Source organism: Symphodus melops (genome assembly GCF_947650265.1).
Source record: "Symphodus melops genome assembly, chromosome: 2".
Taxonomy (NCBI): Eukaryota; Metazoa; Chordata; class Actinopteri; order Labriformes; family Labridae; genus Symphodus; species Symphodus melops.
The window spans coordinates 27,635,855-27,707,345 of NC_136692.1; the positions used below are offsets into that span (position 1 = coordinate 27,635,855).

The 71,491-nt window shown below is 40.5% G+C and overlaps 5 protein-coding genes and 1 long non-coding RNA gene across 7 annotated transcripts in view; 4 read left to right on the forward strand and 2 right to left on the reverse strand.

Moving 5' to 3' along the window:
• Nucleotides 1–2,359: 2,359 nt before the first annotated feature.
• On the reverse strand, nt 2,360–13,037 carry fbxo8 (F-box protein 8). 2 transcript variants are annotated; one of them, XM_079333699.1, is made up of 8 exons: nt 12,788–13,036; nt 10,599–10,704; nt 9,697–9,780; nt 8,557–8,701; nt 8,020–8,146; nt 7,632–7,750; nt 6,566–6,762; nt 2,360–4,406 (listed from the first exon to the last, which is right to left on the reverse strand). In XM_079333699.1, the coding sequence occupies exons 2-8, from the start codon at nt 10,702–10,704 to the stop codon at nt 4,219–4,221; spliced, it is 966 nt and encodes a 321-aa protein (XP_079189825.1). In that variant the 5' UTR covers nt 12,788–13,036; the 3' UTR covers nt 2,360–4,218. The 2 variants fall into 2 exon arrangements, with proteins under 2 accessions (XP_079189825.1, XP_079189826.1); XM_079333700.1 differs by lacking the exon at nt 2,360–4,406 and adding an exon at nt 5,893–6,237 and having other exon boundaries at nt 12,788–13,037.
• A 1,416-nt stretch (nt 13,038–14,453) lies between these two features.
• On the forward strand, nt 14,454–22,770 carry cep44 (centrosomal protein 44). The gene is given in 12 exon segments (XM_079372591.1): nt 14,454–14,645; nt 14,993–15,090; nt 16,384–16,531; nt 17,217–17,351; nt 18,370–18,444; nt 18,564–18,701; nt 19,608–19,748; nt 19,751–19,831; nt 19,919–20,017; nt 21,190–21,243; nt 21,894–21,931; nt 22,447–22,770. Coding segments are annotated over 11 exon segments (1,062 nt in total). The 5' UTR covers nt 14,454–14,645; nt 14,993–14,998; the 3' UTR covers nt 22,508–22,770.
• Nucleotides 22,771–28,107: 5,337 nt separating this feature from the next.
• Nucleotides 28,108–37,981, forward strand: LOC306842354 (deoxycytidylate deaminase-like). Its single transcript, XM_079372554.1, has 6 exons — nt 28,108–30,471; nt 33,974–34,058; nt 34,556–34,688; nt 36,476–36,586; nt 37,018–37,114; nt 37,855–37,981. Exons 1-6 carry the CDS (start codon nt 30,446–30,448, stop codon nt 37,934–37,936), a joined length of 534 nt encoding a protein of 177 aa, XP_079228680.1. The 5' UTR covers nt 28,108–30,445; the 3' UTR covers nt 37,937–37,981.
• Nucleotides 37,982–38,084: 103 nt separating this feature from the next.
• LOC306842393 lies at nt 38,085–39,169 on the reverse strand. Its single transcript, XR_013781731.1, has 2 exons — nt 38,884–39,169; nt 38,085–38,445 (listed from the first exon to the last, which is right to left on the reverse strand). It is a non-coding gene; the product is annotated as an uncharacterized lncRNA (long non-coding RNA).
• Nucleotides 39,170–44,386: 5,217 nt separating this feature from the next.
• On the forward strand, nt 44,387–58,228 carry LOC306842364 (deoxycytidylate deaminase-like). The gene is made up of 6 exons (XM_079372566.1): nt 44,387–44,449; nt 54,329–54,413; nt 54,955–55,087; nt 55,916–56,026; nt 56,473–56,566; nt 57,310–58,228. Exons 1-6 carry the CDS (start codon nt 44,424–44,426, stop codon nt 57,389–57,391), a joined length of 531 nt encoding a protein of 176 aa, XP_079228692.1. The 5' UTR covers nt 44,387–44,423; the 3' UTR covers nt 57,392–58,228.
• A 5,315-nt stretch (nt 58,229–63,543) lies between these two features.
• LOC306842349 (deoxycytidylate deaminase-like) overlaps nt 63,544–71,491 on the forward strand; it is a 13,395-nt gene continuing 5,447 nt past the window's right edge. Inside the window, exon 1 of the mRNA XM_079372540.1 lies at nt 63,544–63,619. Within this exon, the coding sequence (XP_079228666.1) occupies nt 63,594–63,619 (26 nt within the window). The 5' untranslated portion in view covers nt 63,544–63,593. The remainder of the gene's footprint in view (nt 63,620–71,491) is intronic.

A 71,491-nucleotide genomic window follows, 5' to 3' on the forward strand; every position in this document is an offset into this window, starting at 1 on the left:
TAGTAACAGTAACAGCCGTGTGTGTGTGTGTGTGTGTGTGTGTGTCAGCAGCAGCGGTGATGAAGAGCAGGAGTTCGGGGTGCTCAGGAGGACATCCATCATCTCCATCAGGCTTAAGTGAGTCTCTCTGGACCGGGGACGCCACCAGACCCGACGGCCCGCCGCCCTGAGACGGACCAAATAAACACCAGGGCCTTCGTCGTCATCATCATCATCATCATCATGGCACGGTGTTCAATTAACGAGCTGTAATTAAAATAATAAAACAAGGAAGGTAACTTTGACCAAGCTGTGATTGGTGTTCACATGTTCATTTTTTACAATCAGGTGTCTGAAGAAGACAAATGACCCGCCGTCACCTTTTGGTTCCTCGCTTTGAAACACTAATATCAAACTTTTTTTTCCACACATGTAGCCTGTCAAGAAGGTTGTTCAAGTTTACATACATTCTGATACCATGTTTTAAAACATCTCTGTGATTTTTATGACATTGTATAAAAAGGAACAAACCTTAAAAAAAAAAGATCTTCAGCCATATTTTTAACCAAAAGAGAGAGAGAGCAGTGATGGTGCGATCAAAGTCAAAAGTCGACATTTCCCGTTATTTATTATATTTATATCATTTATTATCTCATAAAGACTTCAGCTTTTGTTAGAGCTGTAGAGTCAAACTGAAAAAAGATTAAAATGATGAGTTGATTTCTATGAGAACGGGAGTTTGCATGTTTTCTTGTTTAGTGTGTGTGTGTGTATATGTGTGTGTGTGTGTGTGTGTGTGTGTGTGTGTGTGTGTGTGTGTGTTGGTGGTGGTGGGGGGGGGGGGGGGGGGGGTTCATGTAGCTCTGCCCTCTGCTCTCTTTTCATTTGCAGTACATAAACCAAACAGCACCCGGGGAGAGGTCACACACACACACACACACACACACACACACACACACACACACACACACGCACACACAGGTCAATTGTCAAAGGTCATATTGTGTCTGGTGAGGCTTTTGGGCTGTTTGATCTTAAACACACACACTCACACAAACGCACACACAGGTACATTTGTAAAAAGCCATGTGACCCGTTTTAAAAGAAAAAACTTTCAAAATCATTCAATATAGTGAAAACACCATTATGTAGTGCTGTCCAACATCACGCTGCATCTAGCACACCGTGCACTGAGGAGAGCAGTGTCCAGCCAATTGTTCAAGCAATATTTAACATCATGCATTGCGGTTCAAAGAAGGGCGAGAGGAGAAACTATCATGAACACAGAAAAAAAGAAAAACTCATATTTTGTGACATTTTGACTGAAATTTGTGTTGATAAAAACCGACTTTAACAACAGGTACTTATACTGTTGTGTATTTGTGTTTGTTTTTCAATGTAGCAACAGGTCAGTCATGTCTACCCGTATAAACATACCTCGCCGAACAAGAGGGTGGAGCTAAAATAGTTAGTAGTGCAGCTTGATTAGGAAGTAGCATCCACAATTCAAAGAGCTGCTTCGAAGTTAAGAATAAAGATCTTTCTAGAACTTCTCATTGGTTATTTTAACTAGAATTTAATTTGAAACAAAAACAACACAATATTTGGATATTGATTAAGGTGTGTGTGTGTGTGTGTGTGTGTGTGTGTGTGTGTGTGTGTGTGTGAGGACCTCTATGAGGAATTCTCAAATGTTTGTTGCAATATTTTGGAAAATGTTATCATTTTTCACGGATGGCCTGGCCGTTAAGATGCGCCCCACATAAAGAAGCAAAAGTCCCAACTCAAGCCAGGCCTGGGGCTCCTTTTCCAAAATCATTCCCCACACTCTCTAACGATAGTCCACTTTAACCACTGTCCTGTCCAGATTAATTAGAAAAAATACCAAAAATATATTTGTAAGAAATGTTCTTGTTCTTCAGTCATTGTCGGCCTTCAAAACGCTGCTTCAGAAACAGATGGAAATTTAAAATGTAGTGCAGACTTATCAGAGCATTCAAAAGAAATGAAAGTGAATACGTCTTTCCTCACATGCAAAGGTAGCCCTGCCCTAACTCCTCCTCTGTTTCTGGTCTCTGTGACTTTAAATAAGGCCATGATTTACTCAGAAAAACATCATGTTGTACTCAAGGAGGCTTCAAAGTAGAGATTAAGACCACAAAGTCATTGAACATTTTAAATGAGAGAATAAATCAAGTGACAAGTAGACAGGTCTTCTGTAAAAAACAGAAAAGTGAGTCTGCTGAACATGAGAAAGAAATCTGCTGTTTTAGGTGACTTGTTTTATTTCCAGTTGTAAAGAGCTTATACCAGAAGAACATAATCTATCGCTGAAACAAAGGCTGCATGTGACAGACGAAACAAAAAGAGCAGTGCTTGATTTTTATCTTTTATTACATTAAACTGTAAAACTGCAAGTGGTCAATAAATGTGAGTAAAATCAAATTTAATGAGTCAAATATTTCAAACATTTTCTCAGTACATATTGTCAGTCATAAGTCTCCTAGTGCCCACAAAACAAAACAAAAAAAACACTACTGGAGGTGGATTTCCTTGATAAGATCAAGGAAACGTCAGTGTGCATCATCGGCAATAATCAAAGTGAATCACAAACGAAGAAAACAGAAGAATTCAGAATTAAATTATTATTGGTATTGCAAGTATCTATCTAAGTTATGATACAAACCCCTTTATTAAAAAAAACGATGTAAATACAAAACAGCTTCACCTGTCTGTTGCTATGGTTACATTCAGAGACACCTGACTATCAGCTGCGGCTACATGCTAGCTGCTGGGACTCAGCGGTGGAGCAACTAGCACAAAGTGACTATCTGATGGGCGTGATGGTTACATTTAGTAGATAACATTTTTAAATGTTTAGTGTCCTGACTGATGTCTGCTGTAAGTTACAGGTGTGTCATACCTCAAACAGCTCTATAGTGCAGTAGTTCTGATTGTAATGGGAGTGAATCACTGTCGCAGTAAGATGGACCCCATGTCAAACTCAAATTAACAAGTTTTTATTTTGCAATCCTGGCAGGGCAGGTAACTCCTTGGGGGCCCAGGCCACGAGGGGGCCCCTGAGGGCTGACAAACATTCAACCAAATCAGTGACTCAATATGAGCAAAGTTTGCAGTGACAGTAGGAAACCTCCCTAAGGGGCCCCGTCTGACAGCACTATTTTCACTGCTCAGTGTCGCATACATCGTTCCTATAAGATCGACAATCAACAGAAAAGAAAGAAATAATCATTATGGTTTTGTACGGGAACAGTTGGGCACACATTCACAGCGACCGGCATTTTTAATTTAAGAGTAAAATACGAATATCTCCCAAATAAATCTGTCAGGCCTTAATCTCCTTTTAATGCCAGCAGGATTTTAACCCTGTTTGACTGCTTCATCATCTTTTAGAAACAACTGAAGCCTTCAACTTCAGGTTGAAGCTCAAAGTTGTAAATAAAGGAGAAATATAGTGCTTTGTCCAGATGACACATTATTTTATGAATTAAAGTGCTGACAGTCGAAGGGGAACAGGTCGCCTCGGTTGGCATTTTTTGTGGTTTTGATGAAAATAATGAAAAAACTGTATGCACAGGTGACATTCATCATGGTGAGACTTGTTAAATTGTATTAGTGCAGTTATGAGAGTTTGGTTTCTTTCACATCAAACCTCACAGTAAACAAAAAGTGGCGAAGGATACGAACATTTTCTTAGAAGTGCTGTCGATTTGCTCGTTTTACTCTTGAATGAAAATGACAGACAACGCCAGAATGACGGACAAAACAGACGTCTTCTTCTGTGTTTCTCTGTCTTAAGTCAAACTGGTGAATAAATGATGAGTGATTTCGTTTTAACGTCCTCCGTGTTTAAGTCCCAGTGTTTGTCCGAGAGGTGAGCGTGAAGCTGTCCAATCAGAAACCAGCTCCTCCTCCTCCTCAGTAGTACTCGTCTTTCAGTGCAGAATCAGAGCTTGTCTTCATGTTTGCACTTTAAAACCTCCTTCTTTGCAACCACTCCAATATAAAGACGTTTCACACCTTCGGTTTAAAGGTAACGACATCACAGTTTGTGTCACAGTGCAGAGGTGAACTGTAGTTTCTAATCTTTCTATCAGGAACTATTCATTGTTTCATTTCCCGGAAACATTTCTCAAATTTCAGTCCACAATGTTCAAAGCGTCCTTCACCTTCTCCTCTTCTTCAGTGCAGTGCGAGGGTTTCTGCTGGTCGGCAGAGCTAAGCAGCCACGTGTCCGATCAGGTAAATGTTGTCGTAGAGGTGGCCCACAAAGTCGTCGGAGACATTGTGCGCCGCTCGCCGAGTGTTCCTGATGAACTCCCTCTTGGACATTTTGTTCTTGACGTGAGGACTCGTCAAGTCGATGGACAGCAGGATGAGACTGTAGCACAGAACGTACACGGCGTCTGCACAGAGGAGAAACGAACATCGTTAAAACGAGGGTTTTGTACATTTAACAGAGAAGCCTATAACACAGAGGATGATCGTAACGGAGAGAAAAAGACGATCTCTAAAACCAAACTTAAAACTGATCGATGAGATGTCGAGAGAAAATGATGTCCGCCAAAGCGGCCATTTTCAGAAATTTGTAACAGAATGTTTTTTTGAAATTGCCAAAAGAAATATTAATTGAACATTTTTCATCGTAAAAATTTGACTGAATTTTGTGTCAATTTAAAGATTTTTTACTTTTAAAAAATTTGGGAATCTTTGTCAAATGTATCGGGGATTTTGTTGGAAATATTTTGGAATTCTGCAAGAAATTTTCTTAGATGATATATTTTTTTAAATTCTGTACAGAAAGTATTCTGGATTTTTTTATAGGCAATATTTACAGGAAATTTCCATCCGGAATTTTCCTGAAACATTTTTATCATCGAAATAGAATCGAATAGAATAAAAGTATTTTATTGTAAAATAAAATTTTGTAGAAACTTTTAGTGGGACCTTTGTAAGACACTTTCATCTTTGAATAAACCTTTATTGATGATTGGGAATTTTTCTTGGGAATTTTCTGGAAAATTTTGTAAAGGATGTTTATATGCCTTACATGTTTCATTTGAGCTACACATTGGAGCACAGTTAAGTTACTACGTCATATAAATCCCTTAACCCCCCCAAATAAGATCATGATGAATAAGTCACATGAATGTAAACTGCACTCCTAATGAAGAGTCCTCCAGCTCTGTGTCGTATCATCTCCACAGCAGGCTGACTGCAGCCGCCCGTCCATCTGCAGCCTCGGGCTCTGAACCATTACACTAATCCTGCTAATCACAGCAGCAGGTCCGAGTGCTTCACAGGACCAGAGTCAGGGATCGCTTTCTGAACGCTCTGCTGACGTTAACAAAGCTTTTAGTCGGTAAATACACGGCTCAATGATGATACTTTAGCCACGGATTACTTCAAATAAAACCTGGATGGTTTCTGGTGGCTGAGCCAGAAGGTCAGGAGTTGAACCACTTCAAAGTCTGACAGCCCGGCTGCAGGGATTAGTAATGTGTAGATTTATGTCCCAAAAATCTTATTTCAAACCAGTTAAATAACTGAAATAACTCAAATCTAACTTAAATGTGCCTGATGAGTTCATGCTTTTCAGGGAAATATTGTTTCAATCCTTTAATCTGGATCATGTTTTACAGTTTTCTTTTGTCCAGTTTTTATACTAAGTCTATCCAGTTTGGTTCAACTCATTCAAGACACAGACTTCAAGATTCACTATACACTTTGTCCACAGGGGGCGCCAAAACCCACACAAACTGAAAGATCCTTGTAGCTGCTTTAAAAGAAATATTTGATATTTCACAGTAAAGCTAATTAATGAGTTATCTCGGGGGGGGGGAATATAAGCCTTGTGTATCTTTTCAAGAATTCCGGAGAAAAATATAAAATAACGTCTTCAGAGTAAAAACCCTGCTTTGTTTGACCAACCTAAAAGATTTGTCTGACATTATTTCCCTGTAGTTCAGTCTGAATCAGCCCTCTGCTGGGATCAGCATGGGCCCTGAGTTTTTAAATCAAAAGGTATCACAACCTTACTCAAAGGATTAAACAAAACTAACTGCAGATTTTATTAAGAGGAAAAAACAAAAGTGGATATTTGGTTTTCATCTCATTTCGTTCGAAAAAACAAGATCTGACCCAGCCCGTCAGCTTTGATCTAGTCACATTACTCTGAGCAAACAGGGTCCAGAGGATGAGGCCGCTTTCTCTTGAAGAGCTCGCCTCTTGTGCCACCTTCAGGTCAAAGTATCACAGTGTCAAGGATTTACATTTTGAAACTGTAGTTCTATAAACTACACTATAAAGCACATCTCATAAAATCCTGCAGACTTCACAAACAAACTTGGACACTTGATAAAACTCTGGAGGATTCAAAATATTAGTAATCAAAAAAACAATCAATGAAATGTTAGAAATAAAAAAATAAAAAGGACAAAATAAAAAAGCGAAATAAAACTACTTCAAAAACTCTTGAATAATTATTTTATAAAATCAGTTGTGCGTGTCTGTCTGTACGTGTGTGTGTGTGTGTGTGTGTGTGTGTGTGTGTGTGTGTACTGACCAGGACTGAGGCCCAGGTCCCGCACGAGTCCCGGGTTGCAGGCACAGAACCTGTGGCTGAACTTGGTGATGAGCGTCTCCAGGTACTCTCCTCTCTCCTCAGGGGCGTGGATGTGTCTGAAGAAGTCCCGCAGGGCGTTAGGAAGGAACTGATTACTGAAGTTATGGAGGGTTACCAACTCGTCCAGCACATCCCTCCTGCAAACACACGCACACAAATACAACTGTATTATTGTGATAAAAACAGCCAAAGCTTTAGAATAACCTGAGCGCTGTTTGTTTTTCATTCAGGGTCTAAACGAGTGATTTATAGCAAGAAAACGTTTTTAAGTGGATTACTTCTAAATCGTGACCAAAGCTGTTTTCACTTATCCTCCATCCACCATTGGGCAACACTGCATCAGGACTAACCGTGCCTGAGCACGATTTTCTCTCGGACATCACGTCGTGAACAGCACATGCATGATGTTATTCTGAAAAGTTTAGAAACAGGCGGACTCCAGAAATATAAATAAAAAACGGATTCTCAGTGGAGTTTGCGTTTGCATATCAGAGAACAATACGGAGATGACAACTTATTTTGAGTCATTTCAGACACGGCCATGAAACTCTGGACTTCTTCATAAGGAAGGCTGTCAGCGTTGTTTACCTGCGTGCGTGTGCATGAAGCGTACTGTGCCTGAGCACGGAGCGGTCTCACTGCTCAAAGTAACTGGACTTCAGGGTTGAATTGTGCTCGGGCACGGTACGGACTGCCAGTGTGACCACGGCCTTTAAAACGTGTACGGAGATCGTAGTGGTGGCGTGCAGACACTCTATGCACCGTGCAGCAGTCAAATTATACAAACGTCGCTCTCCCTCCTCTTGACTCGAGGGGGAGTTCTACAGAGAACATGCTGTTTGCATTCACCCAGACCTCGCCTTTCTGGAAGTGGGAAAGTCCTGTATGTGTGTTTTACGGCCGTGCAGTTAAACTCAGAGACCTTTGACGAGCGGCAGACTGAAGCAGCAACTTTTCATCAAACTGCTGTGAAAATAACAAGAGGACTTTTTGCTGTTATTTATACCTCTCATCGAGATAAATCCTCAGCATCTTCCAGTTGAGCCGTCTCGTGTAGAAGATGAACTTGGCCAACTCAGTGGGGTGATCGACAAGAATGCCTTTAGACATGAAGTAACCGATACCCTAAACACACACACACACACACATACAGAGAGAGAGAGAGAGAGAGAGAGAGAGAGAGAAAATCATAAATCTTCAAAAGGATCCGTCTTATTGAAACTAATCCAGACGCACAAACTTTGATGTTCAAGTGAAACTCCAGACGCTACAATCAACGACATCATCAAAATACAAGTCTGGACAGTGACATCATGGTCCAGATATTTGCACAAATACACACATGGTCACATGGTTTGTGTGTGTGTGTGTGTGTGTGTGTGTGTGTGTGTTACCTCCTGTGGATTAGCGTTGAACGTCAGGCTCCCTTCATCCAGCTGAAGGTAAAGTCTCCTGTACGAGAAACCAGCAGGGAGTCTTCTGTTGTAGATGGAGCAGTGTCCCCATGTGGACTTACACAGTCTACACACACACACACACACACACACACACACACACACACACACACACACACACACACACACACACACACACACACACACACACACACACACACACACACACACACACACACACACACACACACACACACACACACACACACACACACACACACACACACACGCAAAAAGGGGAAAACAAATGAAAAAGGAGTCAATAAAAGTTGATTGTTCATGTGTTGAACAAAGGAACAAAGAAAACAGTTGAAAGAAACAACAGTCATCAAAAACACGTGATTCATTTTTAAAACTTTATTTAACATCTGTTGGTTTTATTGTGGGATCTGTTGATTTCATTTGGTGTAGTGAGTGTGTAGCAGCCAGTGACGGGCGTCTGCAGACGTTTTAAAGCTGCTTACACGTTGAACTCACCCCTGCCACAGGTACTCATCATTCCCCAGGTCCTGCCACACGCAGCCGGCCAGGCACAGGTCGGTGGCGTTCAGGTACGACAGTATGGTGATGCCTAACTCAGGAGGAAGCATCTCCAGATCGATGAAGCCGGGCCGCTCTTTACCTGCAGACACACACACACACACACACACACACACACACACACACAGAGTCACTTTACTTCCTCTAAAGCCGACTGTTTGACTTTGAAAGAAACAAATAGAAATGTCTCGTTAAAAAAAGGAATCAAGATCAATTAATAATTTCATTACAAACTTCACATCAAATATCCACGGCTTCTTTTTCATCACACGACTGTAAAACAGAGTCGACACTTGAGAATTCTGTTTACACTGCACACTTGGACGGATTTTACACTGGAAGATATTTGCATTGGAAATCCTGCACATGCCTGCACACCTGTTCAGCTGCTGTGTACCCTCTCTACTCCAGCTGGGCGGTATGAACCACAATCATTTCTGGATATTTTAAAGCTGAATGCTGATACACAAAACACACAGATTCTTTTTTTCTGTACAGACAAAATCTACGTGCCGAATGTGACACAGGAGCTTTTATGAACAGCATTCTGCATAATGTCAACAAGTACATAAAAATACCTTATATACATTCAAATAAAGTACAAATGCTCCTTTCATTCATAACACAAACACACACAGCGGTGTGTTTTCAGGTTCAGATGTTTGGAGTTTTTCTCAGATAGGGAGGGAGGGGGAGGGAGAGAGAGAGAGAGAGAGAGAGAGAGAGAGAGAGAGAGAGAGAGAGAGAGAGAGGACAGTAGCGTGACGAGGGACAGACAGTGATATCTCTGCGTCATTTTAACACAACATAAACTATACTGATAGAACAGATATCATCTTACGGGACAGGCCGTTTAAAAATATAATGATATGTCTTCAAAGCCCAGATTTACTCTCCCCCTTCCAGCAGGGGGCGGGTCACCCTAATGAGCTCACTAAACAGAATGTAACTTTGGGAACGTTTTGACTTTCAGCCAAGAGAACAAGGAGAAGCAGCCGATGTCGATGACATATTCATAAAGACAGTAAGTAATGTGAGCGGTGCAGTTAGCAGTATCTTCTTTTGGCGTGCTCTAACCTCCAATGCGTGTTCTCAGCAGGTGGTAGATGTCGGGGCCGTGACAGTGCGGAGGCGCTCTCCTCGGTGGACCTCCATCCCTCCCTGAGAAAGAATCAAAAGAACAAACCTTCATCAACCACACATTTCACTTTGAACACTGAGAGAGTGTGATCTCTGACCTGATGATACATCCCTTACAGAGACTGGACTCCGAGTATATCAGACTTTCACTTCACAACATTGTGAGACATTGCGCTCTAACTGGTGTCCTTATGAACACGTTTTATCCTTGGGTACATTTTTATAAACTAACAATGTGCTAACTGAGAGAGAAAGGAAATGCTCATTACTGTTAGCTACATTCAGCTAATCGTGGAATCAAATCTTTTATTCTTATTGTTACCACAAAAATGTCAGAGAGTCAATAAACAGTCACATTAAGATAAAACATGTTGACGATCCAGCTGCTTTAAAGCATCCTGGAAAATACACACAATACTGTAGCAGCACCACATCCTCAACAGAAAAGTCCAGAAGTTTTCATAGTGAGAGTGTGAAGCGTTAAACTTTATTCTGAGAGTTTTTACTGCAACCTGCCCAGATACTTTATTTTCACATGAAGTCCACTTTGTTATGTGGTTCTTGTGATTCTGTCCAACATGTAGCATTGACATGAAGCTAAATATTCTCATGATGGCATCGTGCAGTAAAGTGGATTTATCTGTGTAGTTCTTTGTGTGATACAGCAGTTAGTCCTCAGGTTGCTCTTCTTGTACACATCCAAATGGCATTTTAAATGTTGGTCAGAGCACTTGACTGACTTTATTTCTCTGTGATATCTTATTTAAATGGTTATCAGCAGATACACATAGGCCAGGCAGGGTGTTGGTGGGATTGCTGCGTCTCTGGTTGGTGGTTACCTTGCTCTCGTCGTCCTCCCTCCCCTCGGTCAGCCAGGTGCTCGGCCAGCTCTTCCTGAAGCTGCTGCTGTTGTCTGGGAGGCAGCCTCCACAGTGCCTGACCCATCTACACAAACACAACAAACACATGATTTCACCTCACGGATCAAACACCACTCACAAGAGTTACAACCGCTGAGAGAGCCGTGGCTTCATTTTATCCTCCCGTTATTAAAGGTACGATATAAAGAATGTACTAACAGCTTAATACTACATACTACTATTAATGCTAACATTTGTTCTGCCATTGAATAGAGGAAAAACAAAAGAAATTTAAAATCAAATATCTTTGTAGGAAGTACATCTGCCTGCTGAGACTACAGGAAACATCACAAAAAGTTTGTGTACGTATTGAGCAGCGTTGGATATTCACTTGTTCGCCTCCCAGTCACTAGTATTTTTAGCTACCACTTTAATCTAAGTGGAAGCTAAATGTAGTATAATATGATCAAGCTTACAGTTTTTTAAAGTAAAAGGCTACTAAAGGAAATGCTGATGTGGGGAGGAGGCGGGGCTATGCGAGCGTGCAGGACCACCCGTCTCCCCTCAAAGTCAGAGCAGACGAAGCAGCCATATGTACGTGGTTTCTCACTTGGTCACTTTTAGTTTGACTTAGTGATTTATTTGACTTGTTGACTTAGTAGCCAGCGTGGTTGCAAGATTCAGCAAATCCATCCATCCAAACGAGTCGATCTCAGTAACTCCAGTAAACGTAATCCACTTCTTTCAACCTCTGGATTTTGTATTTTTTAGAATTTATTCATGTTCCCATGTTCAAGACGACGACAGTCTCTTGTATTTACAAAGATCATCTGATAAATTTCATTTCAAACTTTCTCTTACTTTGGCATGATATTGACATTGAAAGAACCAGGTCATGACCACAAACTCATGTCTTTTTTTAAATATACAGTATACTTTGTTTTTCCAAATGTATAGCACCAATGTGACATTTAAGAAAGTAAAGCACTTATAAAAGTACACAGCATAACGCAGACCACACAGACAAACGCATTAAAAGCTTTGTATTGAACATCAACAGATGTCAAACTAAATGCAAACATCGCAGCCCAGTCAGTGTCTCCTGAACTACAGTGTAGGATGGACTTCTTTGACCCACTGGTGTATTCTTATCTACAGGTCTATTTTGGGCCTTTTTCCTTCAAACCTTCTGACCTCCATCAGACAGAAGACGACAGTAACTTACAAAGTCGACGTTTGCAGCTCCTTTTATGTTGAAAGAATTACTGAAAGTAACACGATGCTGGTCAGACACTTTGGAGCAGATGTTAAATGACACATCTGGCTGTAGATGGTCTTGTACTTAAAGGCAATCTTGACAAATATTTGCTGTTATAATTATTTTATTTGTTATCTTTTAATATCTTCAATGATGTAGATTTGTTACATTTGTATGTGTGGCTTCATGTTGTCTGTTCATTTAGCTGATTTGGCCTGGACACTCTTACAAAAAGAGAATTTTTTAATCACAAGAGGAAAAATAAAATAGCTTTACTTAACAATTTCAAAAAACCTTTTCTCTCATTTAGATATTTGTATCTCAACTTTAAATTGATGCAAAAAGTTTTAAATTCATTTTTCTAAAATAATTTAGTAAACGATATTTTATATTATTTTAATAAACTTTTAACGTGATTTCAGATTAAATCACAAATAAAACAGCCTGACATAAAGTCTGTATTTACTGACACTGTAATAGCAGAAAGTCCTCTGTGCACGGAGTCAGTGTGAAGCTTTAAAATGAGCTCGGTGTCCGGTGTTTTCTCCTCTCCACCGTCAGCCGTGTTGCATAAACAAATCCATCACAGTTGTAAACATCAACGTTGGAAAGTGGAGCAAGCAAGCTCGTCTGACGTGTAGTCCCGCCTCCACGCTAACCCCATTGGTTAAACGTATTAGAGCAGTTTTGAAATTGGAACACGATTGGCCGAGCCAGCTGTCAACGCTTAACTGCCATCCCCGAGTTAGCTTACAGAGCTAGTTTAAATGGAAGGAGACAATGTCAAGTCATAACGATTTAATATTTTAGAAGTAACTCAGTACATGTTTGCTGTTTGATGTAAAAGCAGGGTTCGGTGTTTACCGCTGAGAGCCACACAGCGCTGTAACCCGAGCTAACGTTTACCTACCTGAGTGAAATAATTCCTCTGACGACCCGGCCTGACACACGGACAGCTGGAGATTCCGTTTCTCTGCTTTCAATCGAATCCCGCTGACATTTCATTCAGCCGAGTACGAATAAAAACAGAGCAACCGCTCCTGTGTTTCGGGAGGAACCTTTCATACTGTAACACAGTTATCATGTGTTTTCGTCCCACCCCCCTCCCGTCGAGTGATGGGAAGATCAAGAACGAATAGACTCTAAGAACCGACTCCTTAAAGTGACTAGCCCGGGGGCCATTTGTGGACCTTGAATGGATTTTTTGTGGCCCTTGACTTCAAATTGAAGAATCAAAAGATTCTGGCCCCAGGCCTCATCAGATGGCATATTTTGTTATTTTTTTTCTTTTTCATGTTAGCGAGGGAGACCTATAAAAGCCTGACTATTCTTTCCAAAAAATTAGAACATAACAGTTTCCCACTACAATTAGTTATTGTGTATTTACATTATTTTTTGAAGAGGTCAAAATACAAAAAGTTCCTTCTAATATATTAAAAAAACAAACAAAAAAAACCCTGTGGCCCGTGAGCGATTCTAACACGACAATTTTGGCCTGCAAGAAAAAAAGTTTGGACACCACTGTATTAGAATCACTCGCAGGCCAGTTTTTTTATTTTTTATTTTAATTATAATATTGTAAGGAACTTTTTGTATTTTGACCTTGTGTTCTATTTCTTTTTTAAATAGTAAGGCTTATTAGATCAGAATCAAAAGGTTTGCAAAAGAAACCCTTTAATAAAAGGACATCAATTGTTTTAGCTCAGGTTATTAAGTGGTTAAACAACAGTCTGTTTGTTTGCACAAATCATGCAAAGGTTCATTTTCGTAGTTAATAAAAAAATGTAGTAGCTGATAAAAAAAAACAAAGCTGTTTGTACTGAACGTTTTCTATTTAATGAATATATTTCAGCCCTTGTTAACATGAAAAAGAAAATCAGAAAATGTGCCATCTGAATGAGACCTCGGGCCAAAATCTTCTGATTCTTCAATTGAAGTCGGACAAAAAAAATCCCCTCAAGGGCCGCACTTTGGATACCCCTGCGTCAAAGTGACTTGTGACTTAGAGAACCGAGTCCTGAAAGTGACTCTAAGACCCAACTCTTGTTAGTGGCACTAATAACTGACTCCTGTAAGTGACTCTTGACATACAGTAGATATTCAAAACTATCATACAATGTCAAATTATAATCTACCAGAAATAACATATTACAAAATCATTTAAGATATTTTCGTAGGCCTACAAGGTTTTTAGGTGTTAAAACTGATTAACTTTACTGAATTATAAAATGGTGTAGAATTAAGTGATATTTGACGAGCCAAAACAACCGATTCCTTTTGCTTGGGCTGAGTCAAAACCTTCAAATCACTGACAAGAGCTGAAATTCCCATGTCTGCTCCTGTCAACCTGCTGATACGCCTCCTTCCTCTCACCTTCTCATTACGGAGACAGGTTCATTAAATTATATATAACATTTTTTAATATTATTAGTTTAACGTGTTTATTTTCTACGTGGAAACACAAGCTGGGGGATCTGGGAAACGTGAAACAAAAAGTATAATCAGCCTGTCTGCCTGTAACGTCAATAACATCAGTGACGTCAGCTCGTTAGGGACACGTAATGTGTGTAACAGCCAATCATGCTTCGTCCTGTTGGTCACCCGGGAGAAACAAAAGCTAAGTAGGAAGCGTTAACTCAAACCAGTAACCATTTAGAGAGAAAGGAAGACTGATAGCTCAAAAGAGACGTCGATGTTTTAAGTGAAGTAGCTCTGGTTGAGTGGTTGTTTCACGTCTTCGTCCTCATTTTTGTGGACACATTTTACAGGTTGGAGCGAACGCTGGTTCCGGTGTTTCGGTTAAACACGTTACTGTGTTAACTAGTGACTTCCTGTCGGTTGCGTTACTTTGGTTACCGTTTTAAAGAGAGCTGCTGGATATAAATGCATATCCAGATACTTATTATATATTTTTAATGATAAACTAAACAAACATACATCCGCGAGGAGCCTGTTGTTGTAACTATAAAAAAGACACTAATCCGCCTTCCGCTAAAAGTCACCAGTTAACATGGTCACTCAATTAACAGAAACACCTGTTACTTACCGTTCAAACTAATATTTCTCAGCATTGTATCGGTGACAGAACATGTTGTGTTTGTTTATTTATTTACAGGTGAAGATGCTGTCCACCGGAGATGTCCAAGGCTGTCTCCGTAAACTAGAGACTCTCCTGCGAGGGATAAAATACCCGGGACATGTCGACTACAACAGGTAGGTCATTACACAGCCACTGTTTCTTGATCATAACACTGTTACACTCATAGACTGTGAATATTTAAGGTTACAATACACTGCATACAACAAGACAACATATACTCCTAGTATACACCGTACAGTTTGGATAATAAAGTTGTATAAGGCTAAAATAAGAGCCAATCCCTACTGGAGCCTCCTCTGTTATCATAAAAAGACATGATGATAAGAGACATGTTACTGTAGACTGTAGGAAAGAGAAATAAAGTGATCGATACAATCAACAGTGATAAAAGCATTTATTCACATTTAATACACCCTCCTTTCATTTGTTCAGATACGACTTAGCAAATAGTGAATAGCATGAGCAATAATCAAACCAAACAATGTATAACGGAGTCATACTGCTGTTATCTTTGTTTGGACCTCTGTTTTTGTTGCCATGGTATCCAGCAGGGATCAGTAAGCTTTTGAAGTTTTAAATTCTGGTATTTGTAAAAACCTTAACCCCCTTTAAAACATCATTACTGCATTTAAATACATACACATTCATAAAACTGAAATTAAACTTTTACAGACATGTTCTTTTCAATGGTGCCACAGGTAAATACTGCTCCAGAAGTTTCTTTGATTTTTTTTAAATTTGTTTTTTTATAAATAAACTGAATTTGTCCAATTGGACTCCTAATTCGCTCTTGTCTCTTTGTGTTGGTTAGCTGTTGTAATGCGGCCTCTCCACCACAAGGTGTCACTGTTTTTCCACTCCTACCCTTGCATCCAGACTCACCCTCATTCAAACTTCATTTAACTTTATTTAAACAGAAATATCCCCTTGACATTTTTGACAACCAAACGTAATTTCTATTAGCTTTTAAGAAACCTGATTTTGATTTATGAAGGGAAATGTATCCAGCTATTTCTACAGTATTGCATCTTGTGTATGTGAACAAGAATCACATTAGAGCTTAAAATAATCAGAATACAATCGGGGGTTATTGCCAGGTAGATGTGCACGTTATATTTATTGTTGTTAGTACAAAGCCGGAATTTAATACAGAACAAAAAATAAAGAGCAACAGATCTCTGCTTGTGAATAAACAAAAACTCAGGATGAATATCTTAATAAATGAATGTTTTTGAGTTAAAAATGAAAAAGGACATTGTCATTGTTAGAAGCAGCTGCCGCTCTCTTCTTCAACACAACTTTGTGTGATCTTGATTTAAGCTCTCCAATAAGCAGTGACAGAAATATGGAGACATGAGCTCTTCTAATATTCTATAATATATACTTTTTTTTGTTTGCTCCTGCAGCCTTTCCAAAGGACACCCCTCTGCTTTCCTCCCCATCGTGAGCTTCACCCTCACCTCCTTCTCTCCACCTGTTGCCGAGCAGCTGACGGCAACAGGATTCGAGTTGACGGGCAAAACTGACCTCCGCTTCACCGACACTTTTTATAAGGTAACGCACACTCTGAACGCCATGCTTCTTTAGATTTTGTTCCACTTATCTCGGGCCGGGTGGCGGTGGCAGCAGGCCCTTAACATTTACAACCATCCAGCGTGTTCTTGGTCACACTGAGGTGTCCTTCCAAGGGAAGGAGCCTAGGAGGCATCAGAAGCCCCAAACACCTCAACTGACCCCTTTGAATGCTCAAGGCTGAGCTCATTCTTTAATCACTACCCACAGCTCATTATCATAGGTAACCATTGAACTGTAGGTCAATCTTACCAATTAAAGCTTTGCCTCTCGACTGGGCTCCCTCTTCACCACCACTGCCTGACTGTCACAGTACTGCTGATGCTGCTTCAGTCAGTCTCACATCTCACGTTTTGCCCTTTCTGGAGAACGAGACCCCGAAATACTTAAAGTCCTTCAGCCGGGGCGAGGACTCACTCCCACGAGGTGGGAGCCATCCACCGTTCTTCCAACAGCCAACCATGGTCTCAGACTTGTTGACCCTCATCCCGGCCTGGCTGCAAACCGCCCCAAGGCCTGCTGGAAGCCAACTGAACATCATCCGACTAAAGCAGGGATTCTGAGCTCCCCAAACTGGAAACCCTGTTTTTCTCCCTCACTGTGACCCAAGCAGTCTGCACTGGTTGTAAATGTGTGTGTGTGTATGTGTGTGTGTGTGTGTGTGTAGGTGCTGAGAGATATCTTCCACTATAAGCCCGTCCTGACCAAGCAGCAGTTCCTGCAGTGCGGTTTCTCTCAGAGGAAAATCTCCGTCGTGTGTGACGTCATCAACTTGGTGCAGCAGAAACACAAGCAGCTGAAGGTTTGAATCACTTCACTTCTTCTTCTCTTATGAACGTTTCTCTAACGTCACAGGCCTTCCTGTTTCTCTGTGAAAGAACAATGTGAGCGACTGTCTTTGCACCTTTCTGTTTGTCTTATTGTGCTTGAAACATAATGAACTTTTAGTTCAAAATGGATGAAATGGAGAAGTTTAAAAGAGGAAATCCACATAGGAATTTAAATAATAAATTTGTTATTTTCTTTATGTATCTGTCATGTAGAAAAGAGTCATATTAATGTTCTACTCACCATTTTTAAATGTGAAATAACATATCAGGTAGTAAATATGTACTTATAGTTTATTTGTGTAACTATTAATTTAGTTTATTTATTTTATGCTTGCCTGTATTTGATTACACCCGTGTCCATCTAGTGTTAGTTCTGACACCTAGCTTCTTCTTCAGTTGTTTTAAATGAGCAGAGAGGTCTTTGCAGGAAGCGGCCGTCTGGAGAAGTCAGTGTCTTCTTTTTTCTGAGTGATCGAGTTCAAAATCTCTCAACTTTTCTGGAAGGTGCTGATGACATCACCAAAATGTCCGTTATGACTCCTGTCTACTCACACACACTCTTAGCGCCTTGTCTGAAAGGTAAATAAAGGTCAAAGATCTGGAATAAAAAAACATAGAGTGAAAAGTGACTTAGCAGTGTCTGTCATAGAGCGGCTGCTGTGAACAGACTGTTGTCATAGAGACAGGATGGATGTGCGTCGCTTTTCATGTCAACGCACAAACGCTTCATGCAAACGCTCCCGACAGACCGTCAGAACTTTCCTGTTCAGAAAGAGCACCAAGTGGAGGGGCATTTAGAGGAGCCGGGCGTGGTCAGGTCTTCTCTTCTTGTTGAACAAGTTTGAGGTGAGGTAGTCTGAGGGGGTCCACTCAACACCTGCCTCCTCATCCTGTCATCTTCATGATTTCATCCCTCCTTCTGTCCACCTGCCTCTTTTACTCGACCCCTTCATATTTCAACCTTTCAACTTGTTTGTCTGTTTTTTGTAGCCCAGAGTCCGATGTCCTGCTCAGAGTAAGGAGGGAAGGCCCGATGGCAGAGGAGATGTTCAGCCCACTCTAATCGTAAGTGGAGTGTAGAAGGTTGCGTTCTTTAATCGGGGACAGGTGATCTGTTCGACTTCTTCATCTGTGAGCTACATTCATTTTTCTTCACTTGAATGCCTTTTGTTTTTGTTTTTCAGGTGTCTGATCAGCCGCTCGTAGTGAATCACACAGAATATCAATCCACCTTTCATGCAGAAACGTTCTCCGGTTCTCCTGGAGACGGGCTCACTGAGGAGGAGGACGAGGAAGAAGAGGAGGAGGACGAGCACCTTCAGGTGAGTCTCTGAATCAGATAAATGTCGTGACGGCCTGATGAAGTTTTCTCTCTGTGAAGAAAACGATTCATAACATCAGTCTCTGTAAAAACAGCGACATCTGGTGGCTGCACAGCAGTTCAACACCACTGGAATAAAGTCTGTAAAAAGTGCTTCCTGATTAGACTTGACTTACTCTACAAGAGTGTAAACATCTTCGAGCTTTTGTCTCGTCTGCCCACCTCTCGTGTTTAGATGAAAGAATCTTAAACTATTGGGTTCCAAATAGATTTGAATAAAACAAGATATTTTGAAGAAGATATTTTAATCTACTGACTGAAATCATAAAATGGCCTTTCTATGCTCTGTAGAAGTGCTGCCTTCTCTGTCAACTATCCATAGAGACTGTTCCCTCACACGGCTGCAAACAACAAACATACAGGTGTTACAGAGCTGAAAAATGAATCTATCCTCTTTAATAAAGCCCCAGCATTTCCCTGCTCTCACCCAATGACAACTGAGAGCCCCCCCCCCCCCCTCAAACCCCAATAAGCAAAAACAGGAAAAGCGGTATAGATAATGGATGGATAGATCTGGCATCACATTTCTTCTTCTTCATTGTCCTGTTGAGTTCACCCAGTTATAGTCCTCTGTATATTTCCCCTCCTACCACTTTGGAATTGTATTTATGTTACAATTTTATTCGGTTTTTGACTTTCTTTGATTCTGTACTGCTGCTGCAACGCCCAAATTTCCCCATTGGACCAATAAAGTTATATCTTATCGTATCATTTTCCTGAAAGAGTGAATTTTTTTCACATCAACATTTGACATGTTATCAGTGAAGTATGGGGCCTCGATGTTTTTCATATGAGCACATTCTGTTTTTAATGACACAACGTTAAATCAGTCTGCTCTGTGTCTCAGTCTCACTCAGAGCTCGAGGGACGACTCTCAGCTCTGGAGGCCCAGCTACAGAGTCTGCAGCCTGGACTGGACCGGATCAGGGTCCTGGAGAGACGCCTGGAAGATCTGGAGAGGCGGAGCCACACAGACCAGGTTGAACACACACTCTGCAGCCTGGACTGGACCGGATCAGGGTCCTGGAGAGACGCCTGGAAGATCTGGAGAGGCGGAGCCACACAGACCAGGTTGAACACACACTCATTCCCTCATCAGTTATTCCCTTCATGGATCAGACGGCAGAGGAAATGATGAGTGTGAAACGTTTGTCACAGAGCGGAGGAGAGGTGGTGATGGTCTCCAGAGAGAGCTGGGAGAACCTGATGAGCAGAGTCGTTCTTCTGGAAACTCAAGCAGAACTGAGAGACACACAGGTACCCCCCCCCCCCCCCCCCTTCCTGTGGCTCTTCATTCGTACGGACTGTCTGTTGACAAAAATAATCATGGGGACCAGAGAGCAACAGTTTCTGTCAGGACAGAAAATCTATAAAAACTTTTTTCCACACACATAAATGTTAGCTTGATGTAAAGAAAAGGAAACATACAGAAGTATAAAGGTAACCGGTAAAATGGTGATATTTAAGAAGGAGTTGATTCTACATCTTTCCCCCGTTTGTCTTAATAAAAAAAAAAGCGTCTGAAACACAAAAGGAAGTGAGTACATATATAAGACATGTGGGTGTGAGACGTATAAGCATGATTTGTGCAGAACATGCCTCTTCCCAGCGTTGATCATGAGATGACACACAGGGTCCTGGATGTTTCTGTCTCAGTGGCAGGTCGAGGCCTCAGCGGCCTGTTGGCCTGTGTGGACCTGCACGTCTCCGTTTCACTCAGCACATTTTAGGGTTTAACTCGTGATAGTTACTTTTATTGCTCAAGTCAACAGAAAGTCATCAGACTGGTCAACACCCTGAACACATGCAGAAGCCATACAGTCTGAAAATGTAACTACACTGATGTGTGTCACAACAACGCAGACTGCAAGCGTTGTGATTGGCTGATACATACTTTGTGTACTTGAGATGAGACAGATAAAAGTCAAATCTATGTGCGACATCTTAACATTTCAGAACAAGCGCCAACATAATGGTATCCTGGTAACCATTTACATAATGGTATCCTGGTGTTTGTAGGCGGAGTATGGCAGAGCTCTGCAGACGCACCAACACACAGGTTTGTAGTGTTCATGACAGTATGAGCCACTACAACAAAAAGTCAACTCTAGCATTAAATAGACTGCATTAGATCCCCGAATGAAGATGTCCTGACCTGCTTGTCATTAGTATCAAACTTTTAGAGGGAGAAATCTCAAATGTAAATAAAAACTCTAAATCCCCTCTGACCCACTGCAGCACCACCCTCAGTAGATCCAGCTCACAGCAAAAGGCCATTTCTGCTCTCAATAAGACAAAGCTGAAAGTGAGAAACACGAACCCAGCTGTAAACGCAGATTCTATGTAGAAATATCAAAGGTTGAAAATGAACTGAGGTTTATTGTAACACTGTTCCACTTCTCAGACTGATCTGTGTTTCTGTCTCTCAGCTCAGAGTCCCACCGCCGTGTCCAACCTCATCCAACATGTCTGATGCCTCAAAGGTGAGCTGATCACTCCAACTGTCCAATCATATCAGGACATCCTGTTCAGTCTATTTTATTACATCCTGTCCAATCAACATCAGGCACATGTGGCAGTAAGTTTGCTCCATAATGATCAAATATGATTCCATGTTTGTTCAAGCTCCTGATTTAGCCTGAAGAAGAAGAAAAAAAAAAGCAGACGGTACAAATGTTTTTATAATTAAAACAAACTTTGGTTTTTCTGTGACACACACACAGCGGTGTTTGACTAACCATGTCACTGATTTATGCAACCAACACTTAAAGGGATACTTCACCCATTTACATGAAGCTGTATATCATTAGGAACATGGTAGTAGTGTTGAATGGTCGTGAGTCCAGCCCTCATTTTGCCCTGAGACGAGAAAAATGTTTTTCTTTGCCTGGAAGTTTTCTTCATGTGATTCAATATGACGCTTTTTGCATCACATCACATCATGTTTTTAATGATACACAGCTTCGTGTAAATGGGTGAAGTATCCCTTTAAGAAAGGAAGCTTGTTATCTTTAAGCGTGAAACACATTTTATTATCCAGCAGTAGAACTTCTATTTAGTCCACATTGAAAATGATTAGTTTGGGAGTTCTATGCATGTTTTTCCAAACTTTTTTGCCTGTTATTTTTTCCAGGAGGATGTGAAGGAGAGGCTGGAGAGGATCACTAACATGTGCGTTCTTTGTCTTAGTTTTATCTTAGTCTTCATATTTATCTCTGAGTTATTTCTTTCCAACCCCTGGATGAGGAGAAAATCTAAACTTTTTATGAAAATAAAAATAAATCATGATTTCACTCAAAACAGGTTTGTAAAGTTGTCCATACAGTTTGTTACACAACTGTGTGTGTGTGTGTGTGTGTGTGTGTGTGTGTGTGTGTGTGTGTGTGTGTGTGTGTGTGTGTGTGTGTGTGTGTGTGTGTGTGTGTGTGTGTGTGTGTGTGTGTGTGTGTGTGTGTGTGTGTGTGTGTGTGTGTGTGTGTGTGTGTGTGTGTGTGTGTGTGTGTGTGTGTGTGTGTGTGTGTGTGTGTGTGTGTGTGTGTGTGTGTGTGTGTGTGTGTGTGTGTGTGTGTGTGTGTGTGTGTGTGTGTGTGTGTGTGTGTGTGTGTGTGTGTGTGTGTGTGTGTGTGTGTGTGTGTGTGTGTGTGTGTGTGTGTGTGTGTGTGTGTGTGTGTGTGTGTGTGTGTTAGGATGAAGAGCACCTCCAGTCTGCTGAAGAACTCTGACTCATCGACAACAGCCTGTAGATAATTTTTCGTGGTTTAGATCTGATCTGCTGTCATAACATAAAAACACTTTAATGTTGATTTCATATTAAATGTATTTTTATTAAATATATCCATCTGCTTGTGTTGGTGGTTTATGATTATAAACTTGGTAATAAACTGGACAATAAATAAAAGTGAGAAGTGAAAAACATTTACAGTAAAAAGAAGAACGTTCAGTCCTATAACATGCCAGGATGTCTATGATTTGTTTCTGATTGTTTCCGATCAATAAAAAAACAATTCAATCTGTGTTCCATTTCTGAGAAATGATTGTCATATTGAAGCAGTAACATGTCCAAAATGCTGCAGATGACAATGTTACCAAGTCTGCTTATTATAAGTAACTTTGGGCTTGTTTTTCTGTAAAGTTGCTCGCATTGTTTTCTAAAGTGTCGTTGATTATTTCGGCTCGTCTCCCAGCTCTCCACAATGAAGTGAAATATGAACACGATAGTTCGTTCGTCCTTTTTCTGGATCTGTCCACAACCATGTTTCCTTGGTTACCACGCCTACCCAATCCGACATGCCCACTGATGGGTGGAATAATATAATTGTCCCTAAAGCTGAATCTATCAACAGACTGGATAAAGATGCAGCATGTCACGGCCATGGTTCCATTCTGACAGACAACACTGAGACGCTGTGCAGGCTGAGAAAATAGACACTTTATTAGTCGTTGCAGAGCCCTTATATACTGTTCAACAGATGTCACAAATTCCTTCCCACTTTAGATACTTCTGTACATGGTCAGGAGAATCACATCACCTTTACCCTTACAATGTCAAACCTCTATTTGAAGAACAATTCCTCATTCCATTGTCAACTGAGGCCATACATTTATACTTTTAGAAAACCTTGAAAGACATTCTTCTCTTCAAATATGGTCATAGCTTCTCCAAATAGATCGTAGTCTGCTCACAGCAAAGTCACCTCTACAAAGTGTAACCAAACTGAACGTATTCACAGAAATTCGTACTATCACCCACAAAACACACACACACACACACACACAGCCAGTTCTATGGAAGCAAGTCCAAACAAAGAGACTTACATTCTCACATTTACTCTTCTATACATAGATCTGCGACGCCCGTCCCAAACAAAGGCAGGATCATTTAATAGACTGAAGTTAATAAAAGCCTGGCAGTATAACTAAACATTAGAAATGGTTTCGATTTCATTTTGACCATTTTAATAACAGGGTATTCGAAAAACTGAACAAAGCATTTCTGTGTGACAAACGCACCCAGATGAGCCTTACCTGGTGCTGAATTAATGACAAATTAAAACTGTGTACATTTGTGTTGATGTGTAAAATCTTACAGAATAATTTCAGCTATTTTTTCCCCAGAACATTTTTTTTTATCTTAATTCAATCAACATCAGCAAAGAGGATAATTGTTGTATCTGAGAGATAAAATGGAAAAAACTCAAACCCCCACAAATTTTGACCTCATGTGCAGAGCCTTTATACAGGAGAGAGTGCTGAGTGTCTGACTCAAACAGCATCAATCATCAACCTCTTTGATTTGATCTTGAAAAGGATGGCCGGGAACGAGCAGCAGAAAGTGTAAAAACTTAAAGTTATCCCACTGTCACATTTATCAAGTATTCTGTCAATTAATCAATCAAAACTTTATTACAGACTCAGAGTCCAGATAAGACAATACAGAAGACTGGCTATTAATAGAACTATTATGGTACATGTTTTTTTACTCTTCATTATGCATTGTCTTAGAACCAGTATAACTACATACTAGAAATGGTTTCGATTTCTTTTGCGTGACCATTTTAATAACAGGGTGTTGCAAAAACTGAACAAAGCATTTCTGTGTGACAAACACACCCAGATGAGCCCTACCTGGTTCTGAATTAATGACAAATTAAAACTGTGTACATTTGTGTTGATGTGTAAAATCTTACAGAATAATTTCAGCTATTTTTTCCCCAGAACATTTTTTTTAATCTTAATTCAATCAACATCAGCAAAGAGGATAATTGTTGTATCTGAGAGATAAAATGGAAAAAACTCAAACCCCCACAAATTTTGACCTCATGTGCAGAGCCTTTATATAGGAGAGACTTTGCTGAGTGTCTGACTCAAACAGCATCGATCATCAACCTCTTTGATTTGATCTTGAAAAGGATGGCCGGGAACGAGCAGCAGAAAGTATAAAAACTTAAAGTTATCCCACTGTCACATTTATCAAGTATTCTGTCTGTAGTGACGATCAGCTGATCGGCCACTCAGCTGGGTGCGGGAACAGATCTTGGGATTTGACGCGCTGAATGAATTAATGTCCAAACATTGTCTCCTGTTGGGTGAGGTTCCCATTTAATTTATATTCGGATCTTATACAACACTATGGTTTCTTAAGTGATGGTGAAGTGATGGTTGAGGTGATGATCCTACATGTCCGTGACAGCGGTAAAAACCGTCTGACCTCCCCGTCACCCATGCCTCATTACCCGGCTCCTAACACCCGTGCAATATATAACTTCCCCTGCCACACCAAGCTACACTCCCCCCTGTGGTAGACAACTGATATATATATTTAGCACCTACACACCGGCCCCTAATTGTGAAGACATGAACGATTACAAACAAACAAAAAAGAAGCAACAAAGAATAATCTTCTTCCGTCTTCTTTGAGTCAGGAATCTCCAGTGCCTGACTCACTCATTGGGTCATGACCTTTACACTGCTTCTTGGAGTAGAAAGAGCTTGGATATGGGTCGTTCCAACTGTCCTGTCTTTGTTCTCAACTGTACTATACGTACAAATCCATTTTTGTCTGAGAAAGTCTTCATCACTCTTCCAATTATCCATGATCCTCGTGGAGCAGCTTGTGGACCACAACAATGTCTCCTGTAGTGAAGCTTCTTCGAGGCGTTGTCCACTTTTCTGGTTGTATGGCTGAGCCAGCAGAGGTTACAGCAGCAATAATTTCCTTCCTTTTCCTACTTAGCTCCACGAAAACTATCTTGAACCGAAGGAACCAAGCGACTGAGGTCTTCAGCTTAGCCCAGTCAGAGAAGTAGTTTAGGAGTTTAGTAGTCGCACTTTCAGGATTTGCAATTATGATGTTCGCCATGAAATCACCTTTGACCTCTGGATCTTCTGAAGTAATGGGCTGTGGGTTAAAAGGTTTTGGCCAATCCACCTCTGGCTTTCAAAGAAAGTCTGGTCCATTAATCCACCTCCTACATGGCAAGAAGTTATCTGCAGTCAGACCTCTGGAGGCTTCATCAGCAGGATTGTTTCGAGAGCTGATGTACCTCCATTGAACAACATGTGTTGCTTCTCTTATGGAAGCCATTCTATTTGCAACGAAGGTGTGAAACCGTTTGGTCTCATTACTGATGTACCTTAGCACAGTCTGACTGTCTGTCCAGAAACAGCACTCCTCCAAGTTAAGCTGTAGTTCCTTTTTATGCAACTGATCTTCAGGGACCACTTCTGCATATCCATTGTCGATCATCTCAGTAATAAATGCTGTATACTCATCCTTGTAGATCTTATTTCTTTCAAACTTTCTTTTGAGACACTGAATGCGCTGTTCAGCTATGCACCTGTTGTCTGGCATGGTGATGTCATCCACTTTAAAGGGTAAGTCTGTGCAGTAATGACCTTCCTGTATACACGTAGACTTCTCCAAGATATCCAAAAATCTTAGGTCCTCCCTTGACATCTCATGATTCTCCTCCAGTGCCTTCTCATTGAAGTCTTGATTATATTGAGCAACCAACAGCTCCTCCAGTTTGACGATGGATATCCTATTGACATAAATGGCTGAACAGCTTCTCTGACAAGCACTATTGCCCCTTAAAGGACCGTTGACGACCCACCCCAATAGGGTCTTAACAGCATAAGGTCCATCGTCTTTACTGTTGATTATTTCCCAAGGCTCCATGAGTTTTGGTGCATTTGTCCCAATCAAAATTTCCACCTCAGCGTCCAATTCTGGAATCGTGATGTCTTTTAGATACTCCCACCTTTCAATATCTCGCTGAGTAGGGATGTTGCATTTTGACACAGGAATTGTTTCTTGAGTAAACATTTCTGGAAGTTCAACAAATTGGTTAGCATTCAATCCGGACACTTCGAGACCTTTAATAATGTCACTTTCAACAACCTTTTCCTGGCCCATAGTGCGCAACAGAATACTGGTCCTGGTGCCCTGCAAATTCAGCTTCTCCTTAAAACGCTTAGTACAAAAGGTTGCTGTACTTCCAGGGTCTAAGAAGGCATACGTCTGCCATGTTTTACTTCCGTTCTTTGATTTTAACTGTACTGGCACAATTGACAGAGTACAGTCTTTGTCTCCGGCCCCAGTGCAACCACCTGCCTGCAGTGAGACAAGTGCGCTACTGACTGATGTTTCCTGTGGTTTGTTAACCCTTTCTTTGTTGTACACATGCAGAACGGTTGGATGTTTTAAATTGCACTCGTCACAAGTCAGACGACTTCTGCATTCTTTGCTCATATGGCCGACTCTCAAGCATCCAAAACAGATTCCTTTTTCCCTCATGAAATCTATTTTCTCCCTGTGAGCAATTTTATTCAGCTCTGAACATTGTAGCAATGGGTGTTGCTCTTTACAATAAAGGCATGATACTGAGGCTGGCTCCTTAGATGTTGTGGGTTGCTTTGGTGTCCAGTAAACTGAGGCCTGAAGAGGTACAGTATGGTTAGTAGCTGCAACAGTTGTTGAAAATCTGCTTCTGGATAGTTGATTGCTCCTATTTACAGCCTTTGTTAAGATACTTGGTTGCACATCTGAAATATCTCCAAAGAGTGGATGAGACAGGATTTTGACTTGGTTCTCCAGAAAATTCACTATGTCTGGGAATGTGGCCCTATATCCTCGTCTTTCAATGTCACATGCTGCAGACCTCCACCTTTCCCACAGCCTGTATGGACACTTCATTATAACAAGTCTCATGCTTGATGGAACGTTCATCTCGTCCATGTACTGTACTTCATTCATTGCATTGCAGCATCCTCTTAAAAACAATGTGTATTCCTGCAGCGCCTGAACGTCCTCCGTTTTCATAACAGGCCATCCAAATGCTCTGTCCGTATATGCTGTTGCTATTTTGTGTTCGTTGCCAAAGTGCTCCTTCAGAAGATCTTTTGCTCTTTGGTATCCTTGCTCTGGCCTCATGTGTAGACAGCTTTGTACCAGCTGCCTTGGCTGCATCCTGGTGTATTGTTCCAGATAACTCAAACAGTCTTGATAGCTGCTGGTTCGCTCTTCAATACAATGTTCAAAACTCCTAATAAAGGAAATATACTTTAAGGGGTCACCATCAAATACAGTGATGTCTCTTTGTGGTAGAGTAGCTGCCATTTGCTGTTGCACAAGCATCGCTGTAATTTCATTTTGCCTTTGCATGATTCCATAAACTGCATCCTGGTTAATAACATTTGCAATATTTTGTGAAGATTGAAGCCCGTGCCTTTTATTTTCCTGTGCAGCGACTGACCTGAAGGGTTCAGCAGCTGACGCTGTGACAACATTTTGAGATTCAGGCCTTGGATGTAAATGAGACATTCCAGTGTTTGGTGCCAACTGTAGATTGCGAGTTCTGTCCTCCGCTTGTGAGATCCCATTATGCTGCACTTGGTCCGAATTTGTTTGCATCCTTAGTTTTGGTCTCACATCATGTGCAGATGAAACATGTGGTGCTCTTAAACTTTGATATACTGCTGGAGCTTTTGTTTTTGGTACAAATTCCCTTACTGTGGCATCAAGTCCAAGGTGTTGTTGTTTAAGCCCTTTGCTCACATAGGAATTCATCCCATTTGAAGAAACCATTTCCTCGTCACTGCCTTCCAGCACAGAGAGTTTTGCAGTAGCAGCAGCAAGTTGTGTATCAAACTCCAGCTTTTCCTTCATTTTCCTTAGCTTTTCCTTTTCCTGTTTGAGGTTTTCCTCTTGTGTCTCCAGGTCATGTCTCTTTTGCAGAGCAGCAGCTCGCTCCATCAAAGCTGCTTTTTCTGCCTTTGCCTTTAAACGTGCACATGCAATAGAACCAGAACCAGATGATCTGCTGGAATGACTTCTTTTGCTTGACCTTTTGCTGGACATATTAGACACACTGTCTTCAGGATTAATGTTGTCTTGGTACACAGATTTCACATTTTCATCATCATCATTTTCATTTTGTTCATCATCAACATTTTCATCACCATCATGTAAACCACCATTTTCTTTCAACCATTTTGATATTTCTTCAACAAATATGTCACTGTCAGCCTTTTTGGAATTAAACCATGTTTCCTGCTTTGTCTGCTCCTCCTGGGGCAGAGGAAACCCAGTGAACAATGAGTTATGGAGATCAGTAGCATTTTGACACAAGCTTTTGAACTCTTTCAGATTTTGTTGAACAACAGAGAAGTTTTCCTTGGAAGCCAGAAGAGTGGTGATTTGTGGTTTTAATTTGCTGGCTTGTTTTAAATTGGCATTCCTTTCCTTTTGTAGCCTCTCCATTGTCATTGTGATTCCTTTTAAAGAAAGTTTTCTTGTTCTTTTTCCAGTGCCATCATCTTGTGTCTCTGTAGACTCCGTTTCAGCAGTTGGGCCTTGCATTTCATTCATTTTCAAAACTGTGCACAGCTCCTTTAATGGAAGACGCTTCAGCACAGGGCTTTCACACAACCTGTGCGCTTTCGGTGTCCAATCCACACATTACAAAACCATTTGAGTAGCGTTTTCCTCCTTATATTTTAATGAATGCGAGCAGATCAACAGAATTGGGGACATGAATGAATGAATACATTGTCAAAGCGGCCCACTGTCGCATGCACAGCGCAACGCCGTTCCAAACATTTCAATCCGCGTGAACGCGCTCACCTGGGAACTCCTGGTCATGCTTTGCTTCACTTTCGGGATGGTTTTGTGACATTCAAAGAAGAAACAGAGCCGCTATCCAGGACCTTCCAGATCGTGCACATTATCCAGGTGAGATCACGGTTTTTACTTGTGTAGTGACGATCAGCTGATCGGCCACTCAGCTGGGTGCGGGAACAGATCTTGGGATTTGACGCGCTGAATGAATTAATGTCCAAACATTGTCTCCTGTTGGGTGAGGTTCCCATTTAATTTATATTCGGATCTTATACAACACTATGGTTTCTTAAGTGATGGTGAAGTGATGGTTGAGGTGATGATCCTACATGTCCGTGACAGCGGTAAAAACCGTCTGACCTCCCCGTCACCCATGCCTCATTACCCGGCTCCTAACACCCGTGCAATATATAACTTCCCCTGCCACACCAAGCTACACTCCCCCCTGTGGTAGACAACTGATATATATATTTAGCACCTACACTGTCAATTAATCAATGGAAACTTTATTACAGACTCAGAGTCCAGATAAGACAATACAGAAGACTGGCTATTAATAGAACTATTATGGTACATGTTTTTTTACTCTTCATTATGCATTGTTGTAGAACCAGTATAACTACATACTAGAAATGGTTTCGATTTCTTTTGCGTGACCATTTTAATAACAGGGTGTTGCAAAAACTGAACAAAGCATTTCTGTGTGACAAACGCACCCAGATGAGCCCTACCTGGTTCTGAATTAATGACAAATGAAAACTGTGTACATTTGTGTTGATGTGTAAAATCTTACAGAATAATTTCAGCTATTTTTCCCCAAAACATTTTTATCTCAATTCAATCAACATCAGTAAAGAGGATAATTCTTGTATCTGAGGGATGAAATGGAAAAAGCTGAAGCCCCCTATTGATATTTATATTTGCTCATGCCAGGCGACTCCGCCCACTTTGACCTCATGTGCAGAGCCTTTATACAGGAGAGACAGTGCTGAGTGTCTGACTCAAACATCACAGGAGAAGCAGGAACAACATCGACCATCAACCTCTTTGATTTGACCTTGAAAAGGATGGCCAGGAACGAGCAGCTGAACGGGTAAAAACTTAAAGTTATCCCACTGTCACATTTATCAAGTATTCTGTCAATTATTCAATCAAAACTTTATTACAGACTCAGAGTCCAGATAAGACAATACAGAAGACAAAATACATTACAACATCTATGTTGAAAACTCTGTGAGTCCTGACAGTAAACCTGTGGGCTTTCTGAATAACAAGCACCAACATTTACAGAGAACTGATTCATCTTTTTTGTTGTACAATGATGTGTATTCATTTTAGTAGCCGACTAATAATGACAACCATTGAGACAAATGATAGTGGTGTTTTTTTTTTTTTTGCATGATTTGCTTATCAAACTGACGTCCAACTGATTGAACGTAAAAGACCAGTGCAAAGATGCAACGTAGTGTTAAGAGGCTGCATCAATCAAGTTATCATTTTTTGCAGCAAGTCAGGCAAAGAGGAGGAAAGGTGAGAAGTGTAATAAGCTAAGAGAATGAGAAACATAGTGAACGAGAATACAGATTAAACAGATAGCCAATAGAGATGCTAAACTGTGACCTACTGTAAATGTAGCCGAGGCTGAATGAAATGACATGAAATGAATCAGAATGTTTAAGGCCATGTTCAGTCACAGTATGAATTATCTGTTAATAATATTATTTGGATGTTTGGATGTACCAGTAATAATTTGACTAAACATGGCATTAAAATATTAGGTTACATGATATTAATCATGACTCAGTAACATACTTAAGGTGCACTCTTATTTGCATGGAGTGTCCTCCAAGTTGTCTCCTCCACTTGCGTCTTAGTCCCGCCCACCAGAGATGCACGGAGGAAACGAAGCCGAGGAGAGAGGAAGGAGGAAATGACATGATTTTTTTTTCACATGATGCGACAACAGCTGATCACGTTTAGCTGTCAATCAGCTGTTTATGTCCACACAAACACGCACTGTATTGTTTCTAATCTCATCAAATACACAGTAACAGCGTTCAGTCTCTTTACCTGATAACAAACGCCTGCAGAACAACCTGCAGTCTACTCATAACCAAAAGGACAATTTCTGCTGACTAAAAGATTTCATTTTGAATTGTCCATTATTTGTTATTATTATTATACAGTTTTGCCTGTATTTCGACAATGAACTCCTTTTTTTTATAAACAGATATTTATATGTCAGGAATACTGAAAACGATTGAGAGAATCTAAATGATGAAACTTTCTGAAGATAAAAAAGTGTGAATGTAAAACGTGTTTGTGACTAACAGAGTCCCTCTTCATCTGTCATCCTCATCTGTCATCCTCATCATCATCAGACATTCAAACAGTCTGAGGGATGATGAACAGAACATGAAGGATGTATTGATTTGATAGAAGTTATAGAGCTTCATATACGAACCGGAAGTAGTTCCAAAGCCGCCATGTTGAGGATCGTCCCACAGCTCTTATAGCGAACGGAGGAGAGAGGATCAAGGAGAGAGGAGGCTGATCCGAGGAGCGATGACCGAGGAGACACGAGAGCCGACTTCACGGAAGTCTTTTCACTGACAGACACGCCCCCTTCTCGTATATCACTCACTGATTGGTCGCTGCACAGGATCAGACTTCAGTGAAACTTCTCAACATGAGCAGAGTTTAATACGGGAGAAAAGAGGGACATTAAAAAGAGGCTAAACGGAGCGTGGGACATTTAAACAGATGATGAACATCAGTGAGTTTGTAAAGAGTCGCTCTGTGATGAGCTGCCATTAAAAAGAGTCTGATGAAGAGGAGTCCGTTTTATATTCTCACTTATTTATCTTCTGAACGTTTCATCATTTAGATTCTAATCAATCATTTTCAGTATCCTGACACATAAATATCCGTTTATAAAATACAGAGTTGGTTGTCTAAATACAGGCTAGGTTCAGTCCAAACTGTTTAATAATAATCAATAATTATAGACAATTCAAAATGAAATCTTTGAGTCAGTAGAAACCGTGCTTTTGGTTATGAGTAGACTGCAGGTTGTTCTTCAGGTGTTTCTTTTATCAGGTAAAGACACTAAACACTGTAACTGTGTGTGTTTGATGAGAAATAATACAGTGCGTGTTTGTGTGGACATAAACAGCTGTTGGCTGATTGACAGCTGAACGTGATCAGCTGATGTCGCGTCATGTGACGACGTCTCATGTGTCTTAAAGCTGATTTCCTCGGTCCTCTCTCCTCGGCTTCATTTCCTCCGTGCATCTCTGGTGGGCGGGACGAAGACGCAAGTGGAGGAGACAACTCGGAGGACACTCGGTTCAAATAAGACACTTGGGATGCACCCTTAGTTGTTAATCTTCATGGCGGCATCTACTATGGTGCGGCTTATTTATGGATTTTTCTTGGGGGAGAATGAGCTTGTGCGCTTCATGAACGCACCCTCATCATGGAAAACACACGGAGAAATGCATATGATGCATCTTTCAAGTTAAAGGCGATCGAGCTGGCTGTCAAAGAAGCTAATAGAGCTGCTGCACGTAAAGTTGACACTGACAGCGACAACGAAAAAGACACTGAGGAAGTAACGAGTAATGAAGTCATTCCGAGGCAGTGAATGGATGGACTTTTTCTTGTGAAATGTATTATGGTAATCTTTTTCATCAGCCGTGTTACAGACACTGTTCCATCAAGGATTTCCACTAGGCTTCGTATTTGCGGATGTTACCGGTAGTACGTATTTAATTAAAAGTTAAACAAATGTTTTTGTCACGTCTTTCTGTACAAATAGCTCTGTTATAACGTGGACACCTGCGGCTTATAATCAAGTGCATTCAATAGTCCTGAATTTACGGTACTCTTGATTGCACTTACACACACAAACACCCACCCCCACTCACGCACACACATGTGTAATCCAGCTAATAAAATGTATTTATTTTATTTTGTTTTATTTCGCTGTGAACTCCCGTTAGTCACATCTCGCAATACATTCAGCAGTGTTTCTGCAACATTTCAGCGGGAAGCATTCACACGCATTTTCCGCAGGGAAATGCACATTTTCTAGTTGTTTCTGCAGCTCCCCCTGAGGGTTAAATGATATGAAATATCCATCACAACTTCATACAAATTCTGACCACCACAGGAGCATGTTTCCATCATAAATGAGAGACGCCATGAGTCTCCAGAGTCAGACCATTAGACTGTCTGAGCAGCTGTGTTACACAATCACTGGAACGTTTTATCACTAAGAAAAGTTATATCGTAACATCTCCTCAACAAGATGTGTGATTTTAGAGTGAGAGCTGCAAACAGCTTAACATTAGCATCAGTTTAGATTAACATTATATTATAACTAATGTAATGTTAATCTAATGAAACTGCAGGCTGCTCGCCTGTTGAGAGATGTGTTCAAGGTTTTACTGAAAATGATGAACATTAGGCTTCTTCTCATGAGATGATTCTTTTGTTGTCACAAATCATTGTCTGATATGTAGACAAGCTGAATTAAAAGGTCATGATTCATGTCCTCTTGTATTTCATTCTTCTGTTTTGTTGACCTGAAGGAGAGAAGTCTACCTGAGGGATGAGGATTACTTCATGGCTATGGCTGTACTGTCTGCACAGAGGAGTAGAGACCCCAGTACTCAGGTGTGTGTGTGTGTGTGTGTGAGTGAGTGAGTGAGAGCGAGAGAGTTATCCCCTGGGGACAAATAAAGTGTTTTTGAATTGAATTGCTTTAACAAATTGATCTGCATCGTCCTCTTTAACTTCTATACTTTCCCACCACATATATTACACCTGGACGGACCACCAAGCTTCATTTACTGGTCATGTTTGTGATTTTAAAACATCTGTATATGATCGCCATAAAGATCCTATATAGATTTTAAAAAAACAGTTACCCCTCGCTTTATACTCCTCACTAAAGTAGAGTGATAACGTTTTGTTAATTCCTATTTGTGGAGCAAAAATGGAATCATTGCCCAAAAAATGTATATATTATATACACCCTTATATCACCCTTTCATATATTGTGATGAAAGGGTGATTTTCAGCCCTGTGTAGTGTGTAGTCTTAAACACACTACATACCTACAGAAGGCGTGTGTAACACCTGTAAGAGTAACACCTGAGCTGTGTGTGCAGGTGGGCGCCTGCATTGTGAACCAGGAGAATAAGATCGTGGGGACTGGTTATAACCGGATGCCAAACGGATGTGAAGGCCAACTGACGTGGGATCGCGATCCAGAAAACTATCTGGGCAATAAACATGCCTACGGTGAGATCTTATTAATTTTAATGTTTGACTGTTTTTTTTTTTTGGTTTAACACTCTGTGTCGTAGCTGGATATTGGACTTTCTGACCAATCGATCACAGAGAGTTCTGGTCAACAGCACCTTCTCTGACCTCCAACACACCTCAACCGGCTCCCCTCGGGGCTGTGTGCTCTTCATCCTCTACACCGACTGCTGAACCACACAGCCGAACTGTCACCTGGTGAAGTACGCTGACGACACAGTTCTCCTGTTTCAGCAACAAGGACCAGCTCTTCAGGGGTTTGTGGAGTGGAGTGACAGCTCCTGCCTTGAACTGAATGTCAACAAGACTAAAGACATGGTGGTGACCTTCTCCAACAAGCAGCAAACACTATAATCTACGGGAAGCCTGTTGAAGTAGTCGAGCAGTACAAATACCTGGGTACCATTTTTGACAGCCTGATGAAATTCTCCTCCAACACAGAGAAGATAGATAGATAGATACTTTAATTGATCCCGAGGGAAATTCAAGTTGGGTTTTTTTTTGTTTTTTTTAGATAGTGAATCAGAGAAGATTCTCAGGAAATATCAGCAGCAGAAATAACTCCTTAGGAAGCTCAACTCCTTTGGAGTCAGTAAGAACATCCTCCTGACTTTCTACTACTCCTTCATCGAGAGCATCATTACATTCTCCATAACCCGCTGGTTCCACTCCACCAGCCTGCAGAGCACAGTCACAGTCTGCTCTAAGATCCTCAGACTTCCTGTAAGGACTCTGTCGACCATCTATGAGCAGCAGCAGTCCGGTTAGCAGGTGGGATCATGCAGGACCCCTCAGACGCTCTCTACCCAGCGTTTGAGTGGCTCCCCATAGCTGTCCCTGCTGCAGGACACAGAGAAGAGTAACCTTTGTCCCCAGGGCTGTCCAGCTCCTCAACTCCTGAATACTCACTTAATGTTAGCAGACTAGGCTACTTTATTCCATTGTTGATTCAGATAAAACAGTTTGACTCAGAAGTTAAAACTCACTTTTCCCGTTCATGAAGCACTCCCTTGTTATGATAAGCGTATGTGCTTTAGTGCTTCAAAGTGATCAGTAGGTGGCAGTACAACAAAAGAAGCCTATGCTAAAATCAAAGAGTATATTTTAAGAAAGCTGAAACAGAGTTAAAATACTCGGGCACCTTTGGCGCACAGCTATCTACGAGAAGCATAAAGAGCATGAGTGAAAAGTCTGTTTACAAAGAATCTGCATACTGAAGTGTGTAGACACAAAGGGCCTGTTTCTCTCTTTGTGATCAGGTTCAGGTGGGACAGAAAATAAATGATCTTCAAAGTGTTTCTCCTAAACTGGATCTTAGTCTAACTCGCTCTTTGGTTCAAATTCGTTCTCACTTGTTTCAAAGAGAAAGGCTGTAAAATCATTTGAGTCGCAAATTATGTTATTAACGTTTCTTCTTCAGGAGGTTTGTTCCTCTCTAAAGCTTTATTTATGATCTCTAGAGCTTCATCTGTCCTTGTTTATAATGATTTCTAGTTTAAAGTACATAGATAGATAGATAGATAGATAGATAGATAGATAGATAGATAGATAGATAGATAGATAGATAGATAGATAGATAGATAGATAGATAGATAGATAGATAGATAGATACTTTATTGATCCCGAGGGAAATTCAGGTTTGTTTTTTTGTTTTTTTAGATAGTAAATCCTCTTTTTCTGTGTGTGAGTGTGTGTGTGTGTGTGTGTGTGTGTGTGTGTGTGTTTGTGTTTGTGTGTGTGTGTGTGTGTGTGTGTGTGTGTCTCAGTGTGCCACGCAGAGCTGAACGCCATCATGAACAGTGCAGATGTGAAAGGCTGCAGAGTGTACGTGTCTCTGTTTCCCTGCAACGAGTGTGCCAAGCTCATCATCCAGGCAGGTGTGTGTTTACAGCAAACACACACACACACACACACACACACACACACACACAAACACACACACACACACACACACACACGTATAGTATTTTTATATTGTCTGTAAATATGATACACACAAGTCACTTTAAATTATTACTGGTCACTTCAACCTGCCATTCACTGCACATCATTTCATATTGTCCTGTTGAGATCACCTCATTATGGATATTATTCTGTATATATATTTTTTCTTTCAAAATTTGTATTTATGTTTCTATTCTATTCACTTTTGTCTCCAAATAAGAAATGAAGCTCGGTGCTCTGAATGTAAATGTAACAGCGAGGACAGTTCTTCAGTTTGATGATCTCTTCTCTCTACCTCGAGGAAGAAGCCCGTCTCTTCTTCAAAGAATAAAATAAGAAACACTCGTGTTTCCTCTCTGTCCAGGTCTGGAGAAAGTGATTTATCTCTCTGATAAGTACCATGAGAGGGAGGCGACAGGCTTCTCCAGAGAAATGCTGAACATGGCAGGAATTGAGCTCACGTGAGTCAACTCCTCTGCTTTCTTTAAAGAAAACACTCAGATACAAAGCTACTATATTCTGTTGTTTTGTGTTAAACCTCTTTTGTTCAAATAATTTCTAAACTTTCATCACCTTTGCTAACTTGTAAAGTATTGTTGTCTTCTTCCAGAAAGCTTTATAAAAAGTCTACAAGCATCTAATGTTGTAAAATTAGGTTTTTAATGCAAAGGTTTGAATTTGTGCCATTTTTGCCTTTGACAGAATTCTGTTCAGTGTTCAGATTATTTTACGTCTTGGGGTGCAAAACAAATTGTCAAATTAAAATCTGTTGGGGAAAAAAACATTTAATAAGTTCTTTGCTTGTCGTTGGGCACACAGACCTGCAGAGCATGAATCTGTTTACAAATCCTCATCCTGATATATTTAGTTTAGCTTGTTTATTGTCATTCAATCTCAGTAAAATCAGTTTGTTTTGGGTTCCTATGGCTGTAAGACAGGTTCCAGCAGACTTTAGTGTGACTCGTTAGATACAGTGAAACTGTCACTGAGTGGAGACACATGGACAGGAGCTCCACAGCTGAAACAGCTATGTGAAATAGCGTATGTGTTGTGGCTCCTGCATGTGGTCCACACCAGAGCTTTCATTCAATTGAGTTTTCAGACTTCTAATATGGGTGCAATGCATTGTTTTGCACTGTGTCTTCTCTGTTTTTCCAGGTGTGACTTTGTGTGTTCTTTGCTCCTCTGTGTGTTCTTACAGGCAGTTCGTGCCCAGGGGTCCAGTGATTGAAATTGACTTCAATGCCATCCCACCTGCAGCTGCTAACCAAGGAGAGGATTGAAAGGGACTTTGATGGCTAATTCCTGCAGGTCTTCTTGTCCCCTGCTTTGTCCAATGAAAATCTGAAGGACACTTTGACTTTGTCGTCTTTTGATATTTTGATTAACCAGATATTCAGGATAATTTACAGTTGGTGGTGGAGGGTCTTATTTTATTTTTTTTAACTTTTAAATCATTTTGGGCTGAAGGAAACGGGGGGGCTGTCGATTTTTAATCTTTGGTGTTTCTGAATGAGATCGTCTCATGTCTTTCTGCACAGGGCAACACCTGACACCTGTCCTGTCTTTCTCCTTCAAACAAGTTTACAGAGTAATAAATAAATATTTATGGGACCTTTAACGTTAATGCTGGAAGTTTCCAGTAACTCTTTTTATTTTGGAAACGGGTGGTTTTTAAGCTTGCTGTCAAGGTACAACAAGTGACACATTTCACCTCCAGTGAATGTGATTCTTGTTTTATTGTTTGGTTTTATGTAACTAAAGATGACCACTCACCAGATGATTTCCAAATCTTAACCAATTTTAAAAACATATTCAACATCATCAGCTGTCGGCCATGTTTGTAACTCAAAGGTTGCAGGGAGTAAAAGACAGAAAGCAGCAGGAGTCGGTTCGAATAAAATAAGTTGACTGAATTTTAGTTCATTTTGCAATAAGTTACCTTTCTGTCTCTAATGAACTGAAAGAAGCCTTTTTCAGTTGGGCAGCAATGCAATAATGAAGCTCCAACGTCATAAATTCTTGTCCTTTTATAGTGATTCAGCAACAGCATAATGTTCTTTCTGACACACATACACAAACACACAAACACAAACACACACACACATACACATACACACACACACAAACACACACAAACACACACACACACACACATACACACACACAAACACACACACTGGCTCCTCTAATCCTGTCGTGACTCTGTTAATACCTTCAATGGCGGCACAGAGGTGGGAACACTTTGTCTTCCCCTTACTCCTTCTGAACATTCATCATGAAGGAGAGACGTCACAGGCCGTGAATATCCAAACTTGAACAGTCTGAACACTGGAGAGAAATATACAAAAACATTGTCAACATTTTGGTTCTGAATCAGACATGATGCCATATAATGTCGAGTTGAGGTGATATTGAAACAGATATTGTTTGATTTTTACTACAACTGTATTGAAGTTATAAATCTCTATCATGACAATCCTTGTTTGTAGTCTTGTGTGCAACTAAAACAATAAAATCACTTTTTTGTCAGTGGAATTTGGTGTCTTGTTTTTATTTATTTATTTATTGTTCTTTTCTCTTCTTTACTTTTCATATACTTTTATGGTTTGTCCTCCACTTGGTGTTTTATTCTTGTTATTGCAACAAGTTTTGATATCCAATAAATATCTTTAAAAACAATAAAATGACCCATGACTTTATCACATCCGGCCCTTTGTATGACCAAGTTCACCTCTTGAATGTAGTTCAGGGCTGAATTCAACACCGGCACTTCTCCTTCACTCACCTTGAAATCTCCTCTCAGAACTTTAGAAGAAAGATATCGACATCATTGTCTTAATTATCCTAAGAGGTTTTTTTGGGGGTTTTTTTAAACACATTTAATAAAAAATGTATTTTAATTAAATGTATGTTTGGTGTTTTATGATGATAAACTTGGTAATAAAATGGAAAATTGCTAATGTTTCTTACTTACTTACCACAGCCTTCACACATAGGCCATGCACAATCAGGCTCTTTGAATATACAATTTAATGAAAAAAAACATTTGACAATTACTTTGATGAACTTTGGTTTACACAGGAATAATATGAGATGCTAAGCAGGGCAATGAGAGCGCATGCTATTAGACGAGCCCGTCAGAAAGGTTTCCTACTGTCAGTGCAAAATTTGCACATTTTGAGCTACTGCTGCAGTTTGTCAACATTTGAGGGCCCCTTACTGGCCTGAGGCCCCAAGCAGTTGCCTGCCTTGACTGTTGACAAACAGCGCCTCTGGCCAGAGGTTCAATAGCTGATAAATAGAATAAAGCAAGATTAAAAATGTATACAAAATGTCCGTTATGACTCCTGTCTACTCACACACACTCTTAGAGCCGTGTCTGAAAGGTAAATAAAGGTCAAAGATCTGAAATAAAAAAACATAGAGTGAAAAGTGACGGAGCAGTGTCTGTCATAGAGCGGCTGCTGTGAACAGACTGTTGTCATAGAGACAGGATGGATGTGCGTCGCTTTTCATGTCAGCGCACAAACGCTTCATGCAAACACTCCCGACAGACCGTCAGAACTTTCCTGTTCAGAAAGAGCACCAAGTGGAGGGGCATTTAGAGGAGCCGGGCGTGGTCAGGTCTTCTCTTCTTGTTGAACAAGTTTGAGGTGAGGTAGTCTGAGGGGGTCCACTCAACACCTGCCTCCTCATCCTGTCATCTTCATGATTTCATCCCTCCTTCTGTCCACCTGCCTCTTTTACTCGACCCCTTCATATTTCAACCTTTCAACTTGTTTGTCTGTTTTTTGTAGCCCAGAGTCCGATGTCCTGCTCAGAGTAAGGAGGGAAGGCCCGATGGCAGAGGAGATGTTCAGCCCACTCTAATCGTAAGTGGAGTGTAGAAGGTTGCGTTCTTTAATCGGGGACAGGTGATCTGTTCGACTTCTTCATCTGTGAGCTACATTCATTTTTCTTCACTTGAATGCCTTTTGTTTTTGTTTTTCAGGTGTCTGATCAGCCGCTCGTAGTGAATCACACAGAATATCAATCCACCTTTCATGCAGAAACGTTCTCCGGTTCTCCTGGAGACGGGCTCACTGAGGAGGAGGACGAGGAAGAAGAGGAGGAGGACGAGCACCTTCAGGTGAGTCTCTGAATCAGATAAATGTCGTGACGGCCTGATGAAGTTTTCTCTCTGTGAAGAAAACGATTCATAACATCAGTCTCTGTAAAAACAGCGACATCTGGTGGCTGCACAGCAGTTCAACACCACTGGAATAAAGTCTGTAAAAAGTGCTTCCTGATTAGACTTGACTTACTCTACAAGAGGAAAAACATCTTCGAGCTTTTGTCTCTTCTGCCCACCTCTCGTGTTTAGATTAAAGAATCTTAAACTATTGGGTTCCAAATAGATTTGAATAAAACAAGATATTTTGAAGAAGATATTTTAATCTACTGACTGAAATCATAAAATGGCCTTTCTATGCTCTGTAGAAGTGCTGCCTTCTCTGTCAACTATCCATAGAGACTGTTCCCTCACACGGCTGCAAACATACAGGTGTTACAGAGCTGAAAAATGAATCTATCCTCTTTAATAAAGCCCCAGCATTTCCCTGCTCTCACCCAATGACAACTGAGAGCCCCCCTGAGAATTTTTTTCACATCAACATTTGACATGTTATCAGTGAAGTATGGGGCCTCGATGTTTTTCATATGAGCACATTCTGTTTTTAATGACACAACGTTAAATCAGTCTGCTCTGTGTCTCAGTCTCACTCAGAGCTCGAGGGACGACTCTCAGCTCTGGAGGCCCAGCTACAGAGTCTGCAGCCTGGACTGGACCGGATCAGGGTCCTGGAGAGACGCCTGGAAGATCTGGAGAGGCGGAGCCACACAGACCAGGTTGAACACACACTCGTTCCCTCATCAGTCATTCCCTTCATGGATCAGACGGCAGAGGAAATGATGAGTGTGAAACGTTTGTCACAGAGCGGAGGTGAGGTGGTGATGGTCTCCAGAGAGAGCTGGGAGAACCTGATGAGCAGAGTCGTTCTTCTGGAAACTCAAGCAGAACTTAGAGACACACAGGTACCCCCCCCCCCCCCCCCCCCCTTCCTGTGGCTCTTGATTCGTACGGACTGTCAAGATAATAATCAAGGGGAGAGCAACAGTTTCTGTCAGGACAGAAAATCTATAAAAACTTTTTTCCACACACATAAATGTTAGCTTGCTGTAAAGAACAGGAAACATACAGAAGTATAAAGGTAACAGGTAAAATGGTGATATTTAAGAAGGAGTTGATTCTACATCTTTCCCCCGTTTGTCTTAATAAAAAAAAAAAGTGTCTGAAACACAAAAGGAAGTGAGTACATATATAAGACATGTGGGTGTGAGACGTGTGATCATGATTTGTGCAGAACATGTCTTCCCAGAGTTGATCATGAGATGACACACAGGGTCGTGGATGTTTCTGTCTCAGTGGCAGGTCGAGGCCTTAGCGGCCTGTTGGCCTGTGTGGACCTGCACGTCTCCGTTTCTCTCAGCACATTTTAGGGTTTAACTCGTGCTAGTTACTTTTATTGCTCAAGTCAACAGAAAGTCATCAGACTGGTCAACACCCTGAACACATACAGAAGCCATACAGTCTGAAAATGTAACTACACTGATGTGTGTCACAACAACGCAGACTGCAAGCGTTGTGATTGGCTGATACATACTTTGTGTACTTGAGATGAGACAGATAAAAGTCAAATCTATGTGCGACATCTTAACATTTCAGAAGAAGCGCCAAAAATACATCCTGGTACCCATATACATAATGGTATCCTGGTAACCATATACATAATGGTATCCTGGTGTTTGTAGGTGGAGTATGGCAGAGCTCTGCAGACGCACCAACACACAGGTTTGTAGTGTTCATGACAGTATGAGCCACTACAACAAAAAGTCAACTCTAGCATTAAATAGACTGCATTAGATCCCTGAATGAAGATGTCCTGACCTGCTTGTCATTAGTATCAAACTTTTAGAGGGAGAAATCTCAAATGTAAATAAAAACTCTAAATCCCCTCTGACCCACTGCAGCACCACCCTCAGTAGATCCAGCTCACAACAAAAGGCCATTTCTGCTCTCAATAAGACAAAGATGAAAGTGAGAAACACGAACCCAGCTGTAAACGCATGTGACTGATTTATGCAACCAACACTTAAAGGAATACTTCACCCATTTACATGAAGCTGTATATCATTAGAAACATGGTAGTAGTGTTGAATGGTCGTGAGTCCAGCCCTCATTTTGCCCTGAGACGAGAAAAATGTTTTTCTTTGCCTGGAAGTTTTCTTCATGTGATTCAATATGACGCTTTTTGCATCACATCACATCATGTTTTTAATGATACACAGCTTCGTGTAAATGGGTGAAGTATCCCTTTAAGAAAGGAAGCTTGTTATCTTTATGCGTTGAACACATTTTATTATCCAGCAGTAGAACTTCTATTTAGTCCACATTGAAAATGATTAGTTTGGGAGTTCTGTGTGTGTGTGTGTGTGTGTGTGTGTGTGTGTGTGTGTGTGTGTGTGTGTGTGTGTGTGTGTGTGTGTGTGTGTTATAGGATGAAGAGCACCTCCAGTCTGCTGAAGAACTCGGACTCATCGACAACAGCCTGTAAATAATTTTTCGTGGTTTAGATCTGATCTGCTGTCATAACTTAAAAACACTTTAATGTTGATTTCATATTAAAAATGTATTTTAATTAAATATATCCATCTGCTTGTTTTGGTGGTTTATGATTATAAACTGGACAATAAATAAACGTGCTGCCAATATTGTTTGAATGAAATAACATTTACAGTAAAAAGAAGAACGTTCAGTCCTATAACATGCCAGGATGTCTATGATTTGTTTCTGATTGTTTCCGATCAATAAAAAAACAATTCAATCTGTGTTCCATTTCTGAGAAATGATTGTCATATTGAAGCAGTAACATGTCCAAAATGCTGCAGATGACAATGTTACCAAGTCTGCTTATAAGTAACTTTGAGCTTGTTTTTCTGTAAAGTTGTTCGCATTGTTTTCTAAAGTGTCGTTGATTATTTCGGCTCGTCTCCCAGCTCTCCACAATGAAGTAAAATATGAACACGATAGTTCGTTCGTCCTTTTTCTGGATCTGTCCACAACCATGTTTCCTTGGTTACCACGCCTACCCAATCCGACATGCCCACAGCACACACACACACACACACACACACACAGCCAGTTCTATGGAAGCAAGTCCAAACAAAGAGACTTACATTCTCACATTTACTCTTCTATACATAGATCTGCGACGCCCGTCCCAAACAAAGGCAGGATCATTTAATAGACTGAAGTTAATAAAAGCCTGGCAGTATAACTAAACATTAGAAATGGTTTCGATTTCATTTTGACCATTTTAATAACAGGGTATTGGAAAAACTGAACAAAGCATTTCTGTGTGACAAACGCACCCAGATGAGCCCTACCTGGTGCTGAATTAATGACAAATTAAAACTGTGTACATTTGTGTTGATGTGTAAAATCTTACAGAATAATTTCTGCTATTTTTCCCCAATACATTTTTTTTTATCTTAATTCAATCAACATCAGCAAAGAGGATAATTGTTGTATCTGAGAGATAAAATGGAAAAAACTCAAACCCCCACAAATTTTGACCTCATGTGCAGAGCCTTTATACAGGAGAGAGTGCTGAGTGTCTGACTCAAACACCATCGATCATCAACCTCTTTGATTTGATCTTGAAAAGGATGGCCGGGAACGAGCAGCAGAACGGGTAAAAACTTAAAGTTATCCCACTGTCACATTTATCAAGTATTCTGTCAATTAATCAATCAAAACTTTATTACAGACTCAGAGTCCAGATAAGACAATACAGAAGACTGGCTATTAATAGAACTATTATGGTACATGTTTTTTTACTCTTCATTATGCATTGTCTTAGAACCAGTATAACTACATACTAGAAATGGTTTCGATTTCTTTTGCGTGACCATTTTAATAACAGGGTGTTGCAAAAACTGAACAAAGCATTTCTGTGTGACAAACACACCCAGATGAGCCCTACCTGGTTCTGAATTAATGACAAATTAAAACTGTGTACATTTGTGTTGATGTGTAAAATCTTACAGAATAATTTCAGCTATTTTTTCCCCAGAACATTTTTTTTTAATCTTAATTCAATCAACATCAGCAAAGAGGATAATTGTTGTATCTGAGAGATAAAATGGAAAAAACTCAAACCCCCACAAATTTTGACCTCATGTGCAGAGCCTTTATATAGGAGAGACTTTGCTGAGTGTCTGACTCAAACAGCATCGATCATCAACCTCTTTGATTTGATCTTGAAAAGGATGGCCGGGAACGAGCAGCAGAAAGTGTAAAAACTTAAAGTTATCCCACTGTCACATTTATCAAGTATTCTGTCTGTAGTGACGATCAGCTGATCGGCCACTCAGCTGGGTGCGGGAACAGATCTTGGGATTTGACGCGCTGAATGAATTAATGTCCAAACATTGTCTCCTGTTGGGTGAGGTTCCCATTTAATTTATATTCGGATCTTATACAACACTATGGTTTCTTAAGTGATGGTGAAGTGATGGTTGAGGTGATGATCCTACATGTCCGTGACAGCGGTAAAAACCGTCTGACCTCCCCGTCACCCATGCCTCATTACCCGGCTCCTAACACCCGTGCAATATATAACTTCCCCTGCCACACCAAGCTACACTCCCCCCTGTGGTAGACAACTGATATATATATTTAGCACCTACACACCGGCCCCTAATTGTGAAGACATGAACGATTACAAACAAACAAAAAAGAAGCAACAAAGAATAATCTTCTTCCGTCTTCTTTGAGTCAGGAATCTCCAGTGCCTGACTCACTCATTGGGTCATGACCTTTACACTGCTTCTTGGAGTAGAAAGAGCTTGGATATGGGTCGTTCCAACTGTCCTGTCTTTGTTCTCAACTGTACTATACGTACAAATCCATTTTTGTCTGAGAAAGTCTTCATCACTCTTCCAATTATCCATGATCCTCGTGGAGCAGCTTGTGGACCACAACAATGTCTCCTGTAGTGAAGCTTCTTCGAGGCGTTGTCCACTTTTCTGGTTGTATGGCTGAGCCAGCAGAGGTTACAGCAGCAATAATTTCCTTCCTTTTCCTACTTAGCTCCACGAAAACTATCTTGAACCGAAGGAACCAAGCGACTGAGGTCTTCAGCTTAGCCCAGTCAGAGAAGTAGTTTAGGAGTTTAGTAGTCGCACTTTCAGGATTTGCAATTATGATGTTCGCCATGAAATCACCTTTGACCTCTGGATCTTCTGAAGTAATGGGCTGTGGGTTAAAAGGTTTTGGCCAATCCACCTCTGGCTTTCGAAGAAAGTCTGGTCCATTAATCCACCTCCTACATGGCAAGAAGTTATCTGCAGTCAGACCTCTGGAGGCTTCATCAGCAGGATTGTTTCGAGAGCTGATGTACCTCCATTGAACAACATGTGTTGCTTCTCTTATGGAAGCCATTCTATTTGCAACGAAGGTGTGAAACCGTTTGGTCTCATTACTGATGTACCTTAGCACAGTCTGACTGTCTGTCCAGAAACAGCACTCCTCCAAGTTAAGCTGTAGTTCCTTTTTATGCAACTGATCTTCAGGGACCACTTCTGCATATCCATTGTCGATCATCTCAGTAATAAATGCTGTATACTCATCCTTGTAGATCTTATTTCTTTCAAACTTTCTTTTGAGACACTGAATGCGCTGTTCAGCTATGCACCTGTTGTCTGGCATGGTGATGTCATCCACTTTAAAGGGTAAGTCTGTGCAGTAATGACCTTCCTGTATACACGTAGACTTCTCCAAGATATCCAAAAATCTTAGGTCCTCCCTTGACAGCTCATGTTTCTCCTCCAGTGCCTTCTCATTGAAGTCTTGATTATATTGAGCAACCAACAGCTCCTCCAGTTTGACGATGGATATCCTATTGACATAAATGGCTGAACAGCTTCTCTGACAAGCACTATTGCCCCTTAAAGGACCGTTGACGACCCACCCCAATAGGGTCTTAACAGCATAAGGTCCATCGTCTTTACTGTTGATTATTTCCCAAGGCTCCATGAGTTTTGGTGCATTTGTCCCAATCAAAATTTCCACCTCAGCGTCCAATTCTGGAATCGTGATGTCTTTTAGATACTCCCACCTTTCAATATCTCGCTGAGTAGGGATGTTGCATTTTGACACAGGAATTGTTTCTTGAGTAAACATTTCTGGAAGTTCAACAAATTGGTTAGCATTCAATCCGGACACTTCGAGACCTTTAATAATGTCACTTTCAACAACCTTTTCCTGGCCCATAGTGCGCAACAGAATACTGGTCCTGGTGCCCTGCAAATTCAGCTTCTCCTTAAAACGCTTAGTACAAAAGGTTGCTGTACTTCCAGGGTCTAAGAAGGCATACGTCTGCCATGTTTTACTTCCGTTCTTTGATTTTAACTGTACTGGCACAATTGACAGAGTACAGTCTTTGTCTCCGGCCCCAGTGCAACCACCTGCCTGCAGTGAGACAAGTGCGCTACTGACTGATGTTTCCTGTGGTTTGTTAACCCTTTCTTTGTTGTACACATGCAGAACGGTTGGATGTTTTAAATTGCACTCGTCACAAGTCAGACGACTTCTGCATTCTTTGCTCATATGGCCGACTCTCAAGCATCCAAAACAGATTCCTTTTTCCCTCATGAAATCTATTTTCTCCCTGTGAGCAATTTTATTCAGCTCTGAACATTGTAGCAATGGGTGTTGCTCTTTACAATAAAGGCATGATACTGAGGCTGGCTCCTTAGATGTTGTGGGTTGCTTTGGTGTCCTGTAAACTGAGGCCTGAAGAGGTACAGTATGGTTAGTAGCTGCAACAGTTGTTGAAAATCTGCTTCTGGATAGTTGATTGCTCCTATTTACAGCCTTTGTTAAGATACTTGGTTGCACATCTGAAATGTCTCCAAAGAGTGGATGAGACAGGATTTTGACTTGGTTCTCCAGAAAATTCACTATGTCTGGGAATGTGGCCCTATATCCTCGTCTTTCAATGTCACATGCTGCAGACCTCCACCTTTCCCTCAGCCTGTATGGACACTTCATTATAACAAGTCTCATGCTTGATGGAACGTTCATCTCGTCCATGTACTGTACTTCATTCATTGCATTGCAGCATCCTCTTAAAAACAATGTGTATTCCTGCAGCGCCTGAACGTCCTCCGTTTTCATAACAGGCCATCCAAATGCTCTGTCCGTATATGCTGTTGCTATTTTGTGTTCGTTGCCAAAGTGCTCCTTCAGAAGATCTTTTGCTCTTTGGTATCCTTGCTCTGGCCTCATGTGTAGACAGCTTTGTACCAGCTGCCTTGGCTGCATCCTGGTGTATTGTTCCAGATAACTCAAACAGTCTTGATAGCTGCTGGTTCGCTCTTCAATACAATGTTCAAAACTCCTAATAAAAGGAAATATACTTTAAGGGGTCACCATCAAATACAGTGATGTCTCTTTGTGGTAGAGTAGCTGCCATTTGCTGTTGCACAAGCATCGCTGTAATTTCATTTTGCCTTTGCATGATTCCATAAACTGCATCCTGGTTAATAACATTTGCAATATTTTGTGAAGATTGAAGCCCGTGCCTTTTATTTTCCTGTGCAGCGACTGACCTGAAGGGTTCAGCAGCTGACGCTGTGACAACATTTTGAGATTCAGGCCTTGGATGTAAATGAGACATTCCAGTGTTTGGTGCCAACTGTAGATTGCGAGTTCTGTCCTCCGCTTGTGAGATCCCATTATGCTGCACTTGGTCCGAATTTGTTTGCATCCTTAGTTTTGGTCTCACATCATGTGCAGATGAAACATGTGGTGCTCTTAAACTTTGATGTACTGCTGGAGCTTTTGTTTTTGGTACAAATTCCCTTACTGTGGCATCAAGTCCAAGGTGTTGTTGTTTAAGCCCTTTGCTCACATAGGAATTCATCCCATTTGAAGAAACCATTTCCTCGTCACTGCCTTCCAGCACAGAGAGTTTTGCAGTAGCAGCAGCAAGTTGTGTATCAAACTCCAGCTTTTCCTTCATTTTCCTTAGCTTTTCCTTTTCCTGTTTGAGGTTTTCCTCTTGTGTCTCCAGGTCATGTCTCTTTTGCAGAGCAGCAGCTCGCTCCATCAAAGCTGCTTTTTCTGCCTTTGCCTTTAAACGTGCACATGCAATAGAACCAGAACCAGATGATCTGCTGGAATGACTTCTTTTGCTTGACCTTTTGCTGGACACATTAGACACACTGTCTTCAGGATTAATGTTGTCTTGGTACACAGATTTCACATTTTCATCATCATCATTTTCATTTTGTTCATCATCAACATTTTCATCACCATCATGTAAACCACCATTTTCTTTCAACCATTTTGATATTTCTTCAACAAATGTCATTGTCAGCCTTTTTGGAATTAAACCATGTTTCCTGCTTTGTCTGCTCCTCCTGGGGCAGAGGAAACCCAGTGAACAATGAGTTATGGAGATCAGTAGCATTTTGACACAAGCTTTTGAACTCTTTCAGATTTTGTTGAACAACAGAGAAGTTTTCCTTGGAAGCCAGAAGAGTGGTGATTTGTGGTTTTAATTTGCTGGCTTGTTTTAAATTGGCATTCCTTTCCTTTTGTAGCCTCTCCATTGTCATTGTGATTCCTTTTAAAGAAAGTTTTCTTGTTCTTTTTCCAGTGCCATCATCTTGTGTCTCTGTAGACTCCGTTTCAGCAGTTGGGCCTTGCATTTCATTCATTTTCAAAACTGTGCACAGCTCCTTTAATGGAAGACGCTTCAGCACAGGGCTTTCACACAACCTGTGCGCTTTCGGTGTCCAATCCACACATTACAAAACCATTTGAGTAGCGTTTTCCTCCTTATATTTTAATGAATGCGAGCAGATCAACAGAATTGGGGACATGAATGAATGAATACATTGTCAAAGCGGCCCACTGTCGCATGCACAGCGCAACGCCGTTCCAAACATTTCAATCCGCGTGAACGCGCTCACCTGGGAACTCCTGGTCATGCTTTGCTTCACTTTCGGGATGGTTTTGTGACATTCAAAGAAGAAACAGAGCCGCTATCCAGGACCTTCCAGATCGTGCACATTATCCAGGTGAGATCACGGTTTTTACTTGTGTAGTGACGATCAACTGATCGGCCACTCAGCTGGGTGCGGGAACAGATCTTGGGATTTGACGCGCTGAATGAATTAATGTCCAAACATTGTCTCCTGTTGGGTGAGGTTCCCATTTAATTTATATTCGGATCTTATACAACACTATGGTTTCTTAAGTGATGGTGAAGTGATGGTTGAGGTGATGATCCTACATGTCCGTGACAGCGGTAAAAACCGTCTGACCTCCCCGTCACCCATGCCTCATTACCCGGCTCCTAACACCCGTGCAATATATAACTTCCCCTGCCACACCAAGCTACACTCCCCCCTGTGGTAGACAACTGATATATATATTTAGCACCTACACTGTCAATTAATCAATGGAAACTTTATTACAGACTCAGAGTCCAGATAAGACAATACAGAAGACTGGCTATTAATAGAACTATTATGGTACATGTTTTTTTACTCTTCATTATGCATTGTTGTAGAACCAGTATAACTACATACTAGAAATGGTTTCGATTTCTTTTGCGTGACCATTTTAATAACAGGGTGTTGCAAAAACTGAACAAAGCATTTCTGTGTGACAAACACACCCAGATGAGCCCTACCTGGTTCTGAATTAATGACAAATGAAAACTGTGTACATTTGTGTTGATGTGTAAAATCTTACAGAATAATTTCAGCTATTTTTCCCCAAAACATTTTTATCTCAATTCAATCAACATCAGTAAAGAGGATAATTCTTGTATCTGAGGGATGAAATGGAAAAAGCTGAAGCCCCCTATTGATATTTATATTTGCTCATGCCAGGCGACTCCGCCCACTTTGACCTCATGTGCAGAGCCTTTATACAGGAGAGACAGTGCTGAGTGTCTGACTCAAACATCACAGGAGAAGCAGGAACAACATCGACCATCAACATCTTTGATTTGATCTTGAAAAGGATGGCCGGGAACGAGCAGCTGAACGGGTAAAAACTTAAAGTTATCCCACTGTCACATTTATCAAGTATTCTGTCAATTATTCAATCAAAACTTTATTACAGACTCAGAGTCCAGATAAGACAATACAGAAGACAAAATACATTACAACATCTATGTTGAAAACTCTGTGAGTCCTGACAGTAAACCTGTGGGCTTTCTGAATAACAAGCACCAACATTTACAGAGAACTGATTCATCTTTTTTGTTGTACAATGATGTGTATTCATTTTAGTAGCCGACTAATAATGACAACCATTGAGACAAATGATAGTGGTGTTTTTTTTTTTTTTGCATGATTTGCTTATCAAACTGACGTCCAACTGATTGAACGTAAAAGACCAGTGCAAAGATGCAACGTAGTGTTAAGAGGCTGCATCAATCAAGTTATCATTTTTTGCAGCAAGTCAGGCAAAGAGGAGGAAAGGTGAGAAGTGTAATAAGCTAAGAGAATGAGAAACATAGTGAACGAGAATACAGATTAAACAGATAGCCAATAGAGATGCTAAACTGTGACCTACTGTAAATGTAGCCGAGGCTGAATGAAATGACATGAAATGAATCAGAATGTTTAAGGCCATGTTCAGTCACAGTATGAATTATCTGTTAATAATATTATTTGGATGTTTGGATGTACCAGTAATAATTTGACTAAACATGGCATTAAAATATTAGGTTACATGATATTAATCATGACTCAGTAACATACTTAAGGTGCACTCTTATTTGCATGGAGTGTCCTCCAAGTTGTCTCCTCCACTTGCGTCTTAGTCCCGCCCACCAGAGATGCACGGAGGAAACGAAGCCGAGGAGAGAGGAAGGAGGAAATGACATGATTTTTTTTTCACATGATGCGACAACAGCTGATCACGTTTAGCTGTCAATCAGCTGTTTATGTCCACACAAACACGCACTGTATTGTTTCTAATCTCATCAAATACACAGTAACAGCGTTCAGTCTCTTTACCTGATAACAAACGCCTGCAGAACAACCTGCAGTCTACTCATAACCAAAAGGACAATTTCTGCTGACTAAAAGATTTCATTTTGAATTGTCCATTATTTGTTATTATTATTATACAGTTTTGCCTGTATTTCGACAATGAACTCCTTTTTTTTATAAACAGATATTTATATGTCAGGAATACTGAAAACGATTGAGAGAATCTAAATGATGAAACTTTCTGAAGATAAAAAAGTGTGAATGTAAAACGTGTTTGTGACTAACAGAGTCCCTCTTCATCTGTCATCCTCATCTGTCATCCTCATCATCATCAGACATTCAAACAGTCTGAGGGATGATGAACAGAACATGAAGGATGTATTGATTTGATAGAAGTTATAGAGCTTCATATACGAACCGGAAGTAGTTCCAAAGCCGCCATGTTGAGGATCGTCCCACAGCTCTTATAGCGAACGGAGGAGAGAGGATCAAGGAGAGAGGAGGCTGATCCGAGGAGCGATGACCGAGGAGACACGGGAGCCGACTTCACGGAAGTCTTTTCACTGACAGACACGCCCCCTTCTCGTATATCACTCACTGATTGGTCGCTGCACAGGATCAGACTTCAGTGAAACTTCTCAACATGAGCAGAGTTTAATACGGGAGAAAAGAGGGACATTAAAAAGAGGCTAAACGGAGCGTGGGACATTTAAACAGATGATGAACATCAGTGAGTTTGTAAAGAGTCGCTCTGTGATGAGCTGCCATTAAAAAGAGTCTGACGAAGAGGAGTCCGTTTTATATTCTCACTTATTTATCTTCTGAACGTTTCATCATTTAGATTCTAATCAATCATTTTCAGTATCCTGACACATAAATATCCGTTTATAAAATACAGAGTTGGTTGTCTAAATACAGGCTAGGTTCAGTCCAAACTGTTTAATAATAATCAATAATTATAGACAATTCAAAATGAAATCTTTTAGTCAGTAGAAACTGTGCTTTTGGTTATGAGTAGACTGCAGGTTGTTCTTCAGGTGTTTCTTTTATCAGGTAAAGACACTAAACACTGTAACTGTGTGTGTTTGATGAGAAATAATACAGTGCGTGTTTGTGTGGACATAAACAGCTGTTGGCTGATTGACAGCTGAACGTGATCAGCTGATGTCGCGTCATGTGACGACGTCTCATGTGTCTTAAAGCTGATTTCCTCGGTCCTCTCTCCTCGGCTTCATTTCCTCCGTGCATCTCTGGTGGGCGGGACGAAGACGCAAGTGGAGGAGACAACTCGGAGGACACTCGGTTCAAATAAGACACTTGGGATGCACCCTTAGTTGTTAATCTTCATGGCGGCATCTACTATGGTGCGGCTTATTTATGGATTTTTCTTGGGGGAGAATGAGCTTGTGCGCTTCATGAACGCACCCTCATCATGGAAAACACACGGAGAAATGCATATGATGCATCTTTCAAGTTAAAGGCGATCGAGCTGGCTGTCAAAGAAGCTAATAGAGCTGCTGCACGTAAAGTTGACACTGACAGCGACAACGAAAAAGACACTGAGGAAGTAACGAGTAATGAAGTCATTCCGAGGCAGTGAATGGATGGACTTTTTCTTGTGAAATGTATTATGGTAATCTTTTTCATCAGCCGTGTTACAGACACTGTTCCATCAAGGATTTCCACTAGGCTTCGTATTTGCGGATGTTACCGGTAGTACGTATTTAATTAAAAGTTAAACAAATGTTTTTGTCACGTCTTTCTGTACAAATAGCTCTGTTATAACGTGGACACCTGCGGCTTATAATCAAGTGCATTCAATAGTCCTGAATTTACGGTACTCTTGATTGCACTTACACACACAAACACCCACCCCCACTCACGCACACACATGTGTAATCCAGCTAATAAAATGTATTTATTTTATTTTGTTTTATTTCGCTGTGAACTCCCGTTAGTCACATCTCGCAATACATTCAGCAGTGTTTCTGCAACATTTCAGCGGGAAGCATTCACACGCATTTTCCGCAGGGAAATGCACATTTTCTAGTTGTTTCTGCAGCTCCCCCTGAGGGTTAAATGATATGAAATATCCATCACAACTTCATACAAATTCTGACCACCACAGGAGCATGTTTCCATCATAAATGAGAGACGCCATGAGTCTCCAGAGTCAGACCATTAGACTGTCTGAGCAGCTGTGTTACACAATCACTGGAACGTTTTATCATTAAGAAAAGTTATATCGTAACATCTCCTCAACAAGATGTGTGATTTTAGAGTGAGAGCTGCAAACAGCTTAACATTAGCATCAGTTTAGATTAACATTATATTATAACTAATGTAATGTTAATCTAATGAAACTGCAGGCTGCTCGCCTGTTGAGAGATGTGTTCAAGGTTTTACTGAAAATGATGAACATTAGGCTTCTTCTCATGAGATGATTCTTTTGTTGTCACAAATCATTGTCTGATATGTAGACAAGCTGAATTAAAAGGTCATGATTCATTTCCTCTTGTATTTCATTCTTCTGTTTTGTTGACCTGAAGGAGAGAAGTCTACCTGAGGGATGAGGTTTACTTCATGGCTGTGGCTGTACTGTCTGCACAGAGGAGTAGAGACCCCAATACTCAGGTGTGTGTGTGTGTGTGTGTGTGTGTGTGTGTGTGTGTGTGTGTGTGTGTGTGTGTGTGAGTGTGAGTGAGTGAGTGAGAGCGAGAGAGTTATCCCCAGGGGACAAATAAAGTGTTTTTGAATTGAATTGCTTTAACAAATTGATCTGCATCGTCCTCTTTAACTTCTATACTTTCCCACCACATATATTACACCTGGACGGACCACCAAGCTTCATTTACTGGTCATGTTTGTGATTTTAAAACATCTGTATATGATCGCCATAAAGATCCTATATAGATTTTAAAAAAACAGTTACCCCTCGCTTTATACTCCTCACTAAAGTAGAGTGATAACGTTTTGTTAATTCCTATTTGTGGAGCAAAAATGGAATCATTGCCCAAAAAATGTATATATTATATACACCCTTATATCACCCTTTCATATATTGTGATGAAAGGGTGATTTTCAGCCCTGTGTAGTGTGTAGTCTTATACACACTACATACCTACAGAAGGCGTGTGTAACACCTGTAAGAGTAACACCTGAGTTGTGTGTGCAGGTGGGCGCCTGCATTGTGAACCAGGAGAATAAGATCGTGGGGACTGGTTATAACCGGATGCCAAACGGATGTGAAGGCCAGCTGCAGTGGGATCGCAAACAACAAAAATGTCCGGACAATAAACATGCCTACGGTGAGGTCTGATCCGTGTGTTTACTACTCCTTTGGACTCAGCAAGAACATCCTCCTGACTTTCTACTACTTCTTCATTAAGAGCATCATTACATTCTCTATAAACTGCTGGTTCCAGTCCACCAGCCTCCAGAACAGGAACTGTTTGATTCAGATAAAACAGTTTGACTCAAAAGCTAAAACTCATTTTTCCCGTTCATGAAGCACTCCCCTGTTATGATAAGCGTATGTGCTTTAGTGCTTCAAAGTGATCAGTAGGTGGCAGTACAACAAAAGAAGCCAATGCTAAAATCAAACAGTATATTTTAAGAAAGCTGAAACAGAGTTAAAATACTCGGGCACCTTTGGCGCACAGCTATCTACGAGAAGCATAAAGAGCATGAGTGAAAAGTCTGTTTACAAAGAATCTGTATATTGAAGTGTGTAGACACAAAGGGCCTGTTTCTCTCTTTGTGATCAGGTTCAGGTGGGACAGAAAATATATGATCTTCAAAGTGTTTCTCCTAAACTGGATCTTAGTCTAACTCGCACTTTGGTTCAAATTCGTTCTCACTTGTTTCAAAGAGAAAGGCTGTAAAATCATTTGAGTCGCAAATTATGTTATTAACGTTTCTTCTTCAGGAGGTTTGTTCCTCTCTAAAGCTTTATTTATGATCTCTAGAGCTTCATGTGTCCTCGTTTATAATGATTTCTCAACAGGTTTAAAGTAAATCCTCTTCTGTGTGTGTGTGTGTCTGTGTGTGTGTGTTTGTGTCTGTGTGTGTGTGTGTGTGCGTGTGTGTGTGTGTGTGTGTCTGTGTGTGTGTGTGTGTGTGTGTGTGTGTCTCAGTGTGCCACGCAGAGCTGAACGCCATCATTAACAGTGCAGATGTGAAAGGCTGCAGCATGTACGTGTCTCTGTTTCCCTGCAACGAGTGTGCCAAGCTCATCATCCAGGCAGGTGTGTGTTTACAGCAAACACACACACACACACACACACACACACACACACAAACACACACACACACACACACACACACACACACACACACACATTGATAGTATTTTTACAGTGTCTGTAAATATGATACGCACAAGTCACTTTAAATTATTACTGGTCACTTCAACCTGCACATCATTTCATATTGTCCTGTTGAGATCACCTCATTATGGATATTATTCTGTATATATATTTTTTCTTTCAAAATTTGTATTTATGTTTCTATTCTATTCACTTGTCTCCAAATAAGAAATGAAGCTCGGTGCTCTGAATGTAAATGTAACGAGGACAGTTCTTCAGTTTGATGATCTCTTCTCTCTTCTCTCTACCTCGAGGAAGAAGCCCGTCTCTTCTTCAAAGAATAAAATAAGAAACATGTTTCACACTCGTGTTTCCTCTCTGTCCAGGTCTGAAGGAAGTGATTTATCTCTCTAAGTACCATGAGAGGAAGGCGACAATCGCCTCCAAAAAGATGCTGAACATGGCAGGAATTAGGTTCATGTGAGTCAACTCCTCTGCTTTCTTACCTTAAAGAAAACACTCAGATACAAAGCTACTATATTCTGTTGTTTTGTGTAAACCTCTTTTGTTCAAATAATTTCTAAACTTTCATCACCTTTGCTAACTTGTAAAGTATTGTTGTCTTCTTCCAGAAAGCTTTATAAAAAGTCTACAAGCATCTAATGTTGTAAAATTAGGTTTTTAATGCAAAGGTTTGAATTTGTGCCATTTTTGCCTTTGACAGAATTCTGTTCAGTGTTCAGATTCTTTTACGTCTTGGGGTGCAAAACAAATTGTCAAATTAAAATCTGTTGGGGAAAAAAACATGTAATAAGTTCTTTGCTTGTCGTTGGGCACACAGACCTGCAGAGCATGAATCTGTTTACAAATCCTCATCCTGATATATTTAGTTTAGCTTGTTTATTGTCATTCAATCTCAGTAAAATCAGTTTGTTTTGGGTTCCTATGGCTGTAAGACAGGTTCCAGCAGACTTTAGTGTGACTCGTTAGATACAGTGAAACTGTCACTGAGTGGAGACACATGGACAGGAGCTCCACAGCTGAAACAGCTATGTGAAATAGCGTATGTGTTGTGGCTCCTGCATGTGGTCCACACCAGAGCTTTCATTCAATTGAGTTTTCAGACTTCTAATATGGGTGCAATGCATTGTTTTGCACTGTGTCTTCTCTGTTTTTCCAGGTGTGACTTTGTGTGTTCTTTGCTCCTCTGTGTGTTCTTACAGGCAGTTCGTGCCCAGGGGTCCAGTGATTGAAATTGACTTCAATGCCATCCCACCTGCAGCTGCTAACCAAGGAGAGGATTGAAAGGGACTTTGATGGCTAATTCCTGCAGGTCTTCTTGTCCCCTGCTTTGTCCAATGAAAATCTGAAGGACACTTTGACTTTGTCGTCTTTTGATATTTTGATTAACCAGATATTCAGGATAATTTACAGTTGGTGGTGGAGGGTCTTATTTTTATTTTTTTAACTTTTTAATCATTTTGGGCTGAAGGAAACGGGGGGGCTGTTGATTTTTAATCTTTGGTGTTTCTGAATGAGATCGTCTCATGTCTTTCTGCACAGGGCAACACCTGACACCTGTCCTGTCTTTCTCCTTCAAACAAGTTTACAGAGTAATAAATAAATATTTATGGGACCTTTAACGTTAATGCTGGAAGTTTCCAGGAAATCTTTTTATTTTGGAAATGGGTGGATTTTAAGCTTGCTGTCAAGGTACAACAAGTGACACATTTCACCTCCAGTGAATTTGATTCTTGTTTTATTGTTTGGTTTTATGTAACTAAATGAATTAATGAACTAAATAATGACCACTCACCAGATGATTTCAGCACAGAGGTGGAAACACTTTGTCTTCCCCTTACTCCTTCTGAACATTCATCATGAAGGAGAGACGTCACAGGCCGTGAATATCCAAACTGCAGACAGTCTGAACACTGGAGAGAAATATACAAAAACATTGTCAACATTTCGGTTCTGAATCAGACATGATGCCATATAATGTCGAGTTGAGGTGATATTGAAACAGATATCGTTTGATTTTTACTAGAATTGTATTGAAGTTATAAATCTCTATCATGACAATCCTTGTTTGTAGTCTTGTGTGCAACTAAAACAATAAAATCACTTTTTTTGTCAGTGGAATTTGGTGTCTTGTTTTTATTTATTTATTTATTGTTCTTTTCTCTTCTTTACTTTTCATATACTTTTATGGTTTGTCCTCCACTTGGTGTTTTATTCTTGTTATTGCAACAAGTTTTGATATCCAATAAATATCTTTAAAAACAATAAAATGACCCATGACTTTATCACATCCGGCCCTTTGTATGACCAAGTTCACCTCTTGAATGTAGTTCAGGGCTGAATTCAACACCGGCACTTCTCCTTCACTCACCTTGAAATCTCCTCTCAGAACTTTAGAAGAAAGATATCGACATCATTGTCTTAATTATCCTAAGAGGTTTTTTTTGGGGTTTTTTTAAACACATTTAATAAAAAATGTATTTTAATTAAATGTATGTTTGGTGTTTTATGATGATAAACTTGGTAATAAAATGGAAAATTGCTAATGTTTCTTACTTACTTACCACAGCCTTCACACATAGGCCATGCGCAATCAGGCTCTTTGAATATACAATTTAATGAAAAAAAACATTTGACAATTACTTTGATGAACTTTGGTTTACACAGGAATAATATGAGATGCTAAGCAGGGCAATGAGAGCGCATGCTATTAGACGAGCCCGTCAGAAAGGTTTCCTACTGTCAGTGCAAAATTTGCACATTTTGAGCTACTGCTGCAGTTTGTCAACATTTGAGGGGCCCTTACTGGCCTGAGGCCCCAAGCAGTTGCCTGCCTTGACCGTTGACAAACAGCGCCTCTGGCCAGAGGTTCAATAGCTGATAAATAGAATAAAGCAAGATTAAAAATGTATACAAAATGTCCGTTATGACTCCTGTCTACTCACACACTCTCTTAGCGCCGTGTCTGAAAGGTAAATAAAGGTCAAAGATCTGAAATAAAAAAACATAGAGTGAAAAGTGACGGAGCAGTGTCTGTCGTAGAGCGGCTGCTGTGAACAGACTGTTGTCATAGAGACAGGATGGATGTGCGTCGCTTTTCAGCGCACAAACGCTTCATGCAAACACTCCCGACAGACCGTCAGAACTTTCCTGTTCAGAAAGAGCGCCAAGTGGAGGGGCATTTAGAGGAGCCGGGCGTGGTCAGGTCTTCTCTTCTTGTTGAACAAGTTTGAGGTGAGGTAGTCTGAGGGGGTCCACTCAACACCTGCCTCCTCATCCTGTCATCTTCATGATTTCATCCCTCCTTCTGTCCACCTGCCTCTTTTACTCGACCCCTTCATATTTCAACCTTTCAACTTGTTTGTCTGTTTTTTGTAGCCCAGAGTCCGATGTCCTGCTCAGAGTAAGGAGGGAAGGCCCGATGGCAGAGGAGATGTTCAGCCCACTCTAATCGTAAGTGGAGTGTAGAAGGTTGCGTTCTTTAATCGGGGACAGGTGATCTGTTCGACTTCTTCATCTGTGAGCTACATTCATTTTTCTTCACTTGAATGCCTTTTGTTTTTGTTTTTCAGGTGTCTGATCAGCCGCTCGTAGTGAATCACACAGAATATCAATCCACCTTTCATGCAGAAACGTTCTCCGGTTCTCCTGGAGACGGGCTCACTGAGGAGGAGGAGGAAGAAGAGGAGGAGGAGGAGGAGGAGGACGAACACCTTCAGGTGAGTCTCTGAATCAGATAAATGTCGTGACGGCCTGATGAAGTTTTCTCTCTGTGAAGAAAACGATTCATAACATCAGTCTCTGTAAAAACAGCGACATCTGGTGGCTGCACAGCAGTTCAACACCACTGGAATAAAGTCTGTAAAAAGTGCTTCCTGATTAGACTTGACTTACTCTACAAGAGGAAAAACATCTTCAAGCTTTTGTCTCTTCTGCCCACCTCTCGTGTTTAGATTAAAGAATCTTAAACTATTGGGTTCCAAATAGATTTGAATAAAACAAGATATTTTGAAGAAGATATTTTAATCTACTGACTGAAATCATAAAATGGCCTTTCTATGCTCTGTAGAAGTGCTGCCTTCTCTGTCAACTATCCATAGAGACTGTTCCCTCACACGGCTGCAAACATACAGGTGTTACAGAGCTGAAAAATGAATCTATCCTCTTTAATAAAGCCCCAGCATTTCCCTGCTCTCACCCAATGACAACTGAGAGCCCCCCTGAGAATTTTTTTCACATCAACATTTGACATGTTATCAGTGAAGTATGGGGCCTCGATGTTTTTCATATGAGCACATTCTGTTTTTAATGACACAACGTTAAATCAGTCTGCTCTGTGTCTCAGTCTCACTCAGAGCTCGAGGGACGACTCTCAGCTCTGGAGGCCCAGCTACAGAGTCTGCAGCCTGGACTGGACCGGATCAGGGTCCTGGAGAGACGCCTGGAAGATCTGGAGAGGCGGAGCCACACAGACCAGGTTGAACACACACTCGTTCCCTCATCAGTCATTCCCTTCATGGATCAGACGGCAGAGGAAATGATGAGTGTGAAACGTTTGTCACAGAGCGGAGGTGAGGTGGTGATGGTCTCCAGAGAGAGCTGGGAGAACCTGATGAGCAGAGTCGTTCTTCTGGAAACTCAAGCAGAACGTAGAGACACACAGGTACCCCCCCCCCCCCCCCCCTTCCTGTGGCTCTTGATTCGTACGGACTGTCAAGATAATAATCAAGGGGAGAGCAACAGTTTCTGTCAGGACAGAAAATCTATAAAAACTTTTTTCCACACACATAAATGTTAGCTTGCTGTAAAGAACAGGAAACATACAGAAGTATAAAGGTAACAGGTAAAATGGTGATATTTAAGAAGGAGTTGATTCTACATCTTTCCCCCGTTTGTCTTAATAAAAAAAAAAAGCGTCTGAAACACAAAAGGAAGTGAGTACATATATAAGACATGCGGGTGTGAGACGTGTGAGCATGATTTGTGCAGAACATGCCTCTTCCCAGAGTTGATCATGAGATGACACACGGGGTCGTGGATGTTTCTGTCTCAGTGGCAGGTCGAGGCCTTAGCGGCCTGTTGGCCTGTGTGGACCTGCACGTCTCCGTTTCTCTCAGCACATTTTAGGGTTTAACTCGTGCTAGTTACTTTTATTGCTCAAGTCAACAGAAAGTCATCAGACTGGTCAACACCCTGCACACATGCAGAAGCCATACAGTCTGAAAATGTAACTACACTGATGTGTGTCACAACAAAAGGCCATTTCTGCTCTCAATAAGACAAACCTGAAAGTGAAAAACACGAACCCAGCTATAAACGCAGATTCTATGTAGAAATATCAAATGTTGAAAATGAACTGAGGTCTATTGTAACACTGTTCCACTTCTCAGACTTTTCTGTGTTTCTGTCTCTCAGCTCAAAGTCCCACCGCCGTGTCCAACCTCGTCCAACATGTCTGATGCCTCAAAGGTGAGCTGATCACTCCAACTGTCCAATCATATCAGGGCATCCTGTTCAGTCTATTTTATTACATCCTGTCCAATCAACATCAGGCACATGTGGCAGTAAGTTTGCTCCATAATGATCAAATATGATTCCATGTTTGTTCAAGCTCCTGATTTAGTCTGAAGAAGAAAAAAAAAAGCAGACGGTACAAATGTTTTTATAATTAAAACAAACTTGTTTTTCTGTGACACACACACAGCGGTGTTTGACTAACCATGTGACTGATTTATGCAACCAACACTTAAAGGAATACTTCACCCATTTGCATGAAGCTGTATATCATTAGGAACATGGTAGTAGTGTTGAATGGTCGTGAATCCAACCCTCATTTTGCCCTGAGACGAGAAAAATGTTTTTCTTTGCCTGGAAGTTTTCTTCATGTGATTCAATATGACGCTTTTTGCATCACATCACATCATGTTTTTAATGATACACAGCTTCGTGTAAATGGGTGAAGTATCCCTTTAAGAAAGGAAGCTTGTTATCTTTAAGCGTGAAACACATTTTATTATCCAGCAGTAGAACTTGTATTTAGTCCACATTGAAAATGATTAGTTTGGGAGTTCTATGCATGTTTTTCCAAACTTTTTTGCCTGTTATTTTTTCCAGGAGGATCTGAAGGAGAGGCTGGAGAGGATCACTAACATGTGCGTTCTTTGTCTTAGTTTTATCTTAGTCTTCATATTTATCTCTGAGTTATTTCTTTCCAACCCCTGGATGAGGAGAAAATCTAAACTTTTTATGAAAATAAAAATAAATCATGATTTCACTCAAAACAGGTTCGTAAAGTTGTCCATACAGTTTGTTACACAGCTTTATAATTGTGTGTGTGTGTGTGTGTGTGTGTGTGTGTGTGTGTGTGTGTGTGTGTGTGTGTGTGTGTGTGTGTGTGTGTGTGTGTGTGTGTGTGTGTGTGTGTGTTAGGATGAAGAGCACCTCCAGTCTGCTGAAGAACTCTGACTCATCAACAACAGCCTGCAAATAATTTCACATCAATGTTTTTTCTTGGTTTAGATAAATATGATCTAATGTCATAACTTAAAAATACTTTAATGTTGATTTCATATTAAAAATGTATTTTAATTAAATATATCCATCTGCTTGTGTTGGTGGTTTATGATTATAAACTTGGTAATAAACTGGACAATAAATAAAAGTGAGAAGTGAAAAACATTTACAGTAAAAAGAAGAACGTTCAGTCCTATAACATGCCAGGATGTCTGTATGATTTATTTCTGATTGTTTTCAATCAATAAAAAAACAATTCAATCTGTGTTCCATTTCTGAGAAATGATTGTCATATTGAAGCAGTAACATGTCCAAAATGCTGCAGATGACAATGTTACCAAGTCTGCTTATTATAAGTAACTTTGGGCTTGTTTTTCTGTAAAGTTGCTCGCATTGTTTTCTAAAGTGTCGTTGATTATTTCGGCTTACTTTGCCCCCTTTATAAACTACTGATTGTCTCCCAGCTCTCCACAAGGATGTCAAATACGAACATGATAGTTGGTTAGTCCTTTTTTTGAATCTGTCCACAATCAGGTTTCCGTGGTTACCACACATTTCCGACTTTCCCACACGCGAACACACCACACACCACACGCACTCAAGCAACTGACTTACATTCTCACATTTATTCTTCTATACATCTGGGACACCTGTCCAAAATAAAGGCAGGATCATTTAATAGACTGAAGTTAATAAAAGCCTGGCAGTATAACTAAATATTAGAAATGGTTTCGATTTCTTTTACGTTACCATTTTAATAACGGTGTTGCAAAAACTGAACAAAGCATTTCTGTGCGGCCGCACGTGGCTGAATTACTGTAAATTAGCTCATACCATCCGTCTCCGCCCACTGCCCACCTCATCTGCAGGACTTTTATATAGAAGAGACAGTGCTGAGTGTCTGACTCAGCACATCACAAGAGAAGCAGGAACAACATCGATCATCAACATCTTTGATTTGATCTTGAAAAGGATGGCCGGGAACGAGCAGCAGAACGGGTAAAAACTTATTCTTATATAAAAAGTATTCTGTCAATTAATCAATGGAAACTTTATTACAGACTCAGAGTCCAGATAAGACAATACAGAAGACAAAATACATTACAACATCTATGTTGAAAACTCTGTGAGTCCTGACAGTAAACCTGTGAGCTTTCTGAATAACAAGCACCAACATTTACAGAGAACTGATTCATCTTTTTTGTTGTACAATGATGTGTATTCATTTTAGTAGCCGACTAATAATGACAGTTAATGACAAATGATAGTGGTGTTTTTTTTTTTTTTGCATGATTTGCTTATCAAACTGACGGCCAACAGATTGAACGTAAAAGACCAGTGCAAAGATGCAACGTAGTGTTAAGAGGCTGCATCAATCAAGTTATCATTTTTTGCAGCAAGTCAGGCAAAGAGGAGGAAAGGTGAGAAGTGTAATAAGCTAAGAGAATGAGAAACATAGTGAACGAGAATACAGATTAAACAGATAGGGCTCTTCCTTCTTTCAAAGGTCAGATCTCCATCAAACAAAGTAACACTCAATACTGACTTAATCTCACCTTGGCACACAGCCAAGGGGATACTGCCTTTGGTATGTGATTTTGGCATGTCCCACACACTGCTCTGCTAACTACAGTGTGTGTGATAAGTGGTTAAAGGATACGAAATGAAAAAAAAATTACATGGCTATATTGACCACAATTAGTTATTTAATAGAACAAGTAATTTTGATCATGTATATTCTATTTTCATAACCACACTGAACATTTTGCATGTGTCACTAAAATTGCTGTCCACCCTGTCATATTGGGGTAACTGCCCCTTTAAGAAGCCCACTGATGTTTTCATTGACACCATGACAAGCATTTTGTCTTTCTTCAATGGAGGCTGAAGCAGTGGCTAGTTAAAGATTAAGTATTTACACTTATTTTTCATATTTTTTTTATCAAAATATCATATTATTATTAGCTGTCAAGCTTAACATGTCCACTCTGTCATAGTGAAATATCAATTGATATGAAAACCTATCAGAACGTTGAAATATGTGTAAAACAGTACATGGTCAGTTTGCTAACTGTAGCATATTGCTACGTGAAGGTCACCCTGTGTTCATTAAATGCTAACATTATCCAAAAATGTCCACCCTGTCATTGTCCACCCTGTCAGCAAGCCTTCCATGACAGGGTGGACATGCACATAGTTTAGGCCACATGCTGATATGTTACACATATTACAACAGCTATTACACACATTTTATAGCAGTAAATAGTAAGAATGGACAGTATGATTTAATGACAAGGCAAGCCTAGTTTACCAGGACTGCCAATTAAAGTTTGAATCGTCTTTTTCAAGGAATGAGATCGAAAGGAGCCGAGAATGCTAGGAGATATAGGGAACATCGTGACGCTAACCCAGAAAGAAGAGGAGAGTATCTTGAGAAAAAAGGGAGAAATGGAAAAAAGACAGAGAGACTGGAAAGAAGAAGGGCATCAATGACCTGAGTGAGAGAGAAAAGAGGGCACAAAGAAAGAAATGGAGAGAGGCGAGAAGTAAAGCCAGAGCTAGAAACAGGGTCAGTGCTTCACGACAGTCAGACACACCACCCAACTCCCCTGCTGAAACTCCTGAAAATCAGCGTGAGCCAGGGCCCTCCAGGTTAGAAAGTTTAGATTTATTTGAAGGTCAATTGACAGCTGATTATGCCGTACTCAGGATCACTATATTTAGATTTTAACCTTTGTGGGATTTTTTGGGGGGATTTGTTAAAGTATAAATTTTTGGAAAAGTTATGGTATAAGGAGTAAGAAAATCAATGTTTGCATTTTTTTTTTAAATGGCCGCTGTTAAACTGTAATTTCTAATATCTCAGCTTCTGAATAAGCTGGAATGTGGATTTTATTCAACAGCTGAGATATTGGAAATTACAGTTTCATGGCGGCCATTTAAAAAAAAAAAAGAAAAGACCAGGGCAAATGCAAACATTAATTTTCTGACTCCTTATACCATAATCTTTCCAAAAATGTATACACATGAGGACAAATTATTAGCCCCCCTATGAAAATGTCATTTATTTTCCCAAGTGCTAATAAATAGAGCAAAGAATTTTTAACACAGGTTTTTCAAACATCCAAGTTTTAATTTGGGCGCTTACATTATTTTACTTTGCACACAGAAATGAAATTATTTCAGAGAAACCAAAAACTACCAGGGTCAAAATTATTAGCCCCCCTGATGTTAATAGTCAATTGTGTATCCTTTTTGCTGGATAACAGCCTGCAGTCGTTTGTTGTAGTTTTCAACAAGTCTCTGACACGTCTCCTGAGCAATCCCAGCCCATTCTTCTTTGGCAAATCTTTCAAGCTCCTCCAGATTTGATGGCCTTCTGCCATGGACCTTGGTCTTCAGTTCACCCCACAGATTTTCAATGGGATTCAAGTCAGGGCTTTGTGCAGGCCAGTCAATAATGTTCACTTTGGTCTTCTGGAGGTAGTTCTTCACAATGAGCGACGTATGCTTTGGGTCGTTGTCGTGTTGGAAGACAAAGCGACGACCCAGACCCTGTTTTGCTGCTGACTGCTTGAGGTTTTCTTTCAAAATCTTCACATATCCTTCTTTCTTCATGATTCCTTCCACTTTTACGAGATTCCCAGTTCCAGACGCACTGAAACATCCCCACAGCATAATACTCCCACCACCGTGTTTCACTGTTGGGACGGTGTTCTTTGGGTTATACGCCTCTCCCTTCTTTCTCCAAACATAGGCAATGTCTCTATGGCTAAAGAGCTCTAGTTTTGTCTCATCTGACCAAAGGACATGCTTCCAGTATGCATAATCTTTCTCCAGGTTGTCCTTAGCATACTTCAGTCTGGCTTGAAGGTGTCTCTTCTGCAGAGGTGGAGTTTTTCTTGGTCTGCAACCTCGCAGTCCATTCCTGTGCAGAGCTCTAGTGACTGTCTTCTTTGAGAATACAATTCCTGAGCTGGCTAAGTCGTTCTCTAGTGTCTTGGCAGTTGTTCTGGGGTCTTTAGACACATCTCTCACTAGTTTCCTCTCCAGAGTCTTTGAAATCTTTCGCTTCCTACCTCTGCCAGGCTTGTTCTGTACTGTGTTGGTCTCTTTGAATTTCTTGAGGATACCTCTCACTCCAGTTCTTGACACTTGGAATCGCTGTGATGACTTTGAATATCCTTCTCCTGCTTTGTGTGCATCAACAATTCATTTTCTCAGGTCCAAACTGATTTCTTTTGTTTTTGCCATGATGCTTTCTCAAGTGACAGCTCAAACCCAACTGACCTTTTTATACTGTATGTAAATTGGGAGATAATACTCAATTTTAACTTGATTTTACAAGTTTTGAGCATTACAAAGGTAATGCACATTATTAAACAACAGTGTTTTGTTCTATGGCTCATTTAAAAGGTCTGTTCTTAAGGGGGCTAATAATTTTGACCCAGGTAGTTTTTGGTTTTTGTGACATAATTTCATTTCTGTATGCAAAGTAAAATAATGTAAGCATCCAAAATAAAACTAAGATGTTTAAAAAGGCTGTGTTAAAAATTCTTTGCTCTATTTAATAGCATTTGGGAAATACTTTAAAAAAAATACATTTTCATGGGGGGGGCTAATAATTTCGTCCTCATGTGTAGTTTAACAATTCCCCCCCAAAATCCCACAAAATGATATAGTGAACCTGACTATCATATTGATAATTAACTTGCTAAAATCTTCTTCAAGATGATGTTAGTCGCATGGCACACTATTCCCCATTGTTCGTCTCATTTATGAGGCCATTCATTGACATTTGTCAACATGTCCACCCTGTCATGCCCAGGGTCCACCCTATTATCTTCATGTTCTATGAAAATAAACAAATTATTTTCACAAGTAGCAGTGTCTTTTGTGTGATGCCTTTATAATCAAATGAGTGCCAAATAGTATTGTTTAATAGTTTGACCAGATGTCTTTGTTGTTAGATTTTATTTAGAAAATAAAGTGCAACTCTTACAGATGTTATAAAGAAACAAATAGTTTGCCATAATTTCATTCTTATCCAAATACTTTTCCTAATAACTAAAAGATATGGTTGAGAAAGTGACTAAATACCTTTCTGAAAATGTACATTTTATAATCACTATTGTTGGGTCCAGCCAGGATGGCAAAGTTCAGGCTGTGTATGTTTGGAGAACTACGACAAAAGACTCTTTATCCCAGCATGCCTTGCAGGTACTCCCAGAATGCCTTGCCACACCTAACATATAGGTGTGAAGTCTGGGAGAAAACGGTTCCAAGTGAGGCTTAGCTAGGTCTGGGCAGTTAGATATAGAGAGTGTGTTTAATAACTGAGTTATTATAGTGAAACGGTGATAATATTTGCTTGGTGTTTGACCGCTGTGTCTTAGATTTTACCAGAGTAAAATCTCTTTTGTTCTCCTTATTTGTGCCGCTGTGTCCCGTGTGTTTCTCTGTGAGCTCCCGCGTCATAACCGGGTAATAGACTCACTATCAGAAAGACTAGTGTGAACGCCGTCTGATACAAATCCGGCCACTAGCTTCTGGTACATGACGTAAACTGTGCTCTGAGTTGTGGTGAGCTCCAGTCCGAGATTGAGCTGTCGAGGTGCGTTGTTTTCTCTCGCTCTCTCGCCTTTACACACACACCTTTCGGTAGACGCACACACATAGAGATCTGTGGCTTTCCAGACGCTGCTGAAACGTAGATCACGTCCTGTGTCCGCCATCACGTGACCACGCGTGGTCACGGCCATTTTGTCTGTCTCTGTCTGTCTGTCCCCCCCCCCCTCTCTCTCTCTCTCTCTCTCTCTCTCTCACTCACTCTCACACACACACACACACGTGCCACGCTTGTTTGTTTTGTTTGTTAATTGTAGTTTGGCTTATGATGGTTATTTGTTTGATTGGGTTTCATTGATTTACTTGATGTTGCTTTGTTAAATAAATTCTATTATATCTTAAAAAGTCGTTGTTTGTGATCACTGTGAATTTGCTTTGTGACTTAGGCTGGGTGAAAGGGCTTTGTGTTCGGATTTCACACCTTCAATTAAATACAGATTATTAATTATTAATGATATTGGTATTTAATAAAATAATTTGAGACTGATATTGGTAATCTTTTGGTTGTTCCCTGTTTACAGGGTGGTGCCCCGAGGTTTATTAAACGCAGTTTAATAACAATTATTGATTTAGATTAATAATTAAATAAACGTAATTATTATTTTGACAACCAAATTTTACGTCATAAAACCCAACATAACCGTTGGTCAGATATTCGCTCCTGAAAATCCCCAACACTATGTTATTACAATGTATTTACTCTGCTTTGAAATTGTCCATGACAGGGTGGACATATCTTGCGGTTTGCATGTAAATTGTCCGCTTGTAATTAATTTATAAAAAGTGTGGGAGCTTGACCAATGTGCATTTCTAACAGCATAACATATACTTAAAGAGCATATTGCAGGTTAAAGACAAAACTTAACTAATCATAGGAAAATACGTTAACAATACTGTTTTTAAAGAAATTCTGAAATTAATAACCCACAGGGTCTCCTGGAGACGTTTTAGTACGTTTTCGCACGTCTTTGCTTTTTACTTCCGCATTCGGCTGTGACGTAACATAAGGGAGTCCCGCTGAATCCCCGTCTGTTTAACATAGAAAATCATGGATCCGAGTGTCACTCCCGTCAATAAAGAGGAAGAAGACATGTATTCCTTTACATATAATGGTCCACTGGTTTATTATTCTGAACCTGTTAAATGTGATAGAGAGCAGAAACAGGCAGGATTAAAGGAATAACGGCCTCAGGAGAGAAGTGAAGCTGTGGTGTGAGGAGAGACCCGGAGCAGGCGTCCTGCTGAGTGACAGGTGTCAGCTCGCCATATATGGGCGAGTGCTGTGTTCACATCAGCATATGTAAAGTTTGTAATCACATTCAATCAATTAAAAAACTATTTGTAGAAGGTGCAAGTGACGATCATTCACCTTTACATTGTATGGGAGCTGCTTGTAAAAACGGCAAATCTGTACAACGTATTACGGTGCCGCGCTGTGCGCGCGCGAGAGAGAGAGCGAGAGAGAGAGAGAGAGAGAGAGAGAGAGAGACAGACAGACAGACATAGAACCCGATTACACGGCCTGTGCAAATGCAGCACCATGTCTTAATTGTTTATTCCTCATGCAGCCCAGTGCTCACGTTGTTATAGAAAATACAGTGTATGGTGCAGGATCACGGCGCACGTAATCCACACAAACATGCACAACAGCGCACACACTCCACAGTTTAATGCGTGCACATATATTAGGCTACTACAAAAAGTTTAAAGTTTTAATTGGATAGAGGACCGACGTAAAGCTTGTGTTTCTGTTTGTTTCCAAACCGCGCGTTCCGTCTTTTCCCACTGCGCACACACAAACACACACACACACACACACACACACACACACACACACTCCACAGTTTAATGCGTGCACATATATTAGGCTACTACAAAAAGTTTAAAGTTTTAATGGGATAAAGGACCGACAGAAGTAAAGGTTGTGTTTCGTTTCGTTTCCAAACTGCGCGTTCCGTCTTTCCCCACTGCGCACACACACACACACACACACACACACACACACACACGCGCGCTCTCTTGTAACAGAGTTGGATTTATAATAAATAGTATGACTACATATATTAAAACAGACTGTCCGGTGTCTATTACGCTCACACTAGAGAATATAACAGAGGATTCCAGCAGATCAAATCATTAAACGCTTTCTGTCTGCGTATATAATATTTGATGTTAAACAGCCAGAGATTTAAATCATTAATAAGGAAACGCTTTTGTGTCTGATGCCGAAATATTCAATGTGTCTGTTCGATCGTTTCTGAGGTTGTGGGAATAATTCACCAAAAAACACTTTGAATAATCAGCCACTTACACTGTGCACCTGAATGTGCACCGCGCAAATTACAAACTATTGCAGGGAGGCATCCTGTCTATTCTCACTCACTACCACGTATCATCACACCTCTTTAATCATGTTTTAGCCTGTTTTTTGTGCTTTAATTCTTTTGTGCTGCCTTCTAAATGTTTGTTTGTAAAGTGTTTCATGCTCTCCGTGCAAGACAAGTTCCCCCAGGGGCAATAAAGGCTTCATTCATTCATTCATACACAGACGCATGAAGCCGATCAAAGCAGAGTCAGAGAACGGGAGTCCCTTATGTTACGTCATATGACGCGTTGTTGAAAAAAAAAGCACGTTCTAAACGGCTATGCTAAAACAGCCACTTTCTCCTCTAAATTAGAGCACTTATGTGTTGTAGAACATATTAAAAAAATAACCTACTTATTTTACAGCCATTAACAGACTATATAAAATATTAATTACATTTTTTTTTTAACCTGCAATATGCTCTTTAATGCAATGAATATGAAGTTCAATGGGAAATCTCAGCTTTTTGTGGGGGAAATGGGGAGGTCTCAAAGGCACCTTTTGGTGATATTGACTCTAATACAAAACGACCATTAAGGACTATTTTGTACATGTTTATCAGCAATATTTTCAATACCACAAAAAAATACTGTTTTCCACTAAATATAAGGGTAACAGAGTGGACATGTTATGCTTTACCACATCTATAAACAATTCTAAAACATTGAAAAAAAGGTTGACAAAAGAGTGATACTCACTGGGCTTCTTGTTGATGTTTCCCTCCAAAAATGTATCACTTCTTGAGAGCACAGCCTAAGAGCTCTGTTACCATGGGAACATTTAGGGGGCGTGTCCAAAGGGACTCACCAGAGTAACAGGGTGGACAGTCAATTCAGGGACACAATGTCTTTTAATGATTTTATGCATTAAAATTATAT

Coding starts and splice junctions, on each gene's coding strand:
- fbxo8 (XM_079333699.1), bottom strand. CDS start 10,704: ATGGGTCAGGCACTGTGGAGGCTGCCTCCCAGACAACAGCAGCAGCTT. Junction 9,781..10,598: donor GGGAGGACGACGAGAGCAAG/GTAACCACCAAC, acceptor ATTCTTTCTCAG/GGAGGGATGGAGGTCCACCG. Junction 4,407..6,565: donor GGACCTGGGCCTCAGTCCTG/GTCAGTACACAC, acceptor TCCTCTGTGCAG/ACGCCGTGTACGTTCTGTGC.
- LOC306842354 (XM_079372554.1), top strand. CDS start 30,446: ATGGCCAGGAACGAGCAGCTGAACGG. Junction 30,472..33,973: donor AGGAACGAGCAGCTGAACGG/GTAAAAACTTAA, acceptor GTTGACCTGAAG/GAGAGAAGTCTACCTGAGGG. Junction 34,689..36,475: donor GGGCAATAAACATGCCTACG/GTGAGATCTTAT, acceptor TGTGTGTCTCAG/TGTGCCACGCAGAGCTGAAC.
- LOC306842364 (XM_079372566.1), top strand. CDS start 44,424: ATGGCCGGGAACGAGCAGCAGAACGG. Junction 44,450..54,328: donor GGGAACGAGCAGCAGAACGG/GTAAAAACTTAA, acceptor GTTGACCTGAAG/GAGAGAAGTCTACCTGAGGG. Junction 56,027..56,472: donor CAAGCTCATCATCCAGGCAG/GTGTGTGTTTAC, acceptor CTCTCTGTCCAG/GTCTGAAGGAAGTGATTTAT.